At 38.4% G+C, this 72,089-nt stretch overlaps 1 protein-coding gene across 1 annotated transcript; it reads right to left on the reverse strand.

Annotated features, from left to right (window-relative positions):
• Positions 1–11,955: 11,955 nt before the first annotated feature.
• On the reverse strand, positions 11,956–49,812 carry QRFPR (pyroglutamylated RFamide peptide receptor). The gene is made up of 6 exons (XM_026499084.2): positions 49,473–49,812; positions 20,768–20,926; positions 17,820–17,881; positions 14,343–14,578; positions 13,066–13,163; positions 11,956–12,320 (listed from the first exon to the last, which is right to left on the reverse strand). Exons 1-6 carry the CDS (start codon positions 49,810–49,812, stop codon positions 11,956–11,958), a joined length of 1,260 nt encoding a protein of 419 aa, XP_026354869.2.
• Between the last annotated feature and the right edge of the window lie 22,277 nt (positions 49,813–72,089).

Below are 72,089 nucleotides of genomic sequence, written 5' to 3' on the forward strand. Positions count from 1 at the left end.
TAGTCCCTCCTTGTCTGCAGCTTTGCTTCCCACGGTTTCAGTGAACTGTGGTCAACAGAGGTCTGGCAGCAGATGATCCTCCTTCCGAAGGTCATTAGTAGTCCAACACTTCACAGTGCCTGGGTCATCTGCCTCACTTCCTCTCATCACAGAGGTATTTCATAATCTCGCGTCACCACAAGAAGAAGGCTGAGTACAGTACAATGAGACATTTTGGGAGAGACCGCATTCACATAACTTTTATTCCAGTATATTGTTACAATTGTTCTAGTTTGGTATTTGTTATTGTTGTTAAGAGTAGGCTGAATAGGCAAATAGGTGCCAAAATAGGGAAACCCACAGAAACAGAAAGAAGGTGGGTGGTTTCCAGAGGCTAGGAAAGGGCATGGTAGAGAGTGACTACTAATGAATACAAGGTTTTGACTTGGTGTAATGAAAATATTCTGAGATTAGACACTGGCGATGGTTGCACAATTTTGTGAATATACGAGAAACTATTGAATTTCATACTTTTAAATGGTAAATTTTATGCTATGTGAAGTGCCTTGCAAAAAAAAATCTAGGTGTCTTAGAGCAAAGGCAATTTTTTTTTTTGCTACGCATTAATAAAAAAGAATTATTTTACTGTTATGAAAATGAACCAAATCTAACTCTCTACACACCTCGTTAAAGAATTTCTTCCCCTTCTCAGCCAGAAAGAAGTTATGTATGTCAAGTGTTTCAGTTCCCAGAAATAATATCTTGGAATAAGCGAGTTCTTAAAAAAATTTCAGAGGTAGAATGAGCAAGCAAGGAAGCTACTATCAATGGAATGAATAAGTGTTTTCATAGGCATCATGGTGTTGGTACATTTACATAAATGTTTTCTTAACACTTACAACAACATGATATATTATTTTATTACTTATATTTATGTATTATATTACTATAATTATATAATTATTTATATATGTTTATTTATTACATTTGTTATAATCACAGAGAATGCAAGAAAGTCTACACAGTAAGATGTAAGCTAGAAAGAGTTGATCCAAGAAGTCCCAATTGGAAGAGTGTCAGTCTTAATTTGAAGATCAAACAATCATGCATAAACCATAAGGGGAAAATACTTCAGAAAAATCTTGAACAGAGTAACAGAAAAATAACTGAAATTACTAGAAGATAAACACACACACACACAGACACACACACAACACAACACAACACAACACATCCAGAGAAATTTTCAGGGCATAGAAGCTCAATATTCCACAAATCATCTTTTGACTAAAAAGCATTAAATTCTTTTAGAAAATATGTCTGGTCATTTAAGGCCTTTTTCCTTTCAATTTATGGTCAGTTCTATCACAGCTTATTCCTGAGTCCTACTCACCACCACCTCCAGCATAGTCCTCCTCCTCTGATTCCAAAACAGCTGATTTCTCTGTAGTAGGTGTATGGTTCTCTTCAACTTGCCCATTTTACCTGAAATTTTTCTCCCTTTCTTATACCAGGGCAGGCTATAAGCTCCCAGAGTGAGCATTTGTTTTGTGTTGCATGCCTAACGTTTTAACCAGTATAGGCACTTAATAAATACATACTAAATTAATGAATATATATAAAGAACAACTTCACTGTTTTGGTAAAGTGATACAAATTCCAACATCAAGCACAATTGTAATTTAAATCTACTTGCATTCTAATACCAAATATAAATGGCTTTAAATATTTATTATACTTACCATTGTATTTTTTCCAGAAGTGAGGCAATAAAAATATATATAACATGAGAAAAGTAGTACTTCAATTTTAGTGGGCAAAATAAGAATATCTACTTTTGTTTTAAGTCTTGAATTTTACACTCTCAATGATCTGTAAAAATAAGGAAATCATCAGATAAAAAACCCAAAACAGCTATTGGAAATAAAAAATTTCTTGAATTATTCCAATTTAAGTTATTCATTTACCTAGATTCTTTTATTTTTATTATGAAGCCCAACTCTCTATTTTTTTTAACAAAAGAAAGTTTATAGTATGCCTCTTTTATTTTCATTTAATTATGTGTCTACTTTTTTATTGTTATAGTTGTTTGTTTGTTTGTTTGTTTGTTTTAGAAAATCATGTTCCCGGAAAAACTTAGTTCTAATTGAGTAGGCATTTAAATTAAATCTACACAATAAGGTACACATTCCCATAACCATAAATATAAATACATTTAATATTTGCAGATGGAGTACCAGTGACTCAATGTTTAAACTAGTTTCTTGCCAACCTAGCGAAATAGAGACTCTGTAGTTAAGAGTTAATTTTATTAATTTTGTTTTATTTAAAACAAATAAATTAATATGATATTCTTTAGCTGGTTCTCTCCCCCAGTAAATAGTAACTTCTTGGATGTGATTCAACCATATAGTCTTATCCTATTCCTCTTGTGACACAAGCATGTACTGATGAAAGACCAGCTAAGGATGAGGATGTCATCCATAACCATGGAAACACAAAACTTTAATCAGTTCTTGGGCAATCTTAAGAGCTAACATTTCTCCTACAGAATGTTGAAAGCCTCAGTGAGATTCCAGTCTCAGAGGACCTTATTACCAGCAAGGTAAGAACTTCAAAAGAGAAAAACACTGTCTTCCTTTTCCACCCAAGGAAGTGATGAGGAAGAGGTCGTGTCCAGAGGCTCAGCCACACCAAATTTTCAACAAGAGCGATGATATCAGACAACACAAAATCTCATCTACTCACAGAAATCTACCCTACCAATGTTCTCTGTGCCACATTGCATACTTCCCACCCTCCTCCTGTAGCAACCCCTATTATTTGTGTCTGATGACAGAGGGAGAACCTTTCATATCTACTCAAAGAAAATCAGTTCTTTTCCTCCTTACTGTTTTCTCCTTTCTCATTATTTTTTTCTGTTATTAAAAATAGAACAGCTGTTATATTTTCAAGAAAATACCTCTTATTTTAGTGTTCCTTTTGTGTTCACCTTCTCTGTTGATCTGAATTCCCTAGACAACCCCATTGACTCTTTGGCATCATTAGAAAATTTTATTAGACCATGCCACTTGGATTGACCACCAACCAGTGCAATCTAACTTTAATCTGGCCTACCTGCTCACTCCGAAACACTTTCAATCATCCCTTATTGACACATTCTCCATAGTTGGCTGTTCTGGACCATTTCCACACAATTTAACCCTCCAAGCACTATTCCTTTACTCACAGTACATGTCTTTGCTTTAAAACAAATCTTATTAGATTTTTAATAGGATTCTCCCTCATCACAAACAGGAATCTTTCTTTGCACTACTTCTCTTATCTAGAACATTTTTTCTTCCCCAGACCATTCTAACCCCACAACTTGTCTAAATATTTCAAATTTCAGCTCTTGTTGTCTTACTGTCTCCTTGACTATTTCAGGACCTTCTCTAAATTTCCATAGTAATATTTGTATCTCTTCTTTGACACATATTTTGCTGTCTAGCATTGTCTTTTCTTGTACATATTCTGTCTTCTTGAGTAACAATAAACATAAAGGCAGAAATCATAACATAACTCCAATTACGGTGTCTCAGAGTTCCATTTAAAAAGGCTGCATTTTAAAGTATAAACAATTATTTTACAGGCATAAATATGTAAGTTTTTGCACATTTTATAAATTTTTGCTTTATCATGTTCTCAAAAGTTTTGAAAATGGCTAATTAGTAAAGTTATGTGTATCTGCTTGTTTTCAAGCTGGTGAGTTAGTTTTGGTCAAAGCCCATTCTATGGACTAATAACTAATGAGTAGAGCTATCTTATAAATGCAAGTTTGGCATACAGAAGTCACTCAATAAATATATATTGGACGGATAGATAAATGGGTAGAATAAAAATGTGGTGACTTCATTCTCACTGGAAAAAGGAATTCAGTTGACATTGTGATAAAATGTCCAAGGTTACTTGAGTGGGAGAGGAGTAAACAAGGATAGAATAGTCTAAGTTGGGGGGCTAGCAACTCTGCCCCTTGAGGGACAGACTCTTTATAAACTCACAAAGAGGGCAGCACCTGGATGCAGCCCCTCGTCAGGCCTCCTGCATATTACCAGCCAAGATCTCTAACATTTTGAGAGGGAATAAGAACACACAGAGTAAATTAAGGAGACATCTGAAAAACACAGCTGCTATTAGAGGATGAAGGACGAATAAGCAATCTATGTAGTCATGCAAAATAAATGGAATGAGGAAATCAAGAATCTAAAATAAGCATAACAGGGGCACCTGGGTGGCTTAGTTGAGCATGTAACTCTTGATTTCGGCTCAGGTCATGATCTTAGGGTCATGAGATTGAGCCCCGCATTGGGCTCTGTGCTCAGCACTCAACACTGAGTCTGCTTGAGATTCTCTCTCTCTCTCTTTCTCCCTCTACCCCTCCCCCTGTTCATACACGTTCTCTCTCATAAATAAATAAATAAATAAATAAATAAATAAATAAATAAAATCTTTAAAAATATCCTTTAAGAAATGCTACAGAGCTCACTTATACTTCAATTAAAAAAAATTTTTTAATCTTAAGGAGGATTCTGGTGATATGAAAAAGAAATTGACAGTTACAATGAAAAATCAAGTGGATATGCTCAGTATGAAAAATATAAAATTTGAAATAAAATATCATAAGCCAGGATCAAAAGGCAGGGTAGACACAGAAAAATAACAAGTTGTTGAGCAAGAATATCACATTAAGAAATTCTCCCAGAAGACATCAAGGAAGTTTAGATTTGAATTTCCTTGATGGCTAATGATTTTGAACATTTTTTCATGTGTCTGTTAGCCATTTGTATGTCTTCATTGGAAAAGTGTCTGTTCATATCTTCTGCCCATTTTTTGATTTGTTTATTTGTTTCTCGTGTATTGAGTTTGAGAAGTTCTTTGTAGATCTTGGATACCAGTCCTTTATCTGTAGTGTCATTTGCAAAACCACACTGAGATACCACCTTACGCCAGTTAGAATGGCTAAAATAGACAAGGCAAGAAACAACAATTGTTGGAGAGGATGTGGAGAAAGGGGATCCCTCCTACATTGTTGGTGGGAATGCAAGTTGGTACAGCCACTCTGGAAAACCGTGTGGAAGTCCCTTAAAAAGTTAAAAATTGAGCTACCCTATGATCCAGCCATTGCACTACTGGGTGTTTACCCCAAAGATACAGACGTAGTGAAGAGAAGGGCCATATGCACCCCAATGTTCATAGCAGCAATGTCCACAATAGCTAAATCGTGGAAGGAGCCAAGATGCCCTGCAACAGATGACTGGATTAAGAAGTTGTGGTCCATATATACAATGGAATATTACTCAGCAATCAGAAAGAATGAGTTCTCAACATTTGCTACAACATGGATGGCACTGGAGGAGATAATGCTTAGTGAAATAAGTCAAGCAGAGAAAGACAACAATCATATGATTTCTCTCATCTATGGAACATAAGAACTAGAATGATCAGTAGGGGAAGAAAGGGATAAAGAAAGGGGGGGTAATCAGAAGGGGGAATGAAACATGAGAGACTATGGACTATGAGAAACAAACTGAGGGCTACAGAGGGGAGGGGGGTGGGGGAATGGGATAGACCGGTGATGGGTAGTAAGGAGGGCACATATTGCATGGTGCACTGGGTGTTATACACAACTAATGAATCATCGAGCCTTACATCGAAAACCGGGGATGTACTGTATGGTGACTAACATAATATAATAAAAAATCATTATTAATAAAAAAAAAAAAGAAGACATCAAGGAAGTTTAAAGAGATGAAAAATATCATTAATGAAAAAATTGAGTGAAATGGAGAGTAGAAGTAGAAGTGTGAAATCCATAGAATAGAAAGTCTGGAAGAAAAAACAAAAATAAAGAGAGGGAAGGAAGTATTTCCAGAAATAACAACTCAAGCTTTCCAAAAATAAAGATGCGAAACCTCAGACTGAAAGTACTCAGAGTACCAAAGGACAAAAACTACACATCTAAATACACGGAGGTAAAATCCTATAGGATCTACGTCAAAGAGCAAATTCTAAAAGATGCCAAAGAGAAAGAAGATATCTCGGACTGACATTGAAATTCTAAACAGCTACATTGAAATGAAACAAAACATCACAGATTTAGAGGAAGTGAATGAAATGAACCGAGAACTTAGACTTTTATGTCTACCTAACCACCGTTTAAATATGAACACAAGACTAAAGATGGTCAGGCGTTCACGTACTGGATATTTTCTGTTTGTCCACCCAGAATCATTCACCCTGCATCAGTCTGCTCCATGCCTGGATGAAGGAGGCTCCCTTGCCTCTCAACTGTGTTTGGGGAATGGAGACCACTTGCAGATCACAGGGAGCATGAGTCAGGTTAGTGCATTTGTGCTCATGGCACCTGCTATGAGGAGGAGCATGGCTGGCTTACACCTCCACCCACGGTCACAGCTACAATAGGTGACTCCCTACACACAGCACTTTCACTGTCTCTCGATTTCTTCTTTTTCTCCTCCGGTTCTTCCTCTTCTTCCTCCTTCTCATCCTCCTCCATCTTTTTGTCTGCCCTTGAGGCCTAGGGATGGGAACACTGCCTTGCTATAATTAGCACCTGGTACTGCATCAACCCTTCTGTTTTTCTGTACCCTGCTCACTCCTTTGTAAATTGTCCCTTTATTAATGTCACCTCAAATTACTCAGTTGGAATGTGCCATCTGTCTCTAGACAACGCTCTGAATGATAACCATAGCCTCAAGAGGTTTGCCATACAAACATATTTAGGAAACGCTTGTGAAAGAAATTTTTGGGGTTCCTCTTAAATATATGGAGAATAAAGATGAGTCAATATTCTATTTTTCATTTCAGCAATCTATTTTTAATTTCTTAGAGTTTTATTAGTCCAATTTTTTCCTTTTGTAGCATGATTTATTGATGGTTTTATAAAAATAGTATCTTCTTACATCTCTGTGAGAATAGTACTAATTAAATTCATTTCTAAATTTTCTTTTGTTATCTTGAATTACTTGATTATCCTAGAGTTAGTTTTCTATCTCTATCATAGTCTCATTCCTTTATTTTTCAGGGTGTTCTAAAATGTCTAACAGTCCTTTAAGGAGGCAGAAATGAGAACTGACTAAGAGCTCCGTGAATATGGGCTGATGCTGGCAAGTGGCTGGCTTTGATTAGGGTAATTGGGTGTGGAATCATTACACGAGGACACTCTGGCATTCCAGAACCCTGTGGTTTCTGCCAACAGTCACACTAACTATTATAGTTCTCCCATTTCATTCAAAAGGAAACCTGTGTATTTGTGGGTGGGGAAGGAAGTGTTAAGTACTGAGAAGTAAATGCCTTTGTTATGGCCATTTTGTACATGGTGAATAATGGGATGTACTGTCGACAAATCATCAAGGAATTCTTCCCCTTTTTACCCATCTTTTTCTCTCCCTCTCCCTCTCAGATTCCATCTAAAAGATCCCAAGTATCTCTAGGATTGTGCTGAAGAGAGTAATTCCTTCTTCTTCCTTTGGTCTTCTCTAGATATATTCTAACCTATAACTTCCTCTGTTTTTCTTCATGATTATGATGTTCATAATCAACATCTAAGTTTTGTTTTCAAGAAATTTATGGAAAATTCTCATCCACAGTAACTACCCTCTGTTTTTCATCATTGTTGTGGGTTTATACATTCTGTTACTCTTTTGTTATCATTCTGGTTGAAGTTCAGTAGGGAAAATAAATATGTTTACACAGTCTGTTATCTTAAATACAAAATTCTTTAATTATTTTTGTACCCATTCAGGCTGTGGAGTTTAGAGATAAACTGTGACACTTGAAATGCCTACTCCCTACAAAGAAGAGCTATAATTATAGGTTTCCCAGATATTCTTTTTCATTGAAATCTCCTTTTTGAAAACTGCCTTTCCCAGTTCATTGAAGATTCCTTTTAAAAATGGTTTCAGGGCACGTGGGTGGCTCAGTCAGTTAAGCAACTGACTCTTGATTTTGGCTCAGGTCATGACCTCAGGGTCATGAGATTGAGTCTTGTATGCTCAGCATTGAGCCTATTTGAGATTCTCTCTCTCTCTCTTGCTCTGCCCCTCCCCACAGCCTGTGTGCACGGACTCTCTCTCTCTCTCTCTCTCAAAAATGATGATGATGATGATGATAATGATAAAATAAAATAAATAAAATAAAATAAAATAAAATAAAATAAAATAAAATAAAAATGGTTTCTTCATATCTAGGTTTTCCTGAGTCAACACAGTTTTGTAAACATAGCAACAGCCCAGGAATCTGGCATGGTGACCAGAAACCAGTGGAGTCAGCACAATATTTCACTTACTCCTGTCTTCTCAGGGTTCTAAATATACAAATTGGAGTATTTTTGTGTCATTTGATCTCATTTCTTTCTGATTTTTTTTCTTTCATAGATGAATCATAAATCTCAGTTCTAGAAAACAAAAATCTGGGTGAAAAAGAGCCTGAGATTTAAGCCAGTGAAGCTATGCATGTTTTTAAAGTATATATATTCACCTGATTTTACAACTTTCTTCCCCCTATTCTCTCATTTGCCAACCAACCCTCTTAAGCCTCATCTGGTTCGAGTAGAAAGGATTTTCATGATCTTGAAAAGGAAACAGGGTGTCTGGGTCTGACACATAGCAGGAATTCCAAAAATTTTATTGAATAAGTGAATGAGAACAACGTCTAAAAAAGTGTAACCAGTCTACACTTTTTCATGGGTGGGTCTGTTTCAACATTTGAAGGACTCCTGCATTAAATTATATTGCTGCCGTGGTCAGAATAAGTTGTCCAACTAATGAATCATCGAGCCTTACATCGGAAACCGGGGATGTACTGTATGGTGACTAACATAATATAATAAAAAATCATTAAAAAAAAAAAAAGAATAAGTTGTCCATATATGTGTGCATCCACTTCTGGTATCTATTCTTTTGCAAGTGTTTATATGTCTATTCTTCGGCCAACACCACCGTCTTTTGATTATTGTAATTTATAATAGGTCTTCAAACAAAGTGGTATATAAGCTCTGCAACTTGGTTCTTCTTTTTAAAACATATTTGGACTTAGAAACTAGTCTTTAGTCAAGCTAGCACACATAATGCTGATGTCCTGATCCATAACAAACTATGATAAAAGAGGTGATTTTTTTTGTTTATGTTTTTGTTTTTTGCTTTTGTTTTCGTTTTGGTAGAGTGGAAGAAAAGGCACAGCTCTTTTTGGCATAATGATTCATAATGGAATAGAAGGCTTAGAGGTCTGAGCAGTGATGCATATCTTTTCACTGATTTTATAGACATTTTACCCAAATGCTAATGAATGGTTTTAATGACCATCTTTTTCAACCCTCTCTTGGATCCAAAGAGACATTTTCAATTCTCACTTCAAGCAGAAATTAAGGGGAAATCAGATAGAGTAAAATGAGTGACATCCCAAGGCAAAGGAAAAAAAAGGGGGAGAAAGCAGATACCTGGGTGGAGGACAAAGGGCCTAAGAGACTCAGGGGCCTGCGAAGTCAGAGGAAAGCAAAAGAAAGACCATAACCAGGGCTCCTGTTGCAAATCCACGGTGAACTCTCTCTGGGCTCATAAGCTTTGTTACAGCTTCGTCAGGACTCAGCGCCCAGACTGGACTCAGAGCTGCTTTAGCTAATTCTAACAGTTTCTCAGTAATGGATTGGACCAAACCTTTATAACAGAGTAAAAAGATTGCATGTTTAAGCGTCTCATGCTCTACCGACTGAGCGAGCCGGGCGCTAAAAGATTGCATGTTTGAAGGACAACTTAAAACGTGCTCTATTTTTGTTTCTGAAATGGCATTAATGCAATGGGGGGGGGGGTCTTTCATAGGATGTCTGGACATTTTAAAGTAATTACTTAAATTATAATTTAATATTTAAATGTTTTTAGATCAAGCTCTGCAATGTTTAGGAATTTTAAAAATCTCTAATCTTAATAATTAAATGTTCAGTAAGTGTTGATTTATCTGTTCTTCATTAAGTTATATTTGGAGCATGTGTACATCAAATTTAAGAAGAGTCGGATGGATATTTACTGATGAAATAAGAATAACCAAAATCGGAGAATCTGATTCATATTTAATGGCTTAATGATTTGACGGTAACTATTGTTTTGCCACAGGGTCATAACAGGAGGACGCACACAAAACCCAAAATAAGTCCATTTCAACGCAAACCAAATCATCAGCTTTCTTTTCTTAACTTTGTTAAGAATTTTTTCTTAATACCACAGTGTTTCATTTTTGTTTCTTTATCCACGCTCGACACTCCTATAAAGTTAAATGTCTATATTTTGAAAGACCCCGATGGCCTGAGTTCTCTGGTTCCCAAAACTTAAAACTTCACAAGTGAAATACCCTGAGAATTCTTGAGCTTCTCGTCCTTCCTGGGGAAAAGAGTAAGTGCTGGAAAACTGGAGGCAGAAGAAACATGTGAGCCAAGAGACTCTGAATGGACTTTGGGAATCTCAGATGTTAAAGGGGAAGTGACAGGGCCCTGGGACACGGTCACTGGTTCCATGACATTTGAGGGTAAGAAGGGAGGACTGGAAAGAAGAGGGGTTAAGTTTAAGAGAGATTTAGGTCAGGAATATGGGTGGGGAACTCTTCTTGGCCTCGCTCTCTTGGGGGTCAGTCTTGGACACAGTAAAATCTCATGGGCTTGGAGTTGATTCTCTCTCTCATCTGCTAACTACATCAAAAAGTCCTTTTATATAACAGTCTTTTGTCCCACTTGTAAAGTAAGGGGTTTAAAAATGGAAATAGTGAGATAGATTGGCTTACGTGTCAACCTACACATGAGGATCCCAGAAATATTTTTCATTTGATTAGAGAAACCAGCTACAAACCAGGCACAGGTGGAAAGCAGGACAGGGTTGAGGGCCATTCTTGGGAAGCAAAAGGGAAAGAAAGGGGAGGCCTGGAACTTTCATTAGCCTGAGGGCGGTTTAGAGTGCAAAGTGCTGGCAGCGGCCCTGGGAGGCAGAGGAGGCACCGCCCCATCTCACAGGAAAATACAGAGGCTTATAGTGGGTCAGGGACTTGCCAGTCATCACAGCAGTGGTAGCTGGCAGGGCTGTAAGAAGCTCACACCTGGGCATCTGCCTTTAAATCTCATTCATCTGTCATTTTGTGGCTTCTCCATCTTCTTTGCCTTCATGATTATTGGACAGATCTCATTTGCAAAAGATTGTATCACCAAGCTTCAACTGTGCACTGAAAATTACATTACTGTATTCAACTATTAACTTATTCAAGAAAGAAGGTATAATTTTTAAGTTATTTTCTCATCTAATTTAGCAATACATAGAAAGTCACCTTATAGGGACGCCTGGGCAACTCAGTCGGTTAAGCACCCGACTTTTGGTTTCGGCTCAGGTCATGATCTCATGGGTCCTGAGATGGAGCTCCCCACTGGGCTCCTTGCTCAATGAGGAGTCTACTTGAGATTCTCTCCCTCTGCCTCTCCCACCCACCTCTCTCTCTAAAATAAATAAATAAATCTGAAAGAAAGAAGAAAGAAGAAAAGAAAGAAAGAAAGAAGGAAGGAAGGAAGGAAGGAAGGAAGAAAGAAAGAAAGAAAGAAAGAAAGAAAGAAAGAAAGAAAGAAAGAAAGAAAGAAGAAAGTCATTTTACATTGACTGCATTGGGGGAAAAAGTACTACCCAAGAAATTTATTTCTGTCAAGTTTTTTTCTTAAATCCACTTTTATGATGGTTCACTAGAAGGATGGTTTACTAATTTTTCAAAGTTTTCATGTATATTTTTTATGAAAAAATGATTTGTTTCCTTCTTTTTATCATTCTAAGAATAAAACATTCTTCAACCTTTGCTCAAAATAATTTTCTCTTCTGATTAAGCTGTGAATGGTACTACTTATGAAGACATTGTTATAATTAGTGCCCACTGCCTAAAACATAATTCTCAAAAAGTTCAGAATTGAACAGGGCAAGATGTCATTTGAGATATTTTTTCCCCCTCTGGTTGTTCACACAATTTGACTTCAATGTTGCCATCACTGAATGCTTCTCCTTTAGTCTCCTCCACAGGATTCTCTCTCCGGGCAAACATTGCTTTTTTCTGCATCATTGTAATTCCTGTATTTCCATGTCTTCGTGCTGGAGATAAGGTTTCTTTTACTATGCAATAACAAACGGCAGATAAAAAATTTTTTTTGAAGTTTTCATTCAGAAATGCATAAACAATGGGATTACAGATGGAATTGGAAAATCCAATTATTTGCACTATAGCAAAAATCATCTTGATTGTGACATCGTCATATTCCTTTTCAAAATTGCCTGAAATAAAAAGCAATAGTCTGGAATGCGTTATGTTCTAATGAGCAGAAAGCAGAATTTCTGTTTATCCTCTGTCTTTACCGAACACTTACACTTTAACAAGGCATGATAAAAGTCTCAAGACAATTTTGGGAAGAGCCATCTGATGTCTGAAGAAACAGAAGCTCTGTGATGCGTCCTCGTTCTTAGAGAGTCTTGGCTCACAAGCACAGCCCGGCGCCCAGCACACAGGAGGGAGCTTACTACCTCTCCGCTTGATTCCAAGCTTCACGTAAACTCGGGGCAGCTGTTACCATTCAAATGTTCACTTGTGTTATGGAAACACAATCACCCGAGTTATGTTAAGTCTCAGATTATCAGAGGTAATACACTGAGGGTCTGGCTGAAATCAGAGGTGTCATTAAATTCACGTGGTTCAAGTCAGTATTCTAAATCAAACCAGAGAGCACTCAGAGGATGTCACCCTTCTCCCCGTGTTTGAATGGCTTAGGGAGAACGGGAGGCATGGCATGAAAGAAGACTCAAAAACGTTTCTGTATCTTTGGTAATTATTAAAGATTTAGTCAAAGTCATACATAATTACCTACCACGTAATGATCTGGTGGTCTTGAAGACATGATAGAAACTCATTAAATGTTTGATATTTGATTACCCAAGTGGAGAGCAAAGAATTTTAATGATTCATTGTCCATTCTAACAGGAAATGAACTAGAACTTCTATCAAATGAGAATGAAAAGCACTCACTGTATTCAATCATCATGTGAACAACGTGGAAAGGTGCCCAGCACACAGCAAAGAGAGCCACCACTGTCACCATCATAATGACAGCTCGCTTCTTCTTCCTAGACCCATAAGGATACATTGTATTAGTTAACTTCTTGGCAAAACTGTCAAATTGATATCAAAGTTAGTAAATAAAGTTTGAGCCTAATCTCTCAATCATAATTCTTCAAATATTAATAAAGCTCATGACAGGTTAATTGTGGGCTGTTTCTCATCTTTTCCCATTGCTGTTACCCTCATCCCTATATTTCTCATATAATAAACATCCTTATGATGTATGCTCACGATGGCTCTAGCACTCTTCTAGATGCTTGGCATGGATTACATCATTCATCTTCTCAGTAAGCCATTTGATGGATGCAGAAACTGAGGCATGGAGAAGGTTAAGTACTTGCAAAGTCAGATGACCAGTAAAGCGTTTAAACTGTAAGGGGTAGTGTGGACTTAAAGTTAGGCAGCTTAACTTCAGTGCTCAAGCTCTTATTCACTTTACACTGAAGAGCACTCTTCTGAGGAAGTGGAAGTGCTAAATCAGTAAGTCCCAGGGTGCTCCACAACCCAGCACTCCGCGGTGACAGGGACGATTGCTTCATGCAAACTGGGCACTAGAGGTCGCTGCACACTCGAAGAAATGAGAAAATTTCATCAAACCACAAAACTCCTTATAAGGTTTTTGTTTTTGTTTGTAATAGCCATCCATGTAGATTATAAAATAAGCCATATGGACTACAATTGTGTTTTAGAATTTTTATTAAAGAATCTGATCAGAAAAGAAAGCCCTTATTATATATCAATAATGATAATTTAAAGTAAATAGCATACTCCGGTCACCAAAGGATGTTCATATATGTCTCCTGTATTTTAGCATCACTCATGGGTAGGAGGAAGTGAGGACGGGTATTCGTTAAGCTCCCTGGTACACAGGAGGACAGCAGGAGGCTTAGGAGTAAGCATGCTCACCCGCTCCATGTGGCTGATGAGTGGCGGGAAGGACACCACAGCTCTTTCCACCACATCATACTGACACGGAGATGAAAATGTAATGACTGTCTAAATTTTCTAAATTCCTACCATACCTAAAATCTCCAGAGTTTAAAGTCAGCCCAGGCCCTCAACATGAATTACAAATGGCACTTTGGCTAGATTTCCTGGGAATTCAGAGATCTCTGGCAACTGCTCCTTCCAGCATGACTAATGAGAAATATTTTAAACAGAGGTGAGTATTTCATTAAACAGACCTGGTTATTTTTGACATTTCTTTTCCATGAAGCGTTCGAAGCACTGAGCAATCCCCCACTCTTTTCTTTATCCAAAGTTCATAACCGATTTTACTGTACAGGACCAGCATCAGCATCAGAGGCAGGAGGAAGAGGAAGACCAGGATGAAGGTGGTATAGATTTTCTGGTGTGCCGGGCTGGCCCACTCTTCCAAACAGCAGACGTGTTCTTTCTCATATAAGAAGTCATACTTAATCTTTAACATAAGAACAATCCAGTTAGAGGAGCCAGAGTCAGCATCGAAAGAACAGAGCAGCCAAGTACTACTGTAAGGAACGCTGGATTTTTCAGATCCTTACGTATTCACCGCGGGCACATATTTCAAATGAGTTATATTTTTGATTGGTCTTTTGTCATGAAGTGTCATTTTTCCACTTCATTCCTTACATTTTCATGGTTTTATACTTTCTTTTCTATTTTAAATGGAATTGAGGTCAATAGCCTGTTTATTTTGTTTTAATCTTTCACCACTTTTTACCCTATGGTCATGATTTTTCAATTCGTGAAAGGGAGCTACACTCTTTGACCAGAGTATGTATCCAGTCCAGATGAAGAACATTGCTTTCCAGCTGAAGAATACACTACAACCACCAAAGTGTATGTATGAAAAAAATATTTCGTAGTGGCATGCCAGCTAGTTTAACGTTACATTATTTTGTTTCAATGGTTGAAGAGACAAATTTTGGCAAGGCATCAGATGTCTTTCAATTGATAGTATTGAAAGCTTGTATTTTGTTACCGCTGTTTCAGGTTGGAATGATCAGATTGCTTTGCAAAGATTTTAGAAAGGTAACCGATAGCTTTAAGATTCTGAGATGAATAAGAAATTGGAATTCAAACTATCGTCGGTCTACAAATATTCAGACTTATCTATAAGCCTTTGAGGTAGATATTTTACAGAAAGGAAATGTCTTTTTATTAATACTATTTCTGACAGACTCATGAGTTCAAAATATTATTAATAGCAATATTAATAATAATAGCGAATGCTAATAAGGGACAAACCAAGCAAAGTATATTCAAGAGCCATGTATCTGGATAAAAAGAACAAAAGAGAATTTAGCACTATTGCCATTTTAGTCACGTTAGAGCTTTCCAGGTGGAGAATACCTAGGTCTTAGATGTATTTCTGCCTTCGTTCCTGCAGATTTTATCACCAATCTTTAGTCAGTTGAACCAGGGAAAAAGCTTCCTGGTATACTCATCAAAGGTAAGAAAATTCAAGCTCTGATGGAGGTGTTATTTGCAAATAAATGAGGGATGAAGACACTTATTGAATAATAATTTCAAGATCCAAACTCCCTGGGAACCGGATATAAAGTGAAATTCATTCTCACTCCATGTAGGCAGAGCCCACAAAGGCCAACAGCCACAGGCACAACATTGGCACATCTTAAGGCACAAAGCTACCCCAGCAGTCTCCAAATAGGTGCATGTTGCCCTGGGGGACAAGCACAGACTCTCTGGGGGCACGGGCAGATGGCTTTAAGGGAGCCAATTTCAGATCTTCTATTTGCAGCCCTACAGTTCCCTAAAATTCCACTGCCTCAGGGCACCTGGGTGGCTCAGGCAGTTAAGTGTCTGACTCTCGATTTTGGCTCAGGTCATGATCTCAGGGTCCTGGGATTGAGCCCCACGTCAGGCTCTGAGCCCAATGGGGAGTCTGCTTGGGATTCTCTCTCTCCCTCTGCCTCTGCCCTTTCTCCCTGCTCGTGCTCTCTCGCTAGCTCTCTCTAAAATAATTTAAAATTCCACTGACTAAGAGAAGCCTGAGACTGGGTGTTGTGCTGGCTCTACGTTCCCAGTTCTTCATTTCTAATCCCTCTTCTCCCCAGCTACATGAACCAGATCTCTTCCCCCGCCCCAGTCTTGCTACGAGGCACTGAAAAAGGAGGTGGTTTGAATTACTGGTGTCAGTGAAGCCACCATGATCAAGAAACCATAAATACATGACAGGGCTTTGTGCTTTTTCTCTATATTAAACATATTTCGTTTCAGGGTAAAGCTTGGCATTAAAAAAAAGGTGCTTTGACAGTTGGTGAGATGTTGTGAATTCACATTTTTCATACAGTGAAGGGGCAGAAGTGATGACAATTTTAATTTAACCACCTCGTTGCGTCCATCCCCTGAAAGTTGTCAAATACATCACTCCTGAGATAGAGCCCGGCGAGAGCAAAGCAAGAGGACTTCAGTGGTGGAAAAGGTGAAGTCGGCGGCGCTTTATTTCACCCAGGTGAGAAATTCAGGCTTTGAGCGTGCTCACACACACTCGCTCTAGTAGAATTTTAGAAGTGAGAAGGTGGCTGTGGGGATGCATATTAATACATTTATCTGGTATGAAAAATGAAATCATACTTCCGGACAGAAAGCAAATCTGATTTGTCTGATTTGGCTGACAGTAAGAACTGGCTTTGCCAATTCCATATGCATTTTCCACAAACTAAATGAGTTACATATTTAAATTATATTTAGAGCGTATGATAAAATAATTTTATTTAAAGAACTAGACAAGTCCCCTTGTGTCTAGAGGCCAGGAATGGACCCCACAAATGAGGAGTGGGTTGGGTCACTTATGAGAGGACTCCATTGGTACAGGATTCCTGCTGGGGTAAGGACAGCCTTGGAGAAAAGAGCTGGCCACACACAGTTGTGTACCCTTACCTGAGGACTCGTTTGTTATCCTTGCCAATGGACACTGCATATCCAAAATAGTTTCACATTTGCTTCTGTCAATTTAAAAAGGTATAAAAAGGATACATGGTCTAAAAAATTATCTTAGTGAGTGTGTGAACAACTCCCTACTGCCTTTGAAGACTACCGTCTGGGCCAGATCACCCGTGCAGGACATGTTGAAGTATGTATGCCCCATTGGAGAGATTGGGTCACCAAAAACAACATCGTGCTCCCTCCACTGTGAATCCCCAAGCAATGCTGGGCCCATCGGATAAACGTGTAAGGGAAGGAGAGAGGTCAGATAAGATGATCCTGCCACACATTCCAATTCAAATTGCAATTTGTCGTGTTTGGGAGATGGATAAGAAAGGACTTATGAAGGAGATTCAACTAATAAGCAGATAATTGATGACAATTTTTTAATGTGATTTAAAAATAAAAGAAAAATCTAGAGCAACCATTGAACTATTCAAATGTAACAAGACATTGGAGGCCACTAGGAAAGGCATGTTCAGCTGGCAGGAAAATATAGAAAGCGACCCTGGTAAATTTTCTTTTAAGCATTAAAATCTTAGCAACATAAGATCAAGGAAGAGCTAAATAAACAGAGGGGGAAAAATCTTGAAACAAATGATTTAATCCACTTGAAAAATTTCCAGTGAAATAATTGGGATCATACAAATTTGCAAGAAGAAATCGGATTATCGTTGAGAGGGCTGGGAAACATTTCAATAATAGGACTATCAATCCGACTCCCGATCTACCTCAAGGCGTTGCACATGCCACATGGGCGATCCGACGATGACGGCCACCAGCCAGACCACACCTGCCAAAACATTAAAATCATCAGAATATGGGTCCATCAACAAAGCAAAACACAGGCGTGCTTATGCATAAAGCAGATGCTCTGAGCATAAAGCCGCCTTATATGCAGTCATCTCTGCCCTCAAGCGGGGCAAAGTTCTACCTGTTCTCACGGCCGTTCTCTCACCATCTTCAAAATTGCTACTGGAATAGTCTTCCTGAAACATTTTTAAATACTTAATTAAAACTCCTTAAAACAATAAAACTCCTGAATAGTGTTTCAGTGACTATAAGATAAAACCCAAACCCTTCACATGGTTCCTGAGGTTCTCTCACTTGCCTCTCTCTCCTCTTACATTTCTGTCCATGTTCTTCAAACCAGGGTCCTCTACTGAAGAACTTACAGAGTTGCTTTCAGTCCCTGTACCCCAGAATGCATTCAGCTGCTCTGTGCCCCGACACTGTCACCCTGGATTGGCACCTTATTCCCACTATCTGTGAACTCAGGTTCCAGGGCTTGACTCAAATGTCACTTTTTCTAGGAAATCTTTGAAAGCCACCATCATTTCCAGACAGAACTGGCTGCTAATTCCCTGTTGTCTCCATGTGCCCTCTAGTCGTTTGCTGCCCTTAGTCGTTTCTTCTCAACTTCCTCTAAGCTCATTGAGGGCAAAGACAATGCAATTTACTTTTTTTGTTTGTTTGTTTCCCCAAACAAGAGTCCAAGGAAAATTCCTGGCCCTCAGCAGGTGTTGATCAAGCACGTGCTGTTTGGTTGTCAAACAGATGAATATGAACTGAGACATGATATACACCACCATCTACGACTTCCTCCTACAATTGAGGACCATTTATCTTAAGCATCATAACATGAGTATTGTTTCCTTATTTACAAAAACAAACACTTAAAACATCAGAAACCAGAGTGCTTCTTTCCAAATTCCCTGTCCTCCATGTTTTTGTTGAGGGAATTGCTTTAATGATGTGTCCTTAGCCAGGAACAAAAGAGAATCTGAACAGACTAGGATGAGACCAGAATCAAGAGACTGAACATCAATTCTGAGAGTAATTTCTCGACTCAAATTCTTCTTGTTCTTTCTGTATTGAGTAGCACCACTGAGAAAACAGTATATTGCCTAGGGTTCCAAGAAACTGAGACTCACTTAAACTGTCACTGGGGTTTATTATAAAGAAACACATGAACTGGCACTGCCTATAGAGAGTCATTATTATTCAAAGATTTACGACAGCTATAAGACTCACAAATCAATCCCTCTCCCCATTGCCATACACATCTATTCTATTCTGGTCCAATCATTATCTCATATTATCTTACGTTCAATTGCTTTTTCCAATCTTTAGTAGAAATTCTGGAGGAATTGAGTCTAATTCGCTTAACTCATTGCCAATCCTTCTGGATCTACTGCCTGTTCAGAGATAGAAGGGCCAGAGTGGAATTTATATTACTGGTATTATCTGTGAACCCTTGTGGGCAAGTGAGTCCAGCAGGGCTCTGTGAATGGTGGTCCTGGGGGCAAAGCAGTCTCAGCTAGGGGGTACTGGGCATGAGGACAGGGCTGGTTCCCAGTGTAACAGAGCTAGAGAGAGATGTCAGGCAACACTGCACGAAAGCTTGATGGGGAGATGAGACTCCTTGGTTTAGAATCCTTTCTAACTCCCATGACTTTTTTTTAGTAGAAATTGCCTTGACTGCCTGTTATTGACTTTTCCTTCAGATCCTTGGACTCTCTACTTCTCTTTCCTTTTTAGTAACTTTCCTTCTCCATGTATTCCTTTTTTCACCAGTTTTCCACACCCACACATGCTTTTCAGATGTTTTGAAGGTGGAAAGATGTCAATTATTAAAAGCAATGAGGCCTTTGAATTCTTTGTAGGGAGGGTAGGCCATACATTTGAAACTAACTTAAACTAACAAATGTTTCCCTGTTGATTTATCTATTCATTTCAAACTATGTAAAATGAGTTTGGTATTGCAAAGCCTTCAGGGGTTCTTCCTGTAATTCTACTCTCCCATGCTGGCTAAATTCTTACAGCAGAAATAAATGTTTACTCATTCCTCCCAAGTGAGATATTAGTAAAAATTGTTCTCTTTGGTTATCACATTAGTTGCTCCCTCAACCTCTCATTGGTGAACTATCATACATTCAAAACACTGGGAAGCCCATTAAGATTTTAAATGCCTCGATTATCATGATCGGATAGAGAAATTCTTCCGTGTTACTATGCTGGGCTTTAGGACATCACTTTGAGTTTGCCACTTATCAAGAGGTCCCTGCTCATGACTTGCTGACTCAGGAATAGTTACAGCAAACTGAGGTTTCAGGAAGGCCTGAAGCAAAATTATGAAGTGGATGGAATATATCTTCTTCAAGCACTTCTAGCACTCAGCACCCAGGGTTCGCATGAGCCCTGTGGACTTCTCATTTTGTGGCCTCACCACTGGGGCCACCTCTGAGCAGCATCCCTGTTCTCTACCTTTCTGAAAAGTACCTTTCCTTCCCCTATCAAAATCTACCTGCTCTAAAAAGGGCATTTTAGCTTAGACGCCTCTTACCTGAGGATGACAGGTTACTAATCTAATGAATGTTAACGTGGCAATGCCACTGAAAGGTTATCTTAAATTACCTGAAAGTAGTGCTTAGAAGGTTAAGACTTAAACTGAAGAAGTAACTCTGAAAGGGGGATTTTAAGTGTGGGGGTAGGCCTAAAGGAGAAAAGGAGTGAGGGTCAAGGTAAATGGGGAGGGTCTAAAATACTGAAGTTACATCCCGATGCCTACAAGCTAGACAAGAAACTACTTGTCTGATTCATCGAAATGGTTCACTTTGAAGAAATTCTGTGTGTTTTGTAGTAAAGAATGGCAATATGGCCACTGGTACATCCTCACCTAGCATGGTGAAAGCCCTTCTGTTGGTGTATTGCCACTTCATTTTAAAAGGATGCACAAGTCCCTGGTGCCTTTCCACAGCAATGCAGGTCATGGTGAGAATTTCTGTCACGATAGCAGTAGACTGGACAAATGGCAGCATCTTGCAAACAAAGGCACCTGCAACAAGGAAACAGGACAAGTTAAACATTAAGAGTAAAAGTTTTATCTCTGTTTCTGTAATTGTTGCAGTTAATTAATTCTGAGCCTCTGTTCAAAAGTTTTATGACTACAGTTACATTATAGATTCAAATTAATTGAGAAAGGTTGAATTGGCTGATATTTTCTTTAAGTACCTAAATTATAGGTGATTACTTGTAAGAGGACAATGAAAAGGCAAGTAAATATCTGGTCATTGATAATAGGTGGGAAAAAAAATCAATGTGAGTCTTGCTTAAGAAAGAGCAAAGGCAGTGTGAACTGGTTTCCTGGAGTCTCAACCACACAGTAATCTTTGATTATTTCTTCCTTTTTGGTTCTCTGTCAAATCATAACAAAGGAAGAATTCTCACCAAAGACTCCCATCTCTTCTTTTATTTTTTATTCTCCTTTGATTTTCTGTCCACAACCTTAGGTGTGGCTTACATCATTACATTCTTAACTGATTTCACTTTCTCCAATGCAAAGGTTTCAAACTGGTGGCCCCTGGGCAAGAGGTGGTCTGCAAACATGCTTTGCATGATTTACACAATATTCTTACGATATGTGAATACATGGTCAGCATTTTGAAATGTTTACACTATCTGTCTTGCCCATTTATTTGTCTCACCATTTATTTGTAACCCTGATTTGGTGTTTCTCTTCTTGAATCCATCCTGCTCATCGCTACCAAATTAATTACTCGGAATTATCAGAGAATCAGAAGCTCAGGGAGTATGAAACATTGGAAGAGACCTCAGAAGTCATGGAGTCCAAGCTCTCACCAAAACCAGAAACTGTCTTTTCAGCTTCTTTCACAGGTGCTTTGCCAAGCTCTGTTTAAACATCTGCAGAGGAGGCTTCCGTGCCAGCGTACTCCCATCTCAAGCTGCTGCTTGGCTTTTTTTTTTTTTTTTTTCTTTTCTTCTGCTTAGAATGCTCTTCCCCCAGAGAACTCCCTCCCACCCTTCACCAAAGTCTTTGCTCAAATGCCTCCTCAGTGAGGTTGACCTGCTCTGACAGTGTATCTGCAACTAAGGTCTGCCCCATTCCCCTTCCACCTCCCTCATCCCTCGGGTCTTCTTCTACTTTTTTCCCATAACTCTTTTGCCTTCCAACAGACTACATAATTTACTGATTGGTTTCATTGCTCATTAAACGTTTCCCCATGCCTTCCAGAATGTAAACACCCGAGAGTGAGGATTCTTGTCTGTTTTCCTCACTGATCCATTTCAAGCATTTAAAATGGCATAAGAAGGCTCTCAACCGACAGTCACTGAATTGAAGATAATGAGTAACCTGGGAGGCTTTTGACCTTTAGAAGTGCCTCCAATCAACTTTGGAAAGGCTCTCACCGGAGAAAGTGCTTTTTAATAGTTCCGCCCACTTCTTCTAGTTTCACTTTCTGTTTTCTGAGAATTTCAGAACCAACCATCTTTTCCAAACATCAGCTCTTCTTATATTTGAAAGATGCTTTCATGTCACTCCTAAGTCTTATCTTTTCTGGTTGTCCCAGCTCTTCCTCATTTGACATGCTTTTCACAACTTTCACTTCCTTGGACGCCTTCCAAGGACTTCCTCTTTCTAGTAACTACATAGTTCGGAAGGAAGGAAACCTACCATCCTCAAGATGCGGTCTGGCTAAAGCAGAAACTGCAAGACTATATTGCCTCCTTGGGTCTCAACACCCTCTCCTGTGACTGTACCTAAAATTTACAACAGCCTTTGGTGCTAGAATTTTCACGTGGTTGGTTTCTGTTGCACTTGAAATCAACTTGAAATAAACTGGATCTGTCTAATAGAAAATTATTGTTTTTTTATAGGAAATTTTTTTTAATCCAAGATCTTGTGACTAAGGAAAAAAATGTATTTAGATAGCACTCTAGACACTCCCTTTCCAGTCCTTTGTGGAAGCTCCAAATTTCAATCCAAAAGCCAATCACACTCACTCTCATCGTCTGTTCCAGTTTCCCAAATCCCAACCCTGTTCAATGTTAAGGCCTTTCCTTATCTAGCAAGATAGTTTATACGCCAAGTGCAGAAATTTGCTTTTGATACTAATGTATTTCACTCTTTGAATACTGATCACACTGTGAATGAATTAAATTATCTTAAATCCTGTTTTGGATATGATACTTGAATAAAGGAATATATGAATAAATTATTCATCTGAATGTTTTTCCTTTTTTTGTTTTTGTTTTTAAATCTGGTGAGAATTTCTTCTATTCTTTTAACCACGTTGTTCATTAAAAAAAAAAAAAAGTTGGACAGGTTGAGGTTAAAGAAACACCAAAAGAACTTTCCATGAAATAAACATGGACTCATTATTAACACAGTTTAGGTATAACTATCCAAACAACTAAGAATTATTACGGTACTGTTCACTGTAGTCTTATCTCATGGTAGTGTTACCCACCCGAAATATATTCATCTTGTCTATCATTATAGCATGGCAAACTGGTCAACTGATTCCCTGCTATCAGGACACACTGTGATCCTCATTCATCTGATCCACTCTGACCCTTGATTTCATCATTTGTAAAAAGGGGATTAATAACACCCATCTGTGATAGGAACAAAGTGTGTGCTTTATAAAATCACATAAATATCCAGCACAGATGTGTTCTTTAATAAATGGAAGCTCTTTTATCATCAGATAACCTTGTTAAAAGAATTGAGGTAAATTTGGTACATTTAGAGCTAACAGATTTTTTTGTGAATAGATTCTAAACTACCCATTAAAGAATATGTAGTTGTATAACATTTCCCAGATAAAGATACTGTAGCTCAAAACACTCAAGCTCTTTGCCCATATCCACACAGCTGTTTACTGACAGATAAGGGAATGTGCTTAGGTCATCTGAATCCAGTTCTTTTCACTATGTCACCCTCACTTAACTTAATGCACCCATGCTATGTGGCAGTTTTCTTGTCTCATAAATGTTTGATAATCTTATTTAATAATCCACTTGAGAATTTTGCACCAAGTTGTAGTAGTTCTATAATCTGCCATCTTATCCTTTTAAGGCATCCAGACAGCATTAACCCAACTCATTATTTCTGAGATTTCTTCAACCAATATTCTAAGATTGCTTGGTATGCAACAATCACTGTGACAGACATTCTTTGATTTTTCATTTTTTCTTTTTATTAATTGAAATTTTTATGAGATAATTATAGATTCACATATAGTTGTAAGAAATAATACAGAGAGATCCCCTGTGTGTTTTTTCCATTTGCCCCAATGGTAACATTTTGTAAAATTACAGTAGACTATTATGACCAAGATATGGACATTAATACGATCTGCTGATTATATTCAGATTTTCCAGTTTTACTTTAAGTCCTTTCTCTGTGTGTGTGTGTGTGTGTGTTCTATATGATTTTATTATTTGTGTAGGTTTAGGTATCTGCCACCACAGTCAAGATACTAAACAGTTCCAGCACCCAAGTGTCCCTCCTGCTGCCTTTTATAACCACACCCAAGCCCCTCCTGCCTCTGCCTGTCCCTTTCCCTAACCACTGGCAATCTTCCATTTGTCTTCTTCCATTTTTAATCTGTTTTCCATTTGTAAAATTTTATAATTTCACAAATGTTACATAAATTGAGCAATATAATACATAACCTTTTGAGATTGTTCTTTTTTTTCTTTCAGCAGAATTCCCTGGACACGCATCAAATCTTTACATGTATCAACAGTTTATTCCTTTGTAATGTTTACCAATATTCCCCAGTTTGTTTAATCCATTGGAAAACATCTGCGCTGCTTTAGTGTCTTACTGCCACAAATTAAGCAGTTAAGAATATTTGTGTACATGTTTTGATGTAAACACAAATCTTGGTTTTTCTGGGATAAATGCCCAAGAATGTAATTTCCAGGTTGTATGGTAATTGCATTCTACATATATAAGAAACTGTCAAACTATTTTCCAGAGTGGCTATATCATTTTGTATTCCTATTGGCAAAGTATGAGTGACCCAGTTTCTTCATATTTTTTTGGTAAAGATTTATTTATTTGAAAGAGAGAGAGAGAGAGAGGGAGTGTGGGCAGAGAGAGAGGGAAAGAGAGTCTAAAGCAGACTCTGTGCTGAGTGTGGAACCTGACATGGGACTCAGTCCCACAACCCTGAGACCACCACCTGAGCAGAAACCAGGAGTCAGACCTTAACCAAATGTGCCACATGGGCACCCCAGTTTCTTCATATTCTTGTCAATATTTAGATTTGTCATTTTTTATATTTTAGTCATTCTGATAGCTGTTGAGTGATATCTTGTGCTTTTTTTTTCATTTCCCTGATTTCTAATGATGCTGAACGTATTTTCATGTGTTTCTTTGCTGTCTGTATATTCTCTCAGATAAAATGTCCCTTCCTATTCTTTGCTGCCCATTTTCTAATTGAACGGTCTTTTCACAATGAAGGTTTAAGAGTGCTTTCCATGATCTAGATGCTAGTCCTTTGTCAGACAAAAGACATGTGCTTTACAAGTATTTTCTCCCAGTTTAGCTTGTCTTTTCATCCCTTCACATGGGCTTTCACAGAGTAAGTTTTTAATTTTCATGAGGTGAGTTTATCAATTTTTCCTTTTATGCACTGTGCTTTTGGTGTCAGTTAAGAACTCTAAGAACTCTGTGTCTAATCCTAAAGATTTTCTTATGTTTTTTTCTATAAGTTTTATAGTTTTGCATTTACCTTTAAGTCTATGATCCATTTTGAGAAAATTTTTTATAGAAAGCGTGAGATTTAAGGAGTTTTTGTGTGTTTTGTTTGTTTCTTTTGGTCAATGAATGTCAATCATTCCAGCAATAATTGAACAAGCAAGTCCTTCCTCCATTGACATGCACCCTTGTCAAAAGCAGTTGAGCATATTTGTGTAGATATATTTTTGAATTCTCTATTCTATGCTATTCATCTATCTATCTCTCTGCCAATACCATAATGTCTTGATTTCTTTATCTACATAGGAAGCTTGAATACCAGGTAAAGTGATTCCTCCAACTGCATTCTTTTTTGTCAAGATTACTTTAGCTCCCAGACCAGCAAAGCACATCTGGTTAAAGGTCCAAACACTCCCCATGCAAGGAAGGAGGAACTCTGTAGAGGATGGGCCAGCAAGAAAGAGCAGCCAAAAGGCAACAGCAGAGTACACACAGCATACATCAGAAACACTTCCTGAAGTTTCCTTTGTTGTTGTTGTTTTCTTTTTCTTTCTTCTTTTCTTTTTTGGACAAAATGATGAGATAGAAAAATTCACCCCAAAAGGAAGAACTGGAGGTGGTACTCACAGCAAGGGATTTAATCAATACAGATATAAGTAAGATGTCTGAACTAGAATTTAATACAAGGATTATAAAGATACTAGCTGGGCTTTAAAAAAAAAAAAAGTATAGAGGACACTAGAGAATCCCCTACTGTAGAGATATAAAAACTAAAATCTTGCCAGGCCAAAATTAAAAATGCTATAACCAAGATGCAGTCCCAGGTGGAGGCCATAAGATGAGGCTGAACTAAGCAGAAGAGTAAATCAGTGACAAAGCAGAAAAAATGATGGAAAATAATGAAGCTGAAAAGAATACAGAAAGAAAACTATTAGATCACAAAGGTAGACTTAGGGAACTCAGCAATTCCATAAAGTAAAATAATATCCAAATTATAGGAATCCCAGAAGAAGAGTGGGAAAAAGGGGCAGAAGGTTTATTTGAACAAATCATAGCTGAGAACTTCCCTAATTTGGGGGAGGAAACAGGCATTCAAGTCCAAGAGGCACAGAAAACTCCCCTCAAAAATCAACAAAAATAAGTCAACACAAGGACATGTTACAGTGAAACCTGCAAATCACAAAGATAAAGAGAAAATCCTGAAAGCAGCTTGGGACAAAAAGGTCCTTAACCTACAAGGGTAGACATATAAGGCTGGCAGCAGATCTGTCCACAGAGACCTGGCAGGCCTGAAAGGACTGGCATGATATATTCAACATACTAAATGGGAAACATACGCAGCCAAGAATACTTTATCCAGCAAGGTTGTCATTCAGAATAGAAGGAGAGATAAAGAGTTTCCACGACAAACAAAAACTAAAGGAATTCATGAACACTAAACCAGCTCTACAAGAAATATTACAAGGGAACTTTTGAGCATAAAGAGAGACCAAAAGTAATGAAGACCAGAGAGGAATGGAGACAATCTATAGGAACAGGGACTTTACAGTTACTACAATGGCATGAAATTCGTATCTTTCAATAATTACTCTGAATGTAAATGGACTCAATGCTTTAATCAAAAGACACAGAGTACCAGAATGGATAAAAAAACAAGAACCATCAATATGCTGCTTACAAGAGACTCACTTTAGATCCAAAGACACCTCCAGATTGAAAGCAAGGGGATGGAGAACCATTTATCATGCAATGGACATCAAAAGAACAGTGGAGTAGCCAACCATATTTAGATAAACAAGATTTTAAACCAAAGACTGTAATAAGACTGTTATAATAAAGGGGTTTATCCAACAAGAAGATATAACAATTGTAAATATTTATGCCCCTAACTGGGAGCAGCCAAATATATAATCAATTAATAACAAACTTAAAGAAACTCACTGCTAATAATACAATAATAGTAGGGGACTTTAACACCCCACTCACAGCAATGGACAGATCATCTAAGCAGAAGACCAACAGGAAACATGGGCTTTGGATGACACACTGGACCAGGTGGACTTAACAGATATATTCAGAGCATTTCATCCTAAAGCAACAGAATACACATTCTTTCCAACTGCATATGGAACATTCTCCAGAATAGATCGCATACTGGGTCACAAAATAGGACTCAACTGGTACAAAAAGAGTGAGATCATACCATGCATATTTTCAGACCACAATGCTATAAAACTTGAAATCAACCACAAGAAAAAAGTTGGAAAAACCACAAATACATGGAAGGTAAAGAACATCCTACCAAAGAATGGATGGATCAGCCAGGAAACTGAAGAATAGTTTAAAAAATACATGGAAGCAAATGAAAATGAAAACATGACAATTCAAAACCTTTGGGATACAGCAAAGGTAGTCCCAAGAGAGAAGTATATAGTAATACAGGCCTTCCTCAAGAAACAAGAAAAGTCTCAAATTCACAAGCTAACCTTACACCTAAAGAAGCTGGAAAAAGAACAACAAATAAAGCCTAAATCTAGCAGGAGAAGGGAAATAATAAAGATCAGAGCTTAAATCAATGATATAGAAATAAAAACAAACAAACAAACAGTAGAACCAATCAATGAAACTAGGACCTGGATTTTTGAAGGCATTAAGAATTGATAACTCCCTAGCCAGATTTATCAAAAAGAAAAGAGAAAGGATCCAAATAAATAAAATCATGAATGGAAGAGGAGAGATCGCAACCAACACCACAGAAATACAAACAATTTTAAGAGAATATTATGAGCAATTATATGCCAACAAATTAGGCATTCTGGAAGAAGTGGATGAATTCCTAGAAATATGTAAACTATCAAAACAGAAACAAGAAGAAATAGAAAATCTGAACAGACCCATAACCAGGAAAGAAATTGAATCAGTAATCAAAAATCTCCCAACAAACAAGAGTCCAGAGCCAGACGGCCTCCGAGTGGAGGCCAACCAAACATTTAAAGAAGAATTAATACCTATTCTTCTGAAACTGTTCCAAAAAAATAGAAATGGAAGGAAAACTTCCAAACTCATCATATGAGGCCGGACTTACCTTTATCTCAAAACCAGACAAGTATTTTTAATATGTTGGGTCTTCCAATCCACAAACACAGTATGTCTCTCCATTTACTTATATACTGTCTGACTTCTTTTATCAACATTTTGTAATTTTCCTTATATAGGACCTGTATGTTTTGTTTCATAGTATACCTAAGTATTTCATCTTTTTTGGATTAATTATAAGTAGTATGGTATTTTTCATTTCAGTTTCTGAATGTTACTTGTTAGTATGTAGAAATACCACTGAGTTTTGTGCACTCATCTTGTATACCGTGACTTTGCTGAATTCACTTATTATAGGAGTTTTTGGTAGATTCTTTGGGATTTCCTATGCAGAAAATAATGTCATCTGAAAATAAAGATATTATTATTTCTTCCTTTCCAAAGTGCATGTCTTTTATTTCCTTTCTTTGCCTTTGTGCAGTGGCTTGAATTTTGAGAGCTATGTTACATAAGAGTGTTGAGAACAAACATCCTTGCCCTGTTCCCAGTCTTAGAACAAAAGTCTTTTACCATTAAATATGGTGCTAGTTGTAGGTTTTTACATTTTCCATTTTCTTTTATCAAGTCGAGGAAGTTTCTATTTCTAACTTGCAATGAATTTTATTATGAATGGTGCTGGATTTTGTAAAATGTTTTTTCTCTGCCAATTGCTATGGTTATATGATTTTTCTTCTTTAACTAATTACATTCATTAGCTATGGTAGATTACATTGATTATTTTAACAAATTTTGAGTCAATATTGATTCAGTCTTATATACCTAGGATAAATCCCACTTGATCATCCTTTTTATGTTGTTGGATTCTGTCTGCTAATATACTAAGGATTTTTGTATGAATTCTGAAATATTGTGGGAAAATGTCATTTTTTACTCTCTTTGACCTTGTGTGTACCTTTTGCATTTCAAGACTTCTAACTCATTTATTTCTGTGCTTTTCTTTGTGCATTTTTTGTGGAACTCCTATTAATCAGATGATGGAATTCCTGGATTGACCTTCCTATGTTTACCATTTTTGTTTACATATATTTTTTGCTTTATAAATTCTCTTTGTCTATTTGCTCCACATGATGGAGATTCTCTTGTCTTTGTCTTCTAGCTCTTATGATTTACATATTAATTCAACAGTCATATTTACACTTTCAAGAACCTTTTCTTATTCTCAAAAGTGTTTCTTTTCAGAGAAGCTTCGTCATGATTTATGAAGTCAGTATCTCCTTAAATCTAGACATCTCCACTCAACATTGGTCACTATTTTGTGAAAAGGAGACATTCTGTGTGAAATGTGCACTGGTAGCCTATTTCCCATTATTTGAAAAGCTAAATTAAACTCCCAAAACATTTCAACTGTAACCGCAACTAAAACACAGTAAAACCATCATTTGCTATATGAAAAAGGAATGGTTGTTATCAAATGATTTGTATGTATGCTGCTCTGTATGCAGCATTTTCATGGTACATCATAAATATTACTTTTCCAACAAGGTAGAGCAAATAGCAAACATTAATAAATGTGTTAGAAAAATGAAGGTAAAATTTGCAACAACAATGGGACAAATACCTTCAATGTCCTGTTATTCATGAAGAAAGGAACAGCCCAGAAACCTGAAAGGGGAGGAGGGTTGAGGTATAATCATTGTCCTTGGTGGTGGAAAGTGATGTCATGGGTAAACTGGGTTGCAAAGGTACAATTTGAGGCAAACTATGAAACTCAGAAGCTTACAGATTCTTTATCGCTCTTGTACTGAAGTAGGGAGTGCTAAATGGATCTTCAGGGAGACAGATGACACTTTAGGATGAAAAACTACAAAACAGAGTTTATTTACTCTCTTCTAGTTCATGATTACAGAATTCCTCACATGGTGCTATAAGAAATATCAAGCAATAATATCTCTACCACCTTCAAAGATAATTATTATCACTGTATCTGTATAGCCCACAAATTATTTTCAGCAAGCAGTATCTAGTGGCTTAATTATATGCTGTCCAGGTTATCACTGTGATTAACTTTTCCAACTGATATTCTTTTTTTTTTTCTTTAAATATTTTATTTATTTATTTGACAGAGAGAGAAGGAGAACAAGCAGGGGGAGCAGTAGAGGGAGAGGGAGAAGTGGGCTCTCTGCTGTGCAGGGAACCCGATGAGGGGCTTGATCCCAGAACCCTGGGATCATGACCTGAGCTGAAGGCAGACACCCAACCGAATGAGCCACCCAGGTGCCCCCCAACTGATATTCTAAACAAGTTCAGTACTGGTTAATTTGTCAGAATGACAACATCTTCATTCACCTCTTCCCAAAGCCAGTCTTCTTTGCAAGAGTTAACAAAGAGTTACAAAGAATGGCTCAATTGCAGAGGTGCCTGGGTGGCACAGTGGTTAGGCGTCTGCCTTTGGCTCAGGACATGATCCCGGCGTTATGGGATCGAGCCCCACATCAGGCTCCTCCGCTATGAGCCTGCTTCTTCCTCCCACTCCCCCTGCTTGTGTTCCCTCTCTCGCTGGCTGTCTCTATCTCTGTCAAATAAATAAATAAAATCTTTAAAAAAAAAAAAAAAGAATGGCTCAATTGCAAAGAATGTATAAAATGATGTGATGCTTCTCTCGATGTCAGCAACATTTGGCACACACATCCTTTTGTGGACACTAGGCATGCTTTTCAAAACATCTATTTGTAATTTTGATGTTCTAATAACTATATTTGGAATATAGCTCAAGAATTTTTCTATGTATCATTTTGTTTAAAATGTTTTATTAATTTGGGGGACATAAGTTTTTCTTATGTAAACACCAGCTTAAAAATTGTGCTGCTGAATGACACGTTTATCATAGACGTTTGAGACTTTAAAACAAATAGGGGGCACCTGGGTGACTCAGTTGGTTCAGCATCTGACTCTTCATCTCAGCTCAGGTCTCCATCTCAGGGTCATGAGCTCAAGCCCTGCATTAGGTTCCACATCCTACTTAAAAACAAAAGGAAACAAAAAACAAGACAAATACTAATTCCACTGGGAAAATATTAAATGAGAAGACATTTTTCAGGATATGTCTGTAAATATAAAAATACTAGAGTTTTATTTCTAAATTTGTCTATAAATAATCCATTTCTTCTAGTTTTATTTATCTGTCTTGTTCCTTTTATTCTACAACTTCTTTCAAAATGTCTACTAATCCTTAGTTGCCTTTACATATTTAAGAATGTGGCAACGTGAAAGACAACTGGCATTCTGTGTGTACATGGGCTGGAGTGGTCCCCAGAAAGACTTTGATTTAGAATGAGTAGGGCCTTACAGATTGCAAAACCTTTAGGTTTTTCCTTGTGGAGCCAAAGCTCATACTAACTCTGTAGTTCTGCTTGGAGTGCTTCCTTCAATTACTTTATAAGAAGAATCTTCTGGGTGTAGATTTGTGCCAAGTTCAGTGCAGTAAAATTGTGTGTCTTCTGGTATTTTTCTTCTAATTTTCATTATTCTAATAGCTACAAATACTATTTTAGAAAAATAACTGAATTGTTTTTTTTCCTCTCCACTCCTGGCAATAATTAGACTTTCAAATAATAGAATTAAATGAGCCCAGCTTAAACATTAGAGTTTAAAAGCAAAAAGCAATAGACAGGATTCTAGGTATTACTTGCCAATATTGCTTTAATGCATATTTTTCTTTTCTCATTTCTCAATCAACTTTAGTTCAACATTTTGCTTTTGGTTTTTAAATATTTTGATTCCTTTATCCTTGACTGTATTCAAACTGAATTGTTTGGAATACTACTTTGTAATTAAATGTCTGTTTGTGGTATATTAATGTCTGCTCTCTTTCCATGAAGAACAGCTGAGAGTGTTTGTTTTGTCTTGCTCTATATTCAAAAAGCTTTAAGTAGTATATGACCCATAGGTGAATGAATGAACAAATACATGAATGAATGAGAAGACAGAATATAGATGAATTCTTGTTATACAGTTAATTTGATGTCAGCTTGACTGGATCATGGGATGCCCACATTATCTGGTTAAGCAATATCTCCGGTTGTGTCTGTGAGGGTGTTTCCAAAAGAGATTAGCATTTGAATTGGTGAGTAAAGCAGATGGCCCTCCTCAAGTGAGTGGGCATCAGCTAATCTGTTGAGAGCCTAAATAGAACAAAGAGGCAGAGGAAGGTTGAATTTGCTCTCTGCCTGACTGCTTGAGCTGAGAATTTGATCTTCTTCTATCCTGGAGTCCCTGGTTCTCAGCCATTCAGAATCTACACATTTGGTCTCTGGCTGTCCGGCCTTTGAACTACCACCCCCGGTGGTTTTCCTGGGTCTCCAGCTTGCAGACAACAGACTATGGGACTCTTCAGCTTCCATAACTATATGAACCAATTCTTATAATAATAAAATTGGTTCTGTTTCCCTAGGGAAGCCTAATATGTTATCTTTCGTCTCTTTCTCTTTCTCTGCACTGCTCTCATTAACTTCTGGAGTTTTACAACAGCATGGAATTCCATCTCTGTTCTCCCCTCTTCTCTCTTCTTTTGTCCCTTTTTAGTGCCTTATACCAGCCGGAAGTGTCCTTGGCTGAGCCACTGATGATGATGTTCAAAGTTAAAAGATTAACTTCCACTCTAGTAACATTTATTGAGCATTTACCATGTGCTAGGTGTTGTTCTAGCAAGCATTAACTCCAGCCATAAATGCCATAAAATCCTCACAGTAACACTCTAAGGTAGAAATTGTTACTATCTCCAGCTGTAGAAAGAAATGAGGACTAAAGCAAATTCCCTAAGGTCATTCCTATATTCCATAGTGATGGAGTGAGCAGTCTGGCTCCAGAGTCTATGCTCTTTGCCACCATGAAAAACAGCCCCTAAATCACAGGTTTTCAATAACTAGTGCAGACCTTACAAAGAAGTGAATATATTCAGTGTTTCTCAACGGTTGGGAAGCATCAATGCTATTCTTTTAAATTACTTCACTACTTGCCAAATTAATACAACTCTATTCTCTACCTGTGTGTATATTTAGACTTGAAGATGTTGATTATCTCCATTCCTTCTTCTCTACATCTCATCTCTACATTCTTCACATTTCCTATTGCTTTCCCATCCTGTTTTTCTAAACACTGGTTTTGCAAATCTTATTGGGGTAATGTTTTTCTTTTCTTTCTTTTTTTTTAAGATTTATTTATTTATTTGAGAGAGAGAGCATCTGGGGGGCAGGGAACAGAGGGAGAGGCAGACTCCCTCCTGAGCAGTGAGCCTGACATGGGTCTTGATCCCAGGGTCCTTAACCCTCGAGATCATGACCTGAGCTGCAGGCAGCTGCTTAACTGACTGAGCCACCCAGGTGCCCGTGGGGTAATGTTTTTCTAAAATTTATTTGAATGGTGGGGCTCCTATGCTATAATTTACTGATCTCTAACTTCACACAGTCCAAAATTAAAATATAGCATCCAGAAAGAGTACATGATACTTTTTTTTCAGTAAAAGCTGTTTTTATTACAGTAATAAAAAACAGAAAGCTAGGAAGCCCTAGGCAAAAATCATATGTAAGACAGCCATTCCTCCACTCAGCCACCACTTGTGTCTTCTGCCGTAATCTAATCTAAACAGTTTGCCTTTGTCACAGTCTCATTTATACCCACACATTCCAAGATGAATAAAATACTTACTACTTTATTAGCAACTAACCACAGGTAAATCAGTGCTTCAATTATCTGTGTTCCTTATAAATTGCATCATCAGTTTCTCCAGTTTAGTAACTCAGCTGTGAGAGTTGGGTGAAACAAAGTATAGTCACTGTGTAGCAATAGGTCTCAATCACGGCGTTGCTGAGTCCTGCTGAGTTTAACGTGTTTATGGTCAACTGTACTTGCTCTAACACCGACTCCCTTTCTAGCAGTGATCTGACCAAAACCCACAATAATAAGAAATAACCTTTCCATTACAAACACACATGTGCACACATAAAGGTGTTTCTTTCTGTGTGTGTGTATACATATATATGTATACACACACATATATATATGTATACACACAACCAAAAGTTTTACCATGTAAATGTTCTTTGATATTCTGTATTCTAATATATTTGTTTTTTTCTCATTTGCTAATCCTGACTCACCAAATGATTTCCTGACTCATTTAGACATTGCAACTCCTACTTTGAAATTCGCTGCCCTAGAATAGGGATGCCTCTGCTCCAAAATGAAGTTCAAACTCCTTAATATAGCACTAGAAGGCTCTTCATGATCTGCCTTCCTTTATTTCCAGTTTCATCTCTCACCATTCCCCCTTTGAATGCTCAACTCCAGGCCTACTCATATTTTCCAGGAAACCTGATGTCTCTCAAAATCTTTACAATATCTACACGGGATACTGTTCATCCTTGTATCTCAAGTTCAACATAATATCTGGCATACTACTATATTCAACAAATATTAGTTGGATGAGCAAATGCATGAATAAATGAACAAATGGAAAAGTTCTTTCAACATCTATTTAAAGAATATACTTTGACAATAAAATCCCATCGATCTCACTCTGAAAACCCAGACATCGGCTACACAAAGTAGAAAAAGCATTCAATAACCTAGAGGTTTTTGAAGGAAAATTGTAATTTCTGAAAGCCAGAGCAATCTGTTTCATAAAAGCTTATTTACTCAAGAATTTTTCACCCATTTAATTTGGGTCAGCTTGATTTTTGTCATCAATAAATCAAAGCCAAGTAAAGTTAATTGTGTATTAAATTCTGTGCCCTTCTCAGTAGAATGATGACTTGGAAAAATAAGCTGTAATGACATAGTCATGGTTAACTGCCTCTATGGCATAATAGATAATCAAAGAGAAGGATTTAGCCAATCTATTTGTAATGGTCAAAGTAATCTATCCTGTGTTCATCAGGATATCACCATTGGTCAAAATAATCTATCCTGTGTTCCTCAGAAGCAAAAGTGGAACACAGCAATGGTATATTATAAACAAGCCTCGAACTTCCTTGTGCATAGGGACCACATAGGTAATTTTGTTAAAAAACAGATTCTGACTCAGTAGGCCTGGGAAGGAGTCTGAGACTGTTTCTAACAAGGTTCCAGGTAGCTGATGCTGATGCTGCTGGTCCGTGGAGCAGATTCTAAGTGGCAAGAAAAGTACACAGTACATTGAAAACCATTTTGCTCCTAGGGAACACTATTTCATGACACAAACATTTTTGTTACTGAGGTAACTGGGCCACAAGTAGGTCCTATGACTATTTGACCTAATGACCTACAGTGCAGGCAGAACTGTTTTAGCAAAGGAGCAGCCTCCCCTTTTAGGCTGTTTCTCTGACAAGGAGCTTCTTTTCCCTTTTCAAATTAAAGGAACCAGTACAGTTTGTTTCCAAATAAAGTATCTTCTAGTTACCAGTGAAGCAGCCATTTTTTATTTACCTCTTTATGTCAGAAACTTAAAAGAAATTAATAACTTCCATTGTCTGCAGTACTGTATGTTGCTACTGCCTAGAGCTGAAAACACGGGGAAAAGATGTATAAAAGCTATGCAGAACCCAAATAGCTCCGTATAGAATTTTGACTTGCATGCCTCTCACTTAATAATTTTTTCTGTTAGAGATTTCCTGAAGGTTTTTAATGAAAGATAATCAAATTCCTTTCTCATATAGTCAATTTCCCGTCTGTCAGTAACATCTGTAAGTCAAGATTTTCTGACAACATTAGAAAAGTGTGGGTGTTTTCCCCCAGTTCTCTCCCTTCTTAAAAGTTTTCTTTTCTTTTTTTCCTTTTTGCTATATACCTTTCTCCAGGAAGAAAAAAAAAAAGGCGCAGGTGTACAGAGTTACTTTAAATACAGAGAAAATCTTTCTTTGACATGTTTACTACAAGAAAGACCATTGAAAATGAAGTCTGACAAGGATATAAAGCAAAGCCAATTTAGATAATAACCAAGGTTCATACTTAGCTGACTTAAAATTCTCATCGTTGTTATTGAACTAACATTGCAAATATATTACAGAGAACTGTTCTTCCAAAAATTTGAGAATTTCACAGATAATTTAAAAGAAATGAATTAGTCAATTAACCTCTCTGGAATCCATGTAAGGCTAGTGCATTTTGCAGCCTCAAAATATTTCCTAAAGAAGGAGCCCAAACTATATCTAATTTTATCCCTAAAACAGGGATAAAATTAATGTATGAGTTTTCCTAGCTTCTTTCTCTCCTCCACCTTCTCTCCTAAACTAAAAGGCATGCCTGCTGGGTAGTTCCCTCTATGGATCATTTTATTAACCAGATTGTGTGGAATAATTTGGGTAAGATATCAGGATGGGATATTTGCATAAATAAGACTGAGATTTAAAGAGAGAGAGGGAAAGGGTGGGAGGCAGAGGGGGAGAGAGAGAGAAGGGGAGAGAAGGAATAGCAATAAGGGGAACAGTGAAGAAGGAGATAGGCTGATGAGGACGGAGAGAAGGAAGTAAGCAGTAAGAATGTCCACAAGGAACTGGAGCATATGGTCATAGTCAAGGGAGGTTTCCTTGGGGTGGGATGGGGAAATTGAGAGACCTTGAGGTCCTGCATGAAAAGATGGGGGCGAGAGTCAGTGATGGCTTTGTATTAATACTAGTGTGGCAACATTGTGTCCACAGTCTGGGGTGGCCTGAAAAGACACATGATCTTTGCAAGGTGAAGAAGTTCTGTGGAATACTACTAAGTGTAACAGTAAAGACCAGAATGAAATGAAAGAAAGGGGTTTTAAGAAATAATCTTGTGAATAATGAATTAAAATCTTTTAAAATTTCTTTGAGACATATAAGTGAAGATCAAAATTATTTTACACTAGTGTTGGTCACTGGACTAAATCTCTTTGAATTTGACACTTGGAGCACTAGAATTTATTCAGCTTTCCAAGAATATAAAGCAGAAGGTAGAAGATATATGACAGGAAAAAGATCAAATAAACTGAAAGATTGAACACTATGGTACTAAAAAACAATCAGACTTAATAGGCAAGCCTTTGTCCACTGGTGGAGTGGAACAAAGTTAAATTTATGGCCAAACCCTGGAGATTCATGAATTCTTCATGCTGAGCTCCATACAGAGGCTGCTTTGGATTCCCCTTCAATTTCCATGGACCTACCTGTTACTGTCCTTAAATTCAAGAGATCCCGTCTTTTTTACTGCTACAAAATAGGCTTGCATAACTCCAATTATTTCAGGTAAATTGAATCTTTGTTCCTTGCAACCAAAAAAAGCAAAAATATATGCCAAAGGTAAATACAATCTCATTCTTCGGTATATCACAAAAATAAATACAACTGATTCCTTAAAAGCCTCAAATATTAGTACAATGACAAATAAGGTGATATACTTCAATACGCTCAAAAAATATTTATTGAGAACCTACTATGTGGGATTGAGAGCTTTCAATTACTGGGCAATTAAATGCTGGATAAATAAGAGAGATGAAGTCTTTGACCTAATGGAGCTTATATTCTAGTGGAGGAGACAAAAAATAGACAAATAGATCGTGTCTTCAAAGTCATAAAATTCACATAAATTATTTTCTCACCACTGAAAATCTAATTTGAAAAGTGTGCTCACTGAATTAACCAGCTGTTTTTGCATCTTTGCAAACACAGTGTGAAGATCTGTATTTTATACCTAATGATTTATTTATAGGTAATATAAAATTTTAACAGGATCTACATCTTGCCCAGAGTGAAGTTTTATTTCATTACATCTTCCTTTAATTTGCTTTAAGCATTAGATCAGTGCCAGTTTCCAAGGTTTCATCACCCTGCCTTTTTTTAAAAAAGTAAAACTGTCCTTTTAAAATATGTTTCCACTGTCTCTTCCTCAGACCCACTGAGGAAATCACTGCTTAGATCAAGCTTATATTGATACTTTGATTAGATTTTCACCCAATAAAATTCCTCCTCATAAAAGTGAATCCTTTATTGTTTATAGACAATGCAGTAGAGGAAAAGTTTTAAAAAGCCAAGCATGTTGCTGGCTGTGTAGACTAGCTTGACAGGACTTCTAATCCTGAGTCAATACGGACTTCCATGACTATGTGCGTGTTAAGGTTCCAGCCACTGAGAGTCAAAGCACAGGAGTCCATTCTCAGGAAGGTTTCTGGGGAAAAGACCAGGACAACACTTCAGTTCAGAAAATTTGTCTTCCAGGTCCCAGAAATAGAGTGTCTGAGGTCTCACTGTGTAGGCAGCACTGTGCACGAACGGGGCAGAAGCAGGGGATGAAGAGATACACTGTAGAAAGAGAAATCATGCTGCATTCTCGCAGAGCTGCTGTGGTGAAAACCCCTGCACAGAAGCACAGTGCTTGCCCTCAGATCCTGGCAGCAGCACTTCTTGTTTATATGAGCATGAGCAATGTCTTAAATGTGATAGATTAAAAAAAAAAGTCTCCAATTTCCCCTGTCACTGTCTGCAAGCACCCCCCCCCCCCCCAGCAATGTGACTTTGCTGGGTCTGTCGTCCAGTGGCAGGACCTCCTTCCTCACTCTTTGAATCTGGGCTGTGACTTGATTCGCTTTATCGCAGAAGTGACATGGGTGCAACTTCCAATCCTGGGTCTCGAGAGGTTTTGAAGCTTCTGTTCTCACTTTCTTGGAACGTGGTTCTTCCACATAAAGAATTGGGGACTATCCTGCTGAAGAAGGAAACCACATGGGACAGAGGCAACCTGTCCCTGCTGAGGTCATCTAAAATGGTGAGCCTCGATCAGGCCACCAGATGAACGTTGTCTTATGAGTGCCCTCAGGTGAGACTAGCAGAAGAACTGCCCGGCGGAGACAAGCTACTGAATCAGAAACAAATAAAACAGTGGTTTCTTTCTCCACTGAGGTTTGAGTAGTTTGCGATGCAAAAGAGGCAACTGATACTAACCGATACTAACCCCATCTTTTTTTTGTGCCTCCATTTTCTCCTCTGTAAAATGGGGATGATAATATACTTGTCACATAGTAAGCTCTAGGAGTTTGGTATTCATTTCAGTATTATTATTCCGACTTCTCTACGGTGCAGAGTGAGGCAGTGGCAGCCAGAACTGCCCAGACCCCAGCAATCTGTGCCCGCACTGTAGAGCAGTCAAAGGACAGCAGTCATGAAACAGATGTCACTGTTTCACCTTGACTCTGGTGGCCACATCGAGCCACCATCAGGAGCTTTTTTCAGACCATGAGCTTGACAGCAAGAATGTTCACAAGGTAACTGGCAGCCTAGGTTCACAATCAAGGGCGATTCCGTGGGGGTGGGATGGAGTGTGGCGAAAGGAGCTGAAAAACTTAGAAGTCCTGCATTAGAAGACCGGCGGGGGGGGGGGGGGCAGGGGCGCAAGTCATGGGATGGCTCTGTATTAATACCAATGTGGCAACCTTGTGCCCACCAGTCTGCAGTTTCCTGGGAAGACACACGAGCCTGGCAAGAAACTACAGAATCTATATCAGTCCCAACAAATCTTTTACCACATCAGCCTCTTTTCAGGATGTATAATTGCTTCTAAAAATAAATGAAAGCAAACACTCTTTTCTATTTTCTGAGTACAAATGATTAGTTTGAATTTTCATTGTTTGAGGATAGGAGTAAATATTTTCATGATTATTCAAGACTTTATTAACAAAAATAAGTTATACATGGACAGGGTTATTTATAGTGCTTTTATATAAATGCATATCATATGTCTTTGAGAAATTAATATTGCAATTATGTTTTTTTTAACTTTATCATCCTGTACACACGAACATGCTTAACATTTTAAATAGTAATACTTTGCAGCCATAAACAACAATCAGCTTCCTTCCATTGGCTACCTACTGAGTGCCAGGTCCTTTGCACACAGGGTCATTCATTCTCACAGCAGCCGTATAAGGTAGGCATAGCTTTTCCCAAATTTGCAGATGGGGAAACCATAGCAAAGAGAAATAAAATAATTGTCCCAATGTGAAACACAGTGTTTGCCAACCTACAAAGAACACTGCAGATGTTAAATGCATCTCAATTTTACAAAGAGTTTTATTTTTAAATAATATTTTTTAAGCATGCATTGAAAGGGACCTTCAAGTTTGTTTCAAGTTTTCTAGGTGAAAGGTTTTATAGGTGGAAATGTGTAAATATTGCATATTTCATACTGAAATACAATGGAAAATCATAAGAATTGGACATGAATTAATATGTTTGATAATATATAGCATGATGTAAATCTTACATCTTTGTTGTAGTTTCTGCTGCTGCATTGACCACTGGGGGGCAACATCATATATAATTTTATAACTTCTCTGTTTGGTCTCCTAACAGGGGCAGACAGAATGCAAGGAAATGTAGTTAATAGCTAATTCAATAATTTATGAGTCATATACGGTGCAACAGGATTGGAACCCAATATTGTCCACTCTAGAGTACACATTCATTCTCACTGCACCAAACTGACTACCTCTTTTATTTCTCCCAGGTTATGAGAACACATTATATTTTAAGGAAAATTCCACTAGTCCTTAATAATCTGCAGTCTTTCTGGTACTATAGATGACGCATTTCTCAGAAACACAACCACAGCAAGAACAAATTTAGTCTTGTCTAGATAGATAAACACTAAACACTTGAGTACTTCAGAATTAATCATTAGAAATCAATCCTTAATTTTAAAATAGGAAATGAAACAACAAAATTGTCTGTGAATACACATTTGAGTTGAAATAGGGAATTCTTTTTTAAAAGAATATTTATTTATTCATTTTAGAGAGACAGGGAGAAAAGGGGAAAGGTCAGAGGGAGGAGAGAAAGTCTCAAGCAAACTCCATGCTGAGTGTGGAGCTGGACATGGGGCACGATCCCAGGACCCTGAGATCATGACCTGAGCAGAAATCAAGAGTTGGATGCTTAACCAACTGAGCCACCCAGGCACCTCTGAAATAGGGAGTTTTAAAGAAAACATGAGCCAATAGCTCCAGGACCATCTTTCATACTACCTGACAAAGATAATCCAAGAATGAAACCTCACTACAGAAGGAAGTGAGGCTGGGCAGGGACAGGGAGAATGGCAGAGCCCTGGAGTCACCGTTGGAAGACCTAGATCCAGCTGTGCCTGAAGCTAGACCTAATCCTGAGGTTTTCAGTTCCACGAGACAGAATATCCACCCCCCATTTTCTTAAGTTAGTTTAAGATGGGCTTCTCTACTTGCAAGCAAGAATCCTAGTAAACCAACCACCAAAGAACATGCTAAGCTATGTTCTAGAAAAGCAAATGAAAAAGGGAATTTTTTATGCCTCCCAAGTACACAAGGAAATTTTTCAAATTTTCTCATTGCCAAATCCTTTTGTGTCCTTATTGTAACTGTAAAATGTTGTTGTCCTATATAGAGAGACTCATACAAATCCCATCGTTGTTATTACCACCTTCCAGCCTCCTGAGAAAACTTAGTGAATTTCTTGACCGTGGCATCTTTCCTTCTTAAAGTGTGCACATAACTGATTCAAGAGAAGATCACCCAGAGGCTATGCCTTGGCACAATTTTTTATTTGACTTCCAAACTACTGTTGCTGGTATCAAAATACTCTTTGATTTACTTCTTTCATGTTTTTATACTTCTCTACTTCAGTGAGTCTATTCTTTGTCAGCAGCTTTCACCATCCCTGTTAAAATTTTTTAAAAGCCCCATAATACTGTTGATTTTACACAAGTTTCACCATATTTAATTTCCCCCAAGAACTCTGAAGTTTCTAAAATGTTACAGAAAATGGAAAATTATTATTATAAGTGATGTTTTCTAACCACTAATCAAATAATAAAATAGACCTGAAGAAGTTCCAGTCTAATCCCTCCGCTCTGAGCTGGCCCCCCAATTTGAGATCTTTTCACCACATAATAATTCAACAACTTCCTTTTAAAAAAAATTTTTTTTTAATTTATTTATTTGAGAGACAGAGAGACAGAGTGCACAGGCAGGGGTGGGGAGGGCCAGAGGGAAAGGACAAAGCAGGCTCCCTGCTCATCAGGGAGCCAGATGGGGATGGTGGGTGGGGGGTTGATCCCAGGATCATGACTTGAGCTGAAGGCAGACACTTAACTGACTGAGCCACCCAGGTGTCCCAACAACTTCCTTTAATAACCCCTTTCACAATTTATCAGGTTGAAATCTCTAAAAACTCACCTAACTTTTTTATAAAGATTTTATTTACTTAGAGAGAGAGCATGAGATTGAGGATGGGGCAGAGGGAGAGGGAGAATCTCAAGCAGACTCCATGCTCCTTGGGGCTCGATCTCATGACCCTGAGATCATGACCTGAGCCAAAATCAAGAGTTGGACGCTCAACCAGCTAAGCCACTCAGGTGCGGCCCTCCTAAATCTTTTGTGCGGTGTACAGTGAGTGTTTTTTTCTTCCCTACCCTCCTTGCCTCCGGTTCTTCCTTCCAGTAAAATCCTCTTTTACAAAGATGAAATCTTCTGCAAAACCCTATTTATCAAAAAGAGAGAAGGGAGCTGTTTTGATGAAGCCTGGGAGCCTGCCCTCTCCACACCCACCCACACCAGCCACCACGGCTCAGGTTACACGGGCTGAAGACCTTGCTGTGGGGGTGTGCTAACCTACAATTAGAGTTTTATTCTCCAGATGAGAGAATAATTCTTTCAGTCTTTCGTCGTATGTCAGGTATCCCAACATTTTAATCATTTTTGACGTCTTTCTAAATCCACCTTGGAAGATGCCAAAAAACTTGAGGGCTTTAGTAAAGACGTGATTGACTGAGTATAATGGGAGAATTGCCTCAGAGTTCCATGTCGAGCCTCATTGTATACAACTTATTTGTGCATCTTCCAAGCATCGTAACTCCGATGGCTTTTTCCGTACAATATAGAGCAACGTTGCGCCGGCCACGCGCAGGCGCTGTGCTACGGAAGCACCTTACATGCATTATTTCTTTTCATCTTCACAACAGCCCATGTCTTGGCGCTGTCAGCATTTGCACTACTCAGTGGTTCTCAACCTTGGCTACAAATAATATTATTGGGGAACTTTTGAAAATCCAGTACCTGGGTACTCAGACCAATTAAATCAAAATCTCCAAGGGTAGAGCCCAGGCGTCATTTAAAAAACTCCCCGAGTGATTCTATGTGTTGGCAAGACTGGAAGCCACCTCTCTAAGAGGAATTTTCCTATCAGCTGCTGAGAAAATAAGTTTTTACATTTTCTTACCCAAGCAAGCAGTCTTCAAATGTAGTAAGTATACGTGAAAGTGCCCTTCTCCCAGTGAGGCTGCCATTACTTAGGCTATTTTTGGAACTCCTTTTCTGTAATTGCTTTTAGTCAATTTACCAGTCATCGTTAGAAAATTCTTTTCAGTGCCCACAGCAGGATTGCAGGGAGATGCAGAGAGCTCTGGGTGCACCTGGGGAGACCATCCCTTCCTCTGGCTGTGACCGTACCCACAACAGGATAAAAGACGGCAGAGAGTCCTGTGGCTCCTGGCAAGGCCAGCAAGGCCTCCCCAGCTCAATTCATGAATGCTGAGAGCCATAAAGGAGGCGAGAATGAGAGCTGATCTTCTGCCTCCTTCTGGGAATTTTTCAGAATTAATCCCCCGCATGTTTTAAATTCACATTTACCTCAGTCACCATGAGTCCCCTTCTCCCAGACCATCCCTCACCTCTGGACCCAATCCAGGCTCTAAACATCCCCATTCTGATTCAAACCCCCCCCCCCCCCCCCGTTCCCCATCACCCTCCCTGTGCTTTCTCCACAGAGCATGCTGGAACTCTGACAACAAAATCCCCTGCCTTCTCCATTTTTTTCTTTGAGTGCCACCTTCTCCGTCTTGCTCTAACTGAAACCTGACAATTCCATAAGGACAAAGCTTTCTCTACACCTTTAATATCCCAGTGCACAGAGCAGATACCCAGAGAATGCTGAATACAAAAATGACTCAGGGTATTAATGATAATAGTTCAGACCCTGGGCAGAGAGATAAGGTAGGGTGAGAGAATGCTGGATGCTAATAAGATATCTATGTGTAAATGCCTCGTCTCAGATCAGGGGGATTACGGCTTCAGATAATTAGAGACTGATTTCAGAATTACCAGCAAAGAAAGGAGAGTCCTGATTGGAGCTTCTATGCAGAAATGGAGGATGAAAAAGGTGCCTGCACGCTAAGCTTCACTGGACACACACTCAAGAACTAAGAGGAATTACAAGAACCATCAATGGGCAGAATATAAAGGAGACAGACATAAAGAAAACAAAATAAGAAGGAAAAGAGCAGCTTATGAAACCTAGAGAAGAGAGAAAAGTGTTCTGGAACACTGAAATCTATTGGGCAGAATTTAGTTGAGAAAAACAAAACATATTCAGACAGTGAATTTGGAGGAACATGTAGATATTTCAAAAAAAGAGACTAAAGGAGGAGGAAAAAAAGAGACAAAATGAGGAAGAACAGACTGCAGATAAGGAGACGTACATTCCATGGCCCCAAGAGTACAATGGGCAATTTCACTGCTAGAGTTTGAACAAAGAGGTTGGCGAGCAGAATGCACACAGAACTTCCAAGGTCTGACTCCTTTTTTTTTTTAATTTTTTATTATGTTATGTTAGTCACCATACAGTACGTCCTTAGTCCTAATTGTTATGACAACATAACACCATCGTCATATTAGTGATTTTAAAAAAGCCATAAGTAAATGCTATTTACTATTCTTGTGGGAAGAGAATCGCCACTCCTGGAAGGTCTGTGTTGAATGTTCTGGGGAGTAAGGTGGGAGTAGAACAACTGGTAGATCAAAGAGTGTTGGCATTAGGATGCTAATGCCAGACATATACGAGAATTGCACAGACACTTGCCTCAATGCTGACCAACACTTAGATGCTGAATTTAGATCTTCTTTTAAATTGAGTGTAACTCACATAAATAAACGAATGTTCATGGATACGTTTCTTTGCACCTATCATGTATGGTGCCATCACTGTACCAAAGGAAACTCAAAGTCTTTGCTCAGTGATGTGCTGGAAAACAACTGAATGGTTAGTTTTATTTCTCCAAAAAGACTTAATTTGTAGCTGCTGATATCCACAGTGTAAATACTCCCATCATGACTGATTTCAAGTCAATAACATGACGTCTCTGAATGGGGAATAGGGTAGAGATGTGCACAATGGTCTCTGTAAGTCACTGCAAGCTGGTTGCAGAGAGTCAGATGTAATTAATTTGGACTGGGGCTGGCACAGAACACTTTTAAAGCCCCTCAGGAGGTTCTCTGGGCAGCCAGTCTGAGAATCATTACTTATAGTGGTGCTTCTTAAATTTTCATGTGCACATGAATCACTTGGGGATCTTGTCCAAATGCAGGCTTTGACTCAGTAGGTAACGTTCATCCCTAGCAAGGGAGATAAGTGGACTAAAAAAAAGGAGAAGAAAACAGTCATTTATAGCCCTACCTTTGTCAGAAATGTTTGAGAGGGAGGCTTTGAACAAAAGTCACAAACTGGAGGTCCATGAATTACTTGTGGCCAAACCCACAGAGAGGTTTTCTTTTACCCAATTGCATTTTTCTTTTTAAATTTGAACAAAATGCCAAGATCATAAAATTCCAAAATTCCATTTCTCCAGCTTCTCTGGGAAAAAAAAAAAAGATGGACAATAACAGCAACCACAAAAGAATCTGACAATTCAAGGCACACAGCCCTGCCTGCAGGGGTCCTGCCCCCTTTAGGGGAGGTACTGAGACTTCCTCCCGCCACTGTTGCCTCCTAGTGGTTCCACTGCTTCGTTTATATTTCCTCCTTCACCCTGAACTAATTTGAGGGGGTATTCATATTTTAGGTTTAGCATAACTGATACTGTTTCCTCTCCAGTTGCACTATCCTACCTTTCTGTCTCATTTCTCACCATTCCTCACATATAAACTAAATTCTTGAAGTGGCTGACACAGTGTTCTTGGAATTCATCACCTTCTTTCTTTCCTCCAAACTTTGGATTGACCCCCGTTCTAGAACATACTCCATCCTTCTTTCTCTGCTGGAAACAATGTGAATCATTCTTCAATATGTAGCTCAAAAGTCCCCTCTTTGGGGAAGCCTTCCTGACTTCTGTGTTCCCACAGCAGAGTGGATCCTCTTCTATTAAATCCTATATTTGCTCATTTGGGGGATATTTCCTATTTTTGGAGGCCCAAAAAGGAATTAGATAAGCTTTATTCTTTTTTTTTTTTTTTTTTGGTATTACCAAGGTAGAATGTTTTGCCTTAAAGAAAATACTCAATAGCTTTATGAAATAATAAACTGTGAATTACTTTTGAACCATTAGATTATACTCCCTTGAAAGCTCTTTTGTTAATTTATCAAGGGAGTTTTGTAATTATTATCCTGTCCTATAAAGGACAAGTTAATTCTGTTTGCATCTCTATCTCCAGAAACTCTGCAAACTTGTTCCTCTTCCCTGAACTTCAATTTTGGTGTTACTTACTGGATTTATAAGAATATTTATTCTATAAATCTAGTCCTGGATAAACATAAGCCACCTAAAATTAAATACTCCTTAATAGAATTAATACCTTATACTTTCATGGAATGATCAGTTTTTTCAAAGCACTTTTACTAATACACATCATCCTCACTCTAACCTAGAATGCATACACAAAGCATTACCCCTTTTCAGCATTTAGAAGCTAAAGTGAAATGTCCTCCATGAACTAGGAAACAAGGAAAACAGAAAGTTTAAGAAAAACTTTTGCACGACCCACCGAAGTCCTTGGGAAGGAAGACCTACTCTGTAGTCTTCCCCAGGCATGATTTCCCAACGTGCCTAAGGGCTAAACATCTGCCTCATTCCACTTCCAAGCTTCAAGAATTCCTAATATTTTATCAAAAAGCTGAGGCCCACATGTGTTAAATTAACATGAATTAGAGCCAAAGTAGGAACCCAAATTTTCGCATTCCCAGTATAACGTCCCACTTTTCCTAATTATGTTCACCTTAACAAACAGAGCTATAATCATCCAGCAATACATATATGCTTCATAAATCTGCCTTCACATGTAGAAATGAAAACTCCTGTGCCCTTTTCTCAAAAAACTAAGGTTATAGGATGATCATAAGTTTACCCATTAATTTTATGAGGTTAGTTGCAGGGGACAACTTTAAAATGCCCAGGTACGATGATTTCATGAGTGCATAAGAAAGGCTATAGGCCATAAGTCAGTTTGCAACTTCCTGCATTACCTGTCACTCTCGCGTCAATGCTACGTTCTCTAATGGTTAGTGCATTTTTGGAAATATTTACTTTGTAGATGAGATGGGAATCAAAGATTTTAGCCTTTTGATCCACTAAAGATAAATCCAATGTAAATCAATGGGGAAAAAAATGCCAGGGAAAGAAATTGAAGATCTCAAATTATTAATGGTAGTATAAAAGAAACTCTCCCTGAGATTTAAAGTAAGTAGCCAAGGAGTGGGACTGACAGGGCTTGAAGGCATAATGATCCATTTCTCTCACATTCTCTCTGTATTTGCAGCCACTTTCTAAGAATTTTGACGTGGTTTCAAGAATGCACCCCTCCATGACAATGGGAGTGCAACCAGTCCTTCATCCCGGAGAGACACATCATTAAACAGTGGTGACAATAGAAGGCACTGCTGCTTATGGACTAGAAGATGCTCTGTAGCCATGTGTCTGGAAAGACTGGCTCACCTGGGGAAGGGTGGTGTCTGTCTTTTCTCAACCTCCATACACTGCTCCCAGCTCAATGACTCTGAATGGCTTCTCTGCCATTTTCACTCCCCTTTTAAGGAAGAGAAGGAATCAATGTCTCCTTTATCAATCAGGAAGGGGATATGTTTTCTGTGTTACTTCTCCCTGCTTGACTCTGTTAATCCAGTCCGAAAAAAATGACTAATCCAAGATTTTTCCCCTGCAAATATATGTGTGTATACACACACACACATGTAATATATATAAATATATTTATATACACACACATATATATAATACATAATACATTATAATACCCCTGCAAATGTATTATATATATGTGTGTGTGTCTGTGTGTGTGTGTGTCTGTATATATATAGTTTTAAGTCCCTATATAAATTGGATCTACAAATACCCACAAATACCTGTTTGGAAGCCACAGAGGCAACTGTGGAGTGAGCCTGGAGGATAGGAGGATGAGCGTATATCGGTATTTATATGATTTGAAATATTTTTATCTTACTTTTATAAAAAAAAATGGAAAAAATCCTGGTAATTATGGGAAAAGGAGCTAAAATAACTGGTGAGCTGTGCGACTCCCCAGCTCACTGCCCTGTACCTTTCCTAGCATTTTCCTGTGTCTTTTTTATTACGTTCAGTTAACCAGCATATAGTACATCGTTAGTTTTGATGTAGTGTTCAATGATTCATTAGTTGAGTATCACACCCAGTGCTCATCACAACACGTGCCTTCCTTAATACCCCCTCCTCCAACCCCCCTCTCTTCTGTAACCCTCAGTTTGGTTCCCGGAGTCCAAAGTGTCTCATGGTTTGTCTCCCTCTCCGATTTCTTCCCATTCAGTTTTCCCTCCCTTCCCCTGTGGTCCTCCGGGCAATGCACAGAAACCTATCTTTGTTTTTAAGCGACGAGGAGAAGAAACGTTGGACCGAATCAAGTAGCAAAAAACTTCTCTCCAAGTGAGCACAGATGAGGAACTTCTAAGAAAGAGCTCTGGATTCATTTGGTAGAGAGAGAAATGTAAGGAACAGAGGGGCGGGGAGAGTCCCGTGGAAGGCTGGGGGATTAGGAAAGAAAGTGCGGACGCGGACTCACCCCCCAGCCAGGTGTCAGAGATGTTCTGGAGCATGGTGACCGGAATGCAGAAGAAGGCGATGAGCAGGTCGCTGAGTGCCAAGGAGCAGATGAAGATGTTGGTGACGGTGCGCATGGCTTTGCTGCTAGTCACCACGTACACCACCAGCCCGTTGCCAAAGAGTGCTAGGGCAAAGATGAGCACGCCGGTGAGCACTAAGGCCAGCTTGGCGCGCCCCGGCAGCTCCGGGGTGTAGACCAGGGGCCGCAGACCGTACCGCGCTATGAACTGCTCGCGCGTCAGGTTGTGGTCCCGTAGCAGCCGGGAGAATTGCTCCCGGGTGATGTTGAGAGACTGCATGTCGCGTGCTCCTCGAGCATCAGTCACCGTTCGCTACCGCGGGGCCACCCACCGCCCCCGGCGCGCACGCGACGCGGCAGGGCGGGGGCTGCGAGGAGACCGGGTCCGCGGCCGCTTTCCACCCTCGGAGGGCAGGACAGCCTCTGCTCCGGACTCCGGCGTGCTGGAGAACTCCCGGCTGCACCCCAGGAGGTTCGGGAGAAGGAAAACAGGGCGGGGTCAAACCCACAAGCAAGAGGTGGGAAGCCAAACCTGGGAGAAGATCCGGTTACCAAAAATGTTCGCAGTTCAAAGAAAGTTCTCTTGCTCTTCTCCAAGGTGAGGTGTTGGGGCGGTCGGGATGCTGGAGCGTCGCTCAGGAGTCCCAGCGCTGCGGGCTCCCCAGCCTTCTGCAGCACTCACCGCACCGGCTCCAGGAGCCGCGGAGGGTGGGGCTGGACCTCTGCGGTGCGCCACTCCCCTCCCAGCTTCAGTGGCGCGGACGCCTCCTCCCACACCCTCAGGGCCTGGGAAACACCTCTTTGGCTCCCCACATTCTGGGGCCCAGCGACTTTCTTCTGCCCTAGGTCATGTTTCTACGTAAAATCCAGTATTGGGGTTTCTACAGTCTCAGGGCGGCTTCTCCTCTGACGAAGTAATGTGGGCCTCAGCTACCCAACGCAAAATAGGATTATTTTAATTATTTTTCTGCATTTTCAAAAATAATTACAGCACACAGAAAATTGCAAGGATAGTACAGAGAGGTGTCATGTATCCTTCATCTAGTTTCTCCCATTGATTACATCTTACTTAATTATGGTACAATACAAAACCAGGAATCTGACATAGGTACACTGTGTGTGTAGTCTGTCATTTTATCCCAAGTGTAAATCCCTGTAACCATCACCAAAACCAAGATAGAAAACTATTGTATCACCACAATGATCTCCATTCTGCTACCTCTTGTAGTCCTACCAAACCCCACCACCCACCCCAGCCCTGAAGCCCTGGGATTAAATGCTTACATTAGAAAAGAAGAAAAGTTGCAAGGAAGTAAATTAAGCTTCCATCTCAAGAAACTGGAAAAAGATCAGCAAAATAAACTGAAAGCAAGTAAAGGAAAGAAAATAATAAGGGTAAGAGCAGGTATCAATGAGACTGAAAATAGAAATATAAAAAAGAAAATTAATGAAACAATGAGCTCGTCCTTTGTAAATATCAATGAGATTACCAAACTTCTAACAAGACTGACAAAGAAAAAAGAGAGAAGACAAAAATTACCAATATCAGAAATAAAACACAGGTTATCATTCCTCATCCTGAAAACATCAAAAAGATAATAAGAAAATACTATTTATACACATAAATTTAATAAAATTTATCAATTCATCATTACTAATCTGTTCTCCATCTCTATACTTTTGGACAAAAGGTTATATAAACAGAATCACACATTATAATACATTTTGATATTGGTTGTTTTTTTTTCCCCCCACTCAAGCCTAATGCTATTCAGATCCACCCAATCCAATAGTGCAGAGTTTAAGAGCTTCCAAGTTACTGATCACAAGAAGGTACTGGGAGGATAACACTCCTGGCAAAGAATGGAAGCTCTGAGCTCCTTAGCTCATAGCTTGCCCTATGCATCTCTTCCATCCGGATATTCATATGCATTCTTGATAATATTTTTTATAATAAACCAGGAAATATAAGTGGTGCCCTGAGTCCTATGAGCCATTCTAGCGAATTCTCAAAGCCAAGGAGGGGGCAATGGGATTCCTGATGTACAGGTGGTAGGTAAGAAATACAAGTGACAACCTGAGACTTTCAATTCGCATCTGAAATGGTGTGTGTGTTTGGGGGGGGGGTGTCTTGTGTAATTAAACCCTTAAATTATATGATCTGACACTATCTCTAGGAAGATAGTGTCAGAATTGAATTAAATTGCAGGACACCCAGCTGGTGTCAGACAATTGCATGATGTGTGGAAACACACACACCTGCTATCAGAAGTGTGCAGAAGGTAATAGTGTGAGTGTAAAGGAAAGATGTAGAGAAGTGCATTTTTCCTTTACAGGTATCCAGGTAGGTAATATTGGCTTCATAGGATGAATTGGGAAGTGTTCATTTCTTTTCTATTTTCTGGAAGAGACTGTGTAGCATTGGTATTAATTATTCATTAGAAGTTTGATAGAATTCTTAAATGAAGTCATTAGGGTCTAAAGATTTCTTTTTTAGGATTTTTCAAATATGAATTTATTTACCTTAATAGTATAGGGACGTTCAAATTATTTCATATTAAGTTGTAGTAGTTTGTGGGTTTTTGATGAAATGATAAATTTTTAAAAATTTATGTGTATAAGTTTAGTAGTATTTTCTTGTTGTCCTTTTGATGTTTTCAGGATGAGGAATGATAACCTGTGTTTTATTTCTGATATTGGTAATTTTTGTCTTCTTTCTTTTCTTTGTCAGTCTTGTTAGAAGTTTGGTAATCTTACTGATATTTACAGAGGACCAGCTCATTGTTTCATTAATTTTCTTTTTTTATATTTCTATTTTCAATCTCATCGATACCTGCTCCTACCCTTATTTTCTTTCCTCTACTTGCTTTCAGTTTATTTTGATCTTTTTCCAGTTTCTTGAGATGGAAGCTTAATTTACTTCCTTGCAACTTTTCTTCTTTTCTAATGTAAGCATTTGGTGCCATAAATTTCCCTATCAGCATTGCTTTAATTGTCTCCCATATGTTTTTATATGTTATATTTTCATTTTCACTCAACATATTTCTTAATGTTCTTTAAGATTTCTTTTACGACCCATGAATTATTTAGAAGCCTGTTTGACTTCAAGTGTTTGAAGATTGTCCTGTTATCTTTCTTTTTTTTCTAGTTTTATATCATTGTGGTCAGAGAAGATATTTTGTGTGATTACAATTATTTTTTTAAAGATTTTATTCATTTATTTTAGAGAGAAAGAGTGTGTGAATGGGCCGAGGCACATAGGGAGAGAATCTCAAGCAGACTCTGTGCTGAGCATGGAGCCCAAGGTGGGATTCAATCTCATGACCCCAAGATCATGACTTGAGCCCACATCAAGGGTCAGAAGTGGGGGGTGCCTGGGTGGCTCGGTCAGTTGGGTGTTCAGCTCAGGTCATGGTCCTGGAGACCTGGGATGGAGCCACATGTCCAGCTCTCTGCTCAGCAGGGAGTCTGCTTCTCCCTCTCCCTCTGCTCCTTTCCCCTGCTCATGCTCTCTCTCTCTCTCTCTCAAATAAATAAATAAATAAATAAATAAATAAATAAATAAATAATCTTAAAAAAAAAAAGAGAGAAGCTCAACGAACTGAGCCACCCAGGCACCCCATGTATGACTACAATTCTTCTATACTTATTGAGGCCTTTTTCTGCTCCAAGGTATGATCTATCTTGGTGTACATTCAAAGGGCATTTGAAAAGAGTATGTATTCTGGTGTGTTAGATGGAGTGCTGTATAAACATTGATTAGATCTTTTTGACTGATGGTGTGGTTGAGTTCTTCCATTTCCTTGCTTAATTTCTCTCTTTTTATTCTATCAATTGTTGAGAGAGGGTTTCCAACCATAACTGTGGATATGTTGATTTTTCATATCTGTTCTATTAGTGTTTATTTTACACATATTGTACTTCTGTGGCTTGCTGAATATACACTTAAGACTAATATGTCTTTTTGATGCCTTGACACTCTTATCATTATATTATAACCCTGTCCATCCCAGATTATTATCTTTGCTCTGAAGTTTATTTTATATCATAGTAATATAACCATTCCTGCTTTTTTTTTATTAATGTTCTCATGCCATGTCTTTGTCCATCCTTGTACTTTCAACCTACTTATGTTATCATATTTATATTGAGGTTCTTTAGACAGTCTGCCTTTGGGTCATTTTTTAATCCACTCTGCCAATCTCTTTCATTGGTGTATTTAGACCATTTACATTTAATGCAATTATTTATATGTTAAGATTCAAGTTAGCCATTTTATTTTTGTTGTTGTTTTCTCTTTGTTTTTACTATTATTAATTTTTATAATTTCTATTTCCTCCCTGTGAGTTATATGAACATTTTGAAGACTTCATTTAGATCTCTCTATAGTATTTTTGAGTATATCTCTTTATATGTCTTTTTTCTATGACTGTTTAGATGACATATTATATGTACATAACTCATCATAGTCTAACGTGTCAACATTTACCCATTTGAGTCAAGTATAGAAACCTTACTTCCGGGGTGCCTGGGTGGCGCGGTCGTTAAGCATCTGCCTTCGGCTCAGGGTGTGATCCCAGCATTCTGGGATCGAGCCCCACATCAGGCTCCTCTGCTAGGAGCCTGCTTCTTCCACTCCCACTCCCCCTGCCTGTGTTCCCTCTCTCGCTGGCTATCTCTGTCAAATAAATAAATAAAGTCTTTAAAAAAAAAAAAAAAAGAAACCTTACTTCCTTTTATGTCCCTTTATCCTTCCCCAAATATAATTGTCTCAAGTATTGCCTCTACATAAACCTAGAACCACATTAGTCAGCATTCTAATTTTAGCTTCAACTATCAAAAGTAATTTAGGAAACTCTAGAGAAGAAAATCTATTGTATTTACTCATATTTTTCCTCCTTCTACTGATCTCTTTTTCTCATTGGTATTACCAGATCCCTTTTCTTATCCTTACCTTTCTTTATGGAAGATATCCTTAACCACTCTTTTCAGGTAGGTCTGCTGGCAATTAATTCTCTTAGTTCTTCCTTTGTCGGAGAATGTATTGATTTCTCATTCATTCCTGAGGGATATTTTTACTGGTTATAGAATTTTGAATTGATAGTGAGGTTTTTGTTGTTGTTGTTATTGTTGTTGTTGCTGTTATTGTTGTGTTTTTTGCTTAGCTTTCTTTTGTTTTATTTAGCATTGACAAAGCCTTTGCCACTTCCTTCTGTCATCTATAGTTTCTGGCAAAATTCACTATTTTCAAATTGTTTTTCCCTATAGGTAAGGTGTCATTTCTCTCTCACTAGTCTCAAGACTTATTCATTGTCTTTAGTTTTCAGAAGTTTTTTTATGATGTCTCGATATTGATTTCTTTGGACTTTTTTATTTGGATTTTGCAGAGCTTCTTGAATCTGTGAGTTTATGTCTTTTGCCATATTGGAGGAATTTTCAATCGCTATTCTTCACATTTTTTTCAACCCTGCCATCTTTCTCCTCTCCTTCTGGGACTTAGATGACATGAAAGCTAAATCTTTTGTTATAATCCCACAGGTTCCTGAAGTTCTGTTTGTTTTTTTTTTCTTTTCTTTTCTATATCTTTTTTTTTTTTTTTTGGCCTGTTTTCTCTGTTATTCAGATTGGATAATTTCTACACTTCTATCTTAAAGTTCATTGATTCTTTCCTCTTCCCCTTCTATTCTGGTATTGAGCCCATTTACTCAATTTTGCCTTTTGGTTATGGTATTATTTTTGGTTCCAAAGTTTCCATTTGGTTTTTCTTTGTGTCTTCTATTTCATTACTGAAAGTTTTTCTTTTTTTTTTCCTTTTGTTTGCTTAAAATTTGTTTATAATTGCTTGTTGAAGCATTTTTATGATGGCTGCTTTAAAATTCTTTTTTTTTTTTAAAGATTTTATTTTTAAGCAATCTCTACATCCAAAATGGGACTGAACTCAGAAACTCGAGATCAAGAATTGCATGCACTACTGACTGAACCAGCCAGGTGCCCCTAAAATTCTTATCAGATAATTCTAACATCCCTGACATCTCAGTGTTCATGTCAATCTTTCTGTACTAAGTTGAAATGTTGCTGGTTATTGATATAATGAGTATTTTTTCCTTAAAACTGGAAATTGGAGGTATTATGTTATGAGACTCTGAATCTAATTTAATTCTCTTTTTGTTGACATCACTAACACCTCTCCATCAGGGAAGAGAAGATACCCCTGCATTACTGCCAGGCAGGGGTGGAAGTCCAGAAATGCAAGAATTTATAAATTTGCTTTGGAGCACTCACCTGTCCATTTTGCAACAGAAGTTTTGACAATTCAAGGTGATTTCTCCAGACACTGAGAAAGCTGTAATGACATTTTGTGGAAAGTTATTTTAATTATATCCATCTTTCCTCCCCCCTCACCACCACTGCCTTCCAGTCTTTAACATTCAAATAATAATATAAGTATTATAATGTACACTTATTGCTATGGACTGACTTGTTCCTCCCCACTCTCACTCCCCCCAAATGTGACTATATTTGGAGATAGGATATTTAGAGGTAATTAGGTTAGATGAGGTCCTAAGGATAAGGCCCTAATACAATAGAACTAGTGGTCTTACAAGAGGAGAAAAAGAGTGATCTCTCTCTCTATATGTATGCATTCACCGAAACTATGTGAACACACAGAGAGCAGTGTTCATTCCTTATACTGTGTGGACATATGTTACTCTGGACAGTGGTAGTGCTGACTTGGCTGTCTCAGCCCCAGGTTTATGCAGTGTTCTTCAAAACAGGTGAAGGGGTATTAGAGAATCAGAGAAGTGTGAAAAGGAAAGATTAACTCTCCCAGTAGTTCCTGGGATTTATTGAAAAGCCCCGTAGAGAATTTTAATCAGAATAATATATGATTGATGTTAGAGTTGAATTGGAGCTAAATATGGAAAAAGATAAAGTTCACCTTTAAAGTTTCAAACTCTGTTTTCTTTCCTTTATTAATATTGCACAAGTCTTCATTTCTATCACTTATCTGCACCTCTTCAACCCTCACTCCACATCCTCTCAACCCACTCCATCTCAGCCATCCACTTCCAGTCCCCATCCAAGTGAAATTATCTTTATTAAGGCAGCCCAAGTCTGATCTCATAGGGCATTCCCAGTATTCCTGACCTTCTCCTTTATCCTAACCCCGCAAACTCTTTGTGGTCCAGTTGATCAGATCTCTGCTTACTGCTAGAAAACTGTAAAAAGTAAATTAATATTTATTCCTCTATTCTGTAACTTTTTTGGATGTCTGTAGTATACAGGGCACTGCACTCATCATTGAGAGTAGTGTGGTAAAGAAAAAGACCCAACCTCTATTCTTAAGAGCCCACTCCTGATGGGCAGAGCATTGTAGCCAACACACAGGGGCATAAAATATAGCCACCCTACCGGCAGCTCATAATCTAGTTCACAGGTCAGCAAACTACAGCCCAGGCTGAACATGGTTTACTACTTGCTTTTGTATAGCCCATTAACACAGAATGGTTTTTACATTTTCAAATGATTGAAAAACAATCGTAAGAAGAACATATTTCATGATAGTAAATGGTATGAAGTTTAAATTTTAATGTCTATAAAAATAAAAAAGTTTAACTGAAATATAACCATGCTCATTATTTACATATTGTCTATGGCTGCTTTCATGTTATAATGGAAGAACTGCATATTTGCAACAGAGACTGTATGGCCCTCAAAGCAGAAAATATTTATAAATCGACCCTTTGTAGAAAAAGTTTGCCAACCCCTGATCTTCTTAAAGAGGGGGGATGGACATAAATATGCATAGCCCAAAGCAAGGTGGTAAAAGCCACACCCATACACAGAAAAGACATGTTCTAGAAATTCAAGCAAGGCAGATTCATAAATGCCGCATAGAGAAAGCAGAGTATGACTTGGGCCTAGAAGAAAAGGTAGAGATGGAAAAAGACCACTCATTTCACACTGAGGGAACAGCCTCCCCAAAGGCACTGAGGAAGAAATGATTATGCTAGAGATAGGGAATGTTGAGAAATATAAAGCAGGGAATGTAGGGTTGGCTTCTGATACCCATGACTAGAATATAGCAGTGAAAAGTGTCCCTTTAAAAAACAAACAAAAAAACAAACAAAAACACCTGCTGACCAAGCGAAGGGGAAGCATTGAAGAGCTCTCTCCCCTTTAGGGTAGGAAGTGCAACAGAAAGTAATTGGATAAATGTAAAAGAAGGGGCAGGCAATACTTTTATGGGAATGTTCTAGAGTTTATTTTACCATACAGAGGGCGTAATAATCAAGTCTTTCTTAGAAAAGATTACAAAATTGTCATTAACTAGATATTGGCTAAAGGTATAAGTAGTCTAAAAGCATAATATATAGTAAATGTTTTCTTCACCTGGTTGAGCATTTTGTTACTCAGAAGGAAGAGGTATCTGGAGGAACTGGTATTCTGTTCTTAATTCTGGCCAATGTGGAAAGAGTTGATGGTGATGTGGGAGTGAAAGAAAGCTTGCTGAGAAGATTGCTGTTGTCAACTTCAAGTATGAGGTGAGGTAGGACATTCTACATACAGTCAGATGGGAATTCTAAGTTTCCAGAACCCAGTTAATGATGTTTAGAAAGGTCCATATGGTCTCTTGGTCTGAATTTTTAAAATAGAAACTGGTGAAGGAGAGCTGAGCAGCTCCACAATTTAAATTTCTCACAACATAGTAACAAAGTATCACAATGAAAAAAAAACAAAAAAAAAAGCAGGCACAGAATATTATAAGGATGCATACTATAAATATTCTGAACTCTACTAGAGAGCAGAAATTCGGGGCGTCTGGGTGGCACAGTGGTTAAGCATCTGCCTTCGGCTCAGGGCGTGATCCCGGCATTCCGGGATCGAGCCCCACATCAGGCTCCTCTGCTAGGAGCCTGCTTCTTCCTCTCCCACTCCCCCTGCTTGTGTTCCCTCTCTCGCTGGCTGTCTCTGTCTCTGTCAAATAAATAAATAAAAAATCTTTAAAAAAAAAAAAAAAGAAATTCATTTGATTATGAGCAGGAATTTCATTTGATTACATCTAACAAAAGTGATCTTGGGAAGGCCTACAATAAACTAATTTTTGTGAAAAGTGCTTATAGCAAAAAAGAAAAAGAGAAACAGACAGAAAGAGACAAAGGGCTTTTTCTAAGTTGAAAGCAAGAAGCTGAACAAGTAAAAGCTAGCTCCACTAATTTGGAAATAAGATCATTTGATTGTATATATTGGGTATTTTTGTATCCATATTAATTACCATGAAAGAAAATTAGAGATACCTTATGCCTTAAAAAAATTGTCCTTAGGGACACCTGGGTGGCTCAATTAGTGAAGTGGCTGCCTTCAGCTCAGGTCATGATCCCAGGGTCCTGGGATCAAGTCCCCCATGGGGCTCCCTGCTTAGCTCCCTCTCCTTCTGCCTGCCTCTCTGCCTAATTGTGCTCTCTCTCTGTCAAATAAATAAAATCTTTAAAAAAAATTGTCCTTAACAATTCCACACCAAAAAAAGTAAGAATGAACAATTCAGCAAAGTTGTAGGACACAAAATCAATACACAAAAATCAGTTGTGTTATGTTTCTATACACTAGTAATGAACAATCTAAAAAGAAAATTAAGAAAACAATAAAAAAATTGATTTACAAGATCATCAAGAAGAATAAAATACTTAAGGATATACTCCTCAAGGAACTAACCAAGGAAACTGGAAACTACAAAATGTTGCTGAAAGCAATGAAAGAAGACACAAATAAATAGAAAGACATCCTGTGTTCATGGACTGACTTAATACTGTTATGATGTCAATACTACCCAAATGATTGACAGACACTGAAAACCATACCAAAATTCCTATTTTGTTTTGAGAAATAGAAAAATCCATCCTAGGATTTATATGGAATCTCGAGACCCTATATAGCTGAAACAATCCTGAAAAAGAACAAAATGGGAGGTCTCAGACTTCCTGATTTTAAAATTTAGTACAAAGCTACATTAATCAAAACAGTGTGGTACTTGCATAAAGATGGACGTAGAGACCAATGGGATAGTACAGAGAGCCCAGAAGTAAACTCTCACATATGTGTAACACACAGTTTCAACAAGGATGTCAAGACCATTCAGTGGGGAAACGGAAGTCTTTTCAACAAAATTATTAGTTAAACTGAATATCACATGACAAAGACTGAACTCTTATGCCATACATAAAAATTAACTAAAATGAATCAAAAAAATCAAAAAAACTAAAACTATAGAACTCTTAGAAGAAGACATGGGGGAATCTTCAGAACACTGGATTTGGCAACAATTTCTTGGATATGACACAAAAAGTACAGGTAACAAAAGTAAAAATAAATAAGACTAAAAATTAAAAAACTGGGCATCAGAGGACACAATCAACATAGTGAAAATGCAATGTATGGAATGAGAGGAAATAGTTTCAAATCATATATCTGATAAGTAGTTCATATCCAGAATGTATAAAGAACTCCTACAACTCAACAACAACAAAAAATCAACTTGATTAATAAATGGGCAAAGATTTGAGTGGACATATCTTCAAAGAAGATATACAAATATCCAACAAGCACATAAAAAGATGCTCAACACCGCTAATCATTAGAGAAATCAAATCAAAATCACAATGAGATACCACCTCACACTCATTAGGATGGTTACTATTTTTTTTTAAAAGGAACAAAAACAGGAGATAACAGGTGTTGGCAAGAATGCAAAGAAACTGGAACCCTTGTGCACTATTGGTGTGAATGTAAAATGGTGCAGACACTATAGAAAACAGAATGATAATTTCTCAATAAATTAAAAATAGAATTACCATATGATCCAGAAATTCCACGTCTGGATATATACACCAAAGAATTAAAAACAGGGATTCGAAGAGATATTTGTACACCCATGTATATAGTAGTACTTTTCACAATAGCCAAAAGGTGGGGGCGCCTGGGTGGCTCAGTCAGTTAAGCGTCTGCCTTCAACTCAGATCATGATCTCAGGGTCCTGGGATCAAGCCCCGCATGGGGCTCCTTACTCAGCAGGGAGCCTGCTTCTCTCTCTCCCTCTGACTGCCGCTCCCCCTGCTTGTGCTCTCTCTCTCTGTCAAATAAATAAATAAAATCTTTAAACAACAACAACAAAAACAAACAAACAAAACTATAGCTAAAAGACAAAAACAACTCAAGTGTCCATCAATGGAAGAATAAACAAAATGTGGTATATACATGCCATGGAATATTATTCAGCCTTGAAAAAGAAGGAAATTCATGCATGCTACAACATGAGTGAACCTGGAAGACATTATGTTTAGTGAAATAAGCCAGTTACAAGAAGATGAATATTGTAAGGTTCCACTTATCTGAGGTACTTAGAGTAGTCATATTCATAAAGATGGAAGGTAGAATGGTGGCTGCCAGCGGTTAGTGGTAGGAGGGAATGGATTACTGTTGTTTAATGGGTATAGAGTTTCAGTTTTACAAGAAGTAACAAGTTCTGGAGATTGTTTGCACAGCAACATGAATGTATTTAACACTACTGAACTGTACACTTCAAATTGGTTAGGATAGTACATTTTATGTTATTTACATTTGATCACGATTTTTTATTTTATTTATTTTTAAAGATTTATTTATTTGAGAGAGAGAGAGAAAGAGAGTGAGAGCAGTGGGAGGGGCAGAGGGAGAGGGAGAGAGAATCTTAAGCAGACTCCATGCTGAGCATGGAGCCCAACGTGGGACTCAATCTCATGACTCTGAGATCACAACCTGAGCTGAAACCAAGAGTCAGACACTTAATCAACTGAGCTACTCAGGCAGCCCCATAATTTTTTTAAAAAAGGGAAAAAATCACATTAATAACATCTTTTGAACCATATTTTATCATCTTAGAAAAAAATTTCACAACCGTAAGAGGCAAGTGCTTTTATATCCTCATTTTATAAGTGAAAATGGGAGGCAGAGAGAATATTATGAAACTTGCTCAAGGTCACACACTTAAAAACTATTGGTTTGCTTCTCAAAATTCCAGAAAGTCAGACTCTTAAGCCCATACTGCCTTTACTACCAAGCAAAAAGCTGCGAACTTATTAAGACAAAAGAAAAAGAAGAGGGAGGGTATGGAGGCATGAGGCTGGTAATGAGAAAAGCCAAGCGGGTAATTATACCAGCAAATCTAGACTATAGGAAGCTACAGCAAGTGAGCAGAATATTAGCTGTCAGCTTCCTGACAACTAGAGAGTCAGGGCTAAAAGAAAAATATAAAGGAGTATTGTAGTCCTCATTACCTAAATAAGAAAAGAAGCGGATTGGTACGTCAGAAGAGACCAACCTTTTTCTGCCTCTGAACTCGGGGAGGAATTTACCATATTAGTCTTTATATAAGAAACGTTGACATACATAACGCACGGCGTCTTCGGTAGCAGTGGTCATTCTGCACGTAGCCATTTGTAAGAGCAAACTTGACGCAAGCTAATGGCATAATTCAAGTCACCGTCCTACGAAGTGATTTGCATGGAGAGCCAGAATGTAGGTACGCTACTTGCGGGTGGTTTGACTCAATAAGAAAAAGCTTAGGGAATGTGTAACCACTCATGATTCATAAACTACCAGCCCTGAATATCAATCGATTGGTCAGGCTTTAACTGGAGCTATACAGGAAATGGCTCTAAATTGAGATAAATGAGGTAATCTCTGCCGTTGATTGAAAAGAGATCCATGTGCTCTGGATACAATGCATCCATTAATTAGTGAATTCATTATGAAAAGTTAAAGGGCTCAGCTGTTCAAGTGGATCCTTCCAGTTCTGCGTGGAGTCAGCAACAGATCGGTACGCGTGCAGCACAAGGAGGACTAACTGACAACTAGTGCTGTGGATGAATGACTCTGGAAATCTTTAGGAAATCAAGACAAAGAAACAGTGTAGACTAGACATGGGTAAATTCTCAACTTCCCCCAGAAGAAAAATGGGGATTTTAAACCACAAATTTGAGGCCAGTGAAATTCTAGAGTGACATAATAAAGGTAGGAAGATAATCAGCACAGGATTTTGGTAAAATCAATTTTGTCAAAGTACTTCATATTTTTTTGGTGTTGTTAGTAACAGCAGAACATGGGGTGGGGAGTGACGTATTTATCCATGAATCTCTGCTCTCTTGTTTACTAACTTCAGGAGCCACGTGATTTTCTTAACCGAGCTAAGCCTTAGTTTTCTTGATTATGATCTGGGCATTTTAATACCTACTGAACACTTCTACAGAGACCAGAAAACAAAATAACTCATGTAAATTGTTTAGTACAGCCCCTTAAAAAAAGTGTTGATAAACATTAGTTATTGCCTTTTTTTTTTCTGTCAAAATTTAAAAAGTAAGCACAGGTTTGAAGGAATGTTATGAGTTTAAGACTCAAAACCCTCAGGAAATGTTTTCATTTTCATGAAAATCCTCTTTTGTTCCCATCTATAGTCACTGGAGAGTAACTTTTTAGATTTTAGAAACAGGAATGTTTATTTAAGGATTTGACCGCTAGTGGAACACAAGAGTAGCTGAATGTTAGAAAGGTCTTAGGGGCCTTCTAGAGAACTTTGACATTTATGTTTTAACCTTCCTAATGTTTAGCTTACTTGATTATATGTTATGTTTTAATAAAACTAAGATTAAACACAATATATTAGGGATTGAGCAAGTATGATTCAGTCTAACACATGCAGGAATGTATGTACATAGGAAGTGGAGAGAGGATAAAGGAGTAACAGTGGTTATTTCTGGGTGGTACAAGTACAGGTGTTTTTTAGTTACTTTGTTTTGGTTATGAGTATTTTTAAATTTTTCCTACGATGAATATATATATGTTATATATATTATATAATATTTACATATATTAAATTTTAAAAAGTAGAGCAATCAGGAATGTCAAAATCTAAAATTTTTATAATTAGATGTAAACACACATGGAATGTATTTGTTTAAATTTTCCAGCCACTTGGGTTTAGTGAACAGGAATCATAGGCTTCAGCCATGGGAAAAAGTCAAACACATTTCAGAAATGTTTATTTATTTATTCATCAAATATACATTGTTTCCAAGATATGCTACATGCTATGTTACTCATTAGGAATAAAATGATAAATTGGATACAATGCAATTCTGGGTGACAGAGCATTTTGGTCTTCATATAAAAGAACAGAAGCCTAAATTTTGCTGTCAGGGTTACAGGTACTTTAGAATAATTTGAGGAGCCCGTAACACCACCACTGCCCACACCCTATCTGCAGAGATTCTGATTTAATTAAAGTGATTCAGATGAATCTAATATGCAGCCACAGCCTGAAGAATGGGTATTGGAACTGATGGATAGTGGATATGAGGAGGGAGGTACAGTAGTAAAGGGAGGATGAGCCTGGGGTGGAGGTCGGACAATGATGGGCAAAGACGATGAGGAACGGTGAGTGTGTGCGAAGAAATGATGCCCTACGAAACTGCTGGGTACCTGCTTACAAAGGTGTCCTGCTTGGATGTGGGTTTTTTTGGTTTTTGTTTGAGAGAGAGAGAGAATGCGAGAGCGGGGGGGGGTGTGTGGGGGGGCAGAGAGGATCTTAAGCAGGCTCCACGCTCAGCATGGAGCTCACCTGTGGGGCTTGATCTCGTGACCCTGAGAGATCATGACCTGAGCCGAAATCCAGTTAGACGCTTAACCGAGTCACCCAGGGCTCCCTGGATGTGATTTTTAAACGTTTTACTAAAAAGAACCTGGCCCCATTAATAAAGGGTCCATCTGTGCCAGCCATCCTGAGAGAGGTGGAAACAACTGCTAGAACCCTGCAACAAAGCTCAGTAAAAACAAAATTCCATGTGCATATAAATAATTTATCACAAACCCCATCTCCAGTGGCAAGAAGGCTGCCAAACCTCAGGCTCAAATGGCACCTGGGATGGGTCAGGCTAAAAGAGATCCATAAGCAGAAGCACACCAGAACCCCAGGGGCAGAAAAAGTCACTGGGACAAGTCTCAGCAGCTGGCAGTAAAGCAAAAACCATCTGGGGAGATTGGCAAATATGTTTGGAGGGGCCTGCAAGAGGCCAAGGGCCATGAGTGCAGCCTGTGGGTGTCAGCGAGATCTGGCTGCTGACCAGTCCAGGCTGGGGGCTGGAATTAGGGACTTTGACTTCAGATCCCAGAGGGCTGCAAGGGAATAAGAAAGAGCCATTATCTCAGGTTGGGGCCTGCCTCAGAGGCTGGAACATGCAGGTAAGTGTACAGAACAGAAAAATAGAGACACAGTTCCTCATACTAAGATATAAAGAAAGATGTGATTGCAGAAGTAAGTCAACAGCCTATTTGAGGGCAGATGTAAGGCCAGACTATGATCCATGACTGTGGATATGGCAACTCTGGAGTGACTTTCTGATGCTCCTCCTGGAGGAAAGATTCAGGGCCCCCAACCAGGCTCAGAGGCAGTAGCTGCACTTAAATGGCTCCAGCTGCAGGTCCTCAAGGGCCTCATATCAGCAAGCCTCTGCGGATCATTATAAGGCAGAGTGGAGGTGGGTTGCAGGGAGAAGGAGTCAATGGGAGCTTCCCCCTTCTTGCTGGGACCTAAGGCTGGGAGAACACCTCTCTCCCTCCTGCTACTATACACCAGGGGAAGGTAAGTTCTCCTCTCTGGGTCTTGTGGGTCCATGAGCAGTTTGTTTCTGTGCTGCACATGGGTGTTCAGAAAGCTGAAAAGAGGTAATCCAGGAATGTTGGAGAGACAACTCTCACGGCTTAAGAATGCCCCACAACACACAAGAGAGTTACTGGGGAACACTCCTCACGTTCTGTGACAGTGGGACTCCAGTGAGAGCAAGAGGTTCATTTATTTCTTTAGAAGAGGGGGAGAATCACTTGTTTGTGTAAGAGCATGAAAGCAGGACAACTATGTGAATGAGATTTCCATAGCAATGCACGTTGCCAATATCAATAAATGACTTTAAAGTCCCTGGTACGTGATATAGGGTTTAATTTCAGTTACATAAACACTGGGAAAAGAGCTTTGTTCTGAGAGTAGAACAATAAAAAATAGATTGAGCGATTACTAATAAGACTGGCATTGATGAAGGAAGTTGTCATTGCTATCAATGTGTTTCTGTAAAAAGCACTCCGAAGTGTGCCTATGTGTGCCTGCTGCTGCCGCTGTACTCTATTTAAAAATATAAAAATAGGCAGAATAGGGCGCCTGGGGAGCTCAGTTGGTTAAGCAACTGCCTTTGGCTCAGGTCATGATCCTGGAGTCCCAGGATCGAGTCCTGCTTCTGGCTCCCTGCTCTGCGGGGAGTCTGCTTCTCTCTCTGACCCTCCCCCCTCTCATGCTCTCTCTCTTTCTCTGAAATAAATAAATAAAATCTTAAAAAAAAATAGGCAGAATAACATAAGGGTTAAGAGCCAAATTGACAGAGCAAAAATCATTATTACTCTGCCACTTACAACGTGGGTGAGCTTGAACCAATCATTCAATTTCTGGCCCTTTCCATCAACTAACACAGAGGTAACAATATTATAGGGTCATAGTGAGAATTTTGTATTCATAAAATGCTTACAGCGGTGCCTAGTGTGTAGCAGGTATAATATACCAAGTGTTCTCTATTATGGTAAGTGTTATTAAACAATATTTTTTAAAAATCTCCCTGTAAATCAGTAGTTCCCAAGCTCAGCTACACATTGGAATCTCCTGGGGGACTTCGAAATGTAGGACACCTGCATCCCAACCCCTGCAATACTGCTGTAAGTGATTTAGAGGCAGGGTGGGTCTTAGTGTAGAAGGTCCCTAGATGTTTCTAATGGCTAGTCAAGTTTGAAGAACCACTAATCTACAGAACTCCCCTGCTTTAAGTAATGAGGGTTGTGTTTAATTAAATCATTCTTATAGTAAATGAGTCTAATCTATTCACAAATAACATTTAATCAAACTGCAGATATAGAACCAAGTGGAAAGTATCAGCTTTGTGGCCCAAATCTGGAATGTGATAGCACTGGGTCCATAATACTTGTTTTATAGATTCTCATACTATGAGAATGACCATAAAAACCATGCAAAGCAATAAGTTGTCAAATTGCAAGGAGTTGCAAGGGGTTCATTGAACCAGGGGAGCCACAAAGGGGAAAAGTCCTCTCTCTCGTGTGTGTGTGTGTGTGTGTGTGTGTGTGTGTGTGTGTATGTGTATGTGTACTCATACAAAGACTATACGTAAGGACTATACTCTGAAGCCTTTATTATTCCCGTGGGTTGTTTTAGGATGAGGGTAATACCTACTTGCTGGTGATCCCATGATAGTGTAATCGTAATATAGCCCACATGCTATCGATTTAAACAGAAATTCTCCCCTAAGGCCACTTCTGAGGCACTTCTACAAAAATAGTTACTCACGCTACATGTTCCAGGAAATGTCAGCATGTCATGGAATGGGAAATCAGTTTCTATCTCGGTCTGAATAGCAAATGGTTCTTTTGGCCAAAGGGAGATGGAGGTGCTTTTGTCACCCATTAGCACAGCAGAACCTGATGACTGCAGAACAACCGAGCCATGAATAGCATGTGGTTATGGGGTGCTCAGGTTAGAGGCTTAGGAAGCTGCAGAATTCCTGAGGTTGGCCAGCAAAGCAGCCAGCCGAAATTTTGTGCCGTGTTTTGGAAAGAAGAAACGCTTTCCGAAGAAATTGATTGCATGCTTCTTAAAGACTGAATCTGGAACAGAAAGCCAAGAAGTTCTCTGATTTGTATTAGGAGCTCTGAAGCGCATAGGACAGGCCCTAACAGAAGAGCTCTTCAGCCTCATTGGTCAAAGCCTTTAGTGAGGTTCCTTAGTCAGGTGGCGGAGGCCCCCACACCTACTGGGTAACCTGCTTGTATGTCATGTGTATGATTAAATGTGTAATTCCCACCACAGAACATATCTACACTCAGTCTTGGCAAATCCAGGTGAGGCAGCACAGCACGCCTGATCAGACTTCCTAGACCCTGACTCTGCTGTGTACCCTCTGGGGAAACATGGGCAGCGTCTGCATCTGTAAAAGAAACTATAAAAGTACCTTTTCTCTTATGAAAATCAAATTTGTATTTATAAGACGCCTACAAAAATGCCTTCACACTGCTATAAATGCTTGCTTCTTAAATAAGTGAATCTTCAGCCAGCCTCAAATTAGAAATTCCTTTCTGAGTTTATGTTTAGACACCGGAACCAGGAACATCCTATCTGACCATTAAAGTCCCAACTTTGGCATTCAGAAGTAGAAAAAATAGGGAGCGTTTCCTTCAGAAACCTGTTTTGCCAGGATTATTTCTACCTGAATTTGGACGTGTTACAATGGCCACTCAGAGGGTATTGGCTTGTAAGTGAAGTAATTTAAGAATCTGAGGGCATAATTTGCTTATTACTCTCCAATCAGGAAATCGGCTATAAAATAAACTTCCTTGAGTTTCCAGGATACCATACGGCACCTGTGATTCATGTAATTCTTCCTCCAAACTCTATTCAGTGTTTGTTTGTCTGGCTGGTTTGCTAGTTTACTTGTCTGGTTTTTGTGTTTATTGTTCAGCTTTTTTACCATCTGGGAAAGAGACGTGAAATTGCAGAAGGCTATGCTGCTCAGAGTTTTCTGGGGTTGGGAATGCTCTGGGCAGAGACTGTTCTTTCAGTTACGGGTCTTGACCAGTGTCCTCCACCAAGAAATATAAATTGTGACCGGGACCACATAATCCCATGGGTCTAGAATTTCTAGATCAACATACCAGTCTTTGAAGTGTTCTGGGTTCAGGCCAGTGAATCTCCCAAGATGAATACAAATCAGAAAAATTCAAGTTTCTTGATGTCCAATCTGGAAAGTCAAGGCATGGCCAGGTTTAGTAAAAGGCGAAAGATTTATGCGATCTGAAGAGAAACCAGAGTATATGGCCAGGTTTAGATCCTTAAGAAACCCTTCATGCATTCATGCACCTACATCCACATTCACCCACAAAATTACCCGACTTTTGACCTCCTTTGTGATAAAAAGTAATCAGGCAAGCACAGGGGAAAATGAAGGTATCTTAAATTCTAATACAATAAAGTGTATTCTTGCTATTCCTGTTACCAGTTCTAGAAGTTTTCTTAGCATTCAGTGTCCAGTCCTCCACACTGGAGACCTCCAGTCACTAAGGATTCCAACGAGGTCCCTTTGTGGCTGACAATCCTAAGAGCTCTGTGTATCTACTCTGTCTCCTCTCAACTTTCTCTTCTCTTTCCAGTTACCCACCTAAGACTGGTCCTTCATAGTGACCCCAACTTGCTGTCTGTTGTCCTGAGTGCTAGCAGAATCAGCCCAGATGGTTCTAATCCACATGGGATTCTTGGAGAGAGTGGGAAAGGCAGGATCAGGCCCTAAGACCTAAACAGATTCTGTTCCCTAGCCTCCTCCCTGCCCCTAAAAGATCTCCCTGCAGGCAAAGAAGATAACCAGATGTATCAGATTGAACTTCTTTAATTTCTGTCTAAATTAGTTTATGGTTGAAGTTGATTCTGAACACATAGTACATTTCTAATTTGAGAAGATAATTTTGAGTAATTTCATGAGCATGAGGCAAATAAAGACTGTATAGAAACTAGAGCATTTTCAAACATTTCCAGTGTTTTCTTTATTTCTAAGCAACCACAGAGAGCCTACTTCTGCTGGCCTTGAAGGATGCCTGAAAAAATCAAGGAAACTTTAGAGCCCAGCAAAGCAGGAACACCCAGTTCTACATATTTCATGTCTTGATCCTGCATACTCCTTTGAAGTTCCTTCTGCAGACAGATGCTTCCAACTTAACTGATTTTAAAGAGTACCTGTGGTGAGTTTTTAGCCTCCACATTTCTTACTTTCATTTACAAGTCATCTGGACTTTAAATTTCTTTAGTAGAAAATTCCCATAGTCTTAAGACAAAATGACCTGTCTGAGCCAGCCAGTCTCGTGGGCAATGGACACTACTAATAAATGGTATACACAGCATTTACATGGTCTGGTGAATAAGACCTGCCTTTAGCAGAACAACCAAATTGCTTTGTAAGAAACAAAATGTCAGGACCTAAAATTTACTTCTACCATGACTATGTAGCCATAATAGGAATGTTCTCTTCAGTGTATCCATTTTGATATACATGCTGTCCCCGACTTAGATTGGTCCAACTTAAAATTTTCCAATGTTATGATGGTACAAAAGCAATATGCTTTCGGTAGAAACTGTAATTTTGAATCTTGATCTATTCCTGGACTAGTGATATGCAGTATAATATTCTCTTGTGATGCTGGGTGGGAGCAGCAAGAGATGGCTCCCAGTCAGCCACACAATCGTGAGGGTAAACAACTGATAAAATTATTCTATTTCTCACTTCTACTCCAATGTTCAAGAAATTACATTAGATATACAACACTTAATTATAAGATAAGCTTTTTTTGTTAGATGATTTTGCCCAACTGTAGGCTAGTGTAAGTGTTCTGAGCATGTTTAAGGTAGACTAAGGGTACGCTACGATGTTTGGTTCATTAGGTGTATTAAATGCAGTTTCAACTTCCAAGATTTTCAACTTAAAATGGGTTTATCAGGACATAAGATCTGTAGCTGATCTGAAGGAACAAAGTAATTTTATGTCCTGTTCAGAGCCCATATGGCTTGAATGGCTTCTCATTCCATCATATTCTGGGGAAAAAGAACTATTGCTGGTAGAATCCTAATGTCACACTATTCTGCACCTCTCTTAGAAGCAATTTATGTTTCTGTTGAGTGACCACATTCATTCCTAAACCTAATTCTAAACTTTTAACTGACCATGTAATAAAACCATGCCTTGAAATAGTACTGGAGGTAACAGTAGAGAAAAAAGTTTTAAATTTTAAAACCAATTTTTCTGAAAAATGACAGAACATTTATCTTCTTATTACAGAAGCTTCACCTACATCCCAAGAATGAAGAATATATTGAAGACAACTGAAAACTCTAAATTTTTGTTCTGTTGGTAGAATTGTCATCTGCAGTTCTAGATATTATCTTTGCTTAAATGCATTTTTTTCTCTAAGAATTTGTAGAAAATTTTCTTAAGGGTGTGTGGTAAAACATAATTTCTCAGTGAGCAATGTGCGAAATTCCCATGCTCATGGATTGGAAGAATTAATATTAAAATGTCTATACTATCCAAAGCAATCTATAGAGTCAATGAAATCCCTATCAAATACCAATAGCATTTTTCACAAAACTAGAACAAATCTAAAATTTGTGTGGAACCACAAAAGACTCCAACTAGCCTAAACAATCTTGAACAAGAAGAGCAAAGCTGGAGGTATCACAATTCCAGTATTCAAAATACACTACAAAGCTGTAGTAATCAAAACAGTACGGTACTGGCACAAAAATAGACACATAGATCAACAGAACAGAATAGAAAGCACAGAAATAAACCCAAGCTTATATGGTCAATCTAGGACCTAGGAAAGAATGTACAATGGGGAAAAGACAGTCTCTTCAATAAACGGTGCTGGGAAAACTGGACAGCTACATGCAAAAGAATGAAAGTCGACCACTTTCTCGTACCATATGCAAAAGTACCATATGCAAAAGTAAATAAAGACCCAAATGTGAGACCTGAAACCATAAAACTCCTAGAAGAGAACATGGGCAATTTCTTGGACATTGGCCATAGAAACATTTTTCTGGATATGTCTCTTGAGGAGAGGGAAATCAAAAATAAACTATTGGGACTACATCAAAATAAAAAGTTTTTGTGTAAGTTTTAATTCTGAAGTTTGTTAAATGTAACTTTGAACATTGAAGTAAAAGAACAAAAGCTTTCTCATAATGACACTTTCCTTAAGAATTGTATTTATTTGAATTTAAGTATCTCGGCACTGTCAAGGAGCAAAAAGATGCTATTCTTTGCAAAAGTAAAAAGTTTCCCATATGTAATGATTCCTTGTCATTTGCCTACAAATGTTCTAACTGGTTGATTTTTTTTTTAAACTTCTTCCTAAAAATGGAGGAATTCTAACAAAAGGCTAAGTGTCTGGAATGTGTAGAAAAGGCAGGAAAAAGTAATTGTGTAGAGCTGTGCTTCTTGACGTTTTATATCCTGGCTCACATTGAAAATGTTTATATTAAGACAAATGGGTAAACTGGGATTTCATGGCATAGATTGGAGCTTGATGAAAATAATTACATTTTCTTTATACTATATGATTAAAATTTAGAGACCTATTTAGAAAAACCTTCAATTCCAAGAAATAAAAGACTTCCCTCATGCACTATTTTGGTACTTATTATTTTAACTCTTAGCTCATCAATTTGGGATTAATCTATAGTGCGGGGGATAGATCTGAGCTTTTCTCTTCCCAACAGCTACTTGTTTCAACATCAATAATTAAAAAGCCCATCTTTATCAAGTACTAAATCCTCATATGCACCTGGGTCTGTTTCTGGACTTTCGTCTTCTACTCCAGTGGTCTGTGTGTGTGTGTGCCAATGCTCACTGCTTTGAAGTGGCTTTATGGCTT

The sequence above is a fragment of the Ursus arctos genome, unplaced genomic scaffold (assembly GCF_023065955.2).
Source record: "Ursus arctos isolate Adak ecotype North America unplaced genomic scaffold, UrsArc2.0 scaffold_11, whole genome shotgun sequence".
Classification (NCBI taxonomy): domain Eukaryota; kingdom Metazoa; phylum Chordata; class Mammalia; order Carnivora; family Ursidae; genus Ursus; species Ursus arctos.

Coding starts and splice junctions, on each gene's coding strand:
- QRFPR (XM_026499084.2), bottom strand. CDS start 49,812: ATGCAGTCTCTCAACATCACCCGGGAGCAATTCTCCCGGCTGCTACGG. Junction 14,579..17,819: donor GGCATGTGCAACGCCTTGAG/GTAGATCGGGAG, acceptor CTTATGTTAAAG/ATTAAGTATGACTTCTTATA. Junction 13,164..14,342: donor GAAATGTCAAAAATAACCAG/GTCTGTTTAATG, acceptor TTATGGGTCTAG/GAAGAAGAAGCGAGCTGTCA.